The 60,948-nt window shown below is 50.8% G+C and overlaps 1 protein-coding gene and 1 long non-coding RNA gene across 2 annotated transcripts; one reads left to right on the top strand and one right to left on the bottom strand.

The window, feature by feature from the left end:
* Positions 1 to 13,596: 13,596 nt before the first annotated feature.
* Positions 13,597 to 14,607, bottom strand: LOC127032290 (uncharacterized). The gene is made up of 3 exons (XR_007768749.1): positions 14,197 to 14,607; positions 13,973 to 14,084; positions 13,597 to 13,860 (listed from the first exon to the last, which is right to left on the bottom strand). It is a non-coding gene; the product is annotated as an uncharacterized LOC127032290 (long non-coding RNA).
* A 3,640-nt stretch (positions 14,608 to 18,247) lies between these two features.
* Positions 18,248 to 24,294, top strand: CCDC42 (coiled-coil domain containing 42). The gene is made up of 8 exons (XM_050919180.1): positions 18,248 to 18,337; positions 18,919 to 19,064; positions 19,498 to 19,603; positions 19,889 to 19,993; positions 20,873 to 21,070; positions 21,635 to 21,856; positions 23,445 to 23,603; positions 24,196 to 24,294. Exons 1-8 carry the CDS (start codon positions 18,248 to 18,250, stop codon positions 24,292 to 24,294), a joined length of 1,125 nt encoding a protein of 374 aa, XP_050775137.1.
* Positions 24,295 to 60,948: the final 36,654 nt, after the last annotated feature.

Below are 60,948 nucleotides of genomic sequence, written 5' to 3'. Positions count from 1 at the left end.
GACTGGGGTGTGGGGAACTGGTCTGGAGAAAACCAAACTCACCATCAGAGGCAGGAAGACATCCCTTTAACTGTTTAATTAATTGCCTTGCACCAGAGAGGCAGGTGCAGTGTGGCCTAGTGGCTCGCACACAGGCCAAGGACCAGGAAAGCTAGATTCCATTCCCAGTTCTATTACTGGTTTGTGGGGCCATTATGTTCCAGTTCCACAGCTGACTGTGCATGGCCTGGTTCAGGCCAAGAGCTGAAAAGGCTAATCCTGTGGTACTTACTTGCCTGGCCCAGCAGCAGGAAGTACCAGAAATGCCTGGAGGGAGCATTTGTCATCTGAGTCCAACCGAATTTTACAAGCCCAAGGGGAGTGGATAGTTTGGAGACGCACCCAAAAATCTAGGGGTCAGATTCTAAGCTGATGCAAATTGGCATAGCTCCACTGGAGTCAATGGACCTATGTCAGTAGACTCCTTCTGAGGATTTGGCTTTAGGTGCTTTTCCAAACCAGTCCTAATCTCCGGACCTCCTGCAGCTGGCCCATCATTCCCTTGCAGCAGTGGAGCTCCAAGGAGTTCTAGATTTCCATGAATGGCCGCAGGGTGGGAAAGATCCTTTTCAGCCTGTGCATGACAGAGAACTCGGCCTACTCAAGGCTTTGCACACAAGCTCTTCAGTCAAAAATAAATGTTCAAATGGCCCCAAACCAGAACCTTTATCTCAGACTTCCCAGAAATTCAGCAATTTGGAGACAGTTGCTTTGGGCTGGGTTTGGTTCTGAGGAGGCTCTGCAAAATCCACACTCAGCTTCCTAAGCTCATCTTGAATCAAAATGAGAGATGGACCCACAGTGAAAACCCACATGGGGATTGTTTCAGATGTGAACCCCCTGATCCAAAGCTGCCCCTGTGCCTTGGAGGCTGGGTCAGATCCTAAGCAACAGAGGCCCTGTCATAGGGCTCACCCCACCAAAGCTCCTTCAATTGGCCATACACAGAGCAATAGATGCATCTTGCCTCAGTGTCCCCATCAGTCCCCTGAGGCATCAAGACCAGCAGTCATCTCACTGGCCCGGGAAAGGAACAATGTCCCTCCCAGAGTTTAATAAAAGCCCTGTTTCCAGGTTAACACAAGTGCCTTCATTCACAGGTACCTCAGAGTGGAACAGGTCACCAGCCTCAAAGTTAAAAAGGCAGCAGTTCTCCAGTTCTGCTTTCCCTTTCATAGGACACCCCCTCTGCAGGTCACCACCCTGAGAGAAAGCAACCCCTGTGCCCTGCTCCCTTTCTAGGGCCCCCACCCTGCTGGTCATTCTCCAAGCTCCTTACAATTCTTCCACCACAACCCTCACCTCAGGGCTGCGAGTCCTATTCCCCTGGGAGCTCCTCCAGAGACACCCTCTTGTCTTGGGAATCAGCCTGGCTCTGGCTGAGCTGGATCTTCCCCTTTGCTCACAGACCACTGCATGAGCCTTCTGCTCAGTAGGGTCCCCCAGCTCCAGACAGTCCTGTCCCACCAACTCTCTACAGCTCTTCCTCTGTGCCAGCTCTTCCCCCACAGCAGCTCCTGCTCCTGCTCCTGCTCCTGCTCCTGCTCCTGCTCCTGCTCCTGCTCCTGCTCCTGCTCCTGCTCCTGCTCCTGCTCCTGCTCCTGCTCCTGCTCCTGCTCCTGCTCCTGCGGGGTTCAGGCAGCTCCCTCCCCATCCTGCCTTACCTACCTCCCTATTGCCTGGGGTTTTATATATAGCCTGCCTTCTACCAAGTCTCATTGGGAGGTAGCTAATTAGTCACAGGTGAACTGGACTCATGCCCCCTTTAAGGGACCAGGCCCTGTAATCCTGATCTGCTTTGGGTGTAAGTTATAGAGGCAGTTGTCCTGCAAGAACAGCGGATCTCAGGAGACGTGCAGTGTTTGGGGTCAAAGCTTGCAAGACTTCAGCACTTGCTTGGGTTCAGCTGCAAACCTGAAGCCCATCTGCACCCTAACTCATCACACCCCATGCCTCATTCGAACGGCACGGCCTTAACACCCTGGCTGCGACTGTGGCGTTAGAGACACCAATTCATTTGAAAGAAAGTGAATGTTGTTGATTTCCCCACCAGAAACTATCTGAATTGAAATAAACTGATACCAAAGGGCCAAATCTTGCTCTCAGCCACGATGGAGTAAATCCAATGTAAAGGCGAGAAGAATTTATCCCACGTCCTTTCAATTTGCAGCAGCCAAGACAGTGAATGTTGAGGGGAGGCTGGTAACTGAAAAAAATACATAAAACAACAGTGCGAAGAGGAGATGCCAGGACAATGGACTTCAAGGTTAATGCCAACACTGAGCCCTAGGACTGCTGTTCTGACAAGCTATCCACCTACACAGCTGTTCTCCGGTGCTCCAGCAGCCCCCAAAGGCCAGGAAAGTAAACTTTACCCTACGTTTTAATCAGCCCTTGGCGGCTTCAGCCTGCCGAGGAGATTTAAAACAGCAGTTTTCTTTAGAAAAAGAGAGTGGGGGCTGGGTTGGACAGGGGGAGGTGTGGGGTGAGGGTGAACTGAAAGTGTTCCCACTAGAAAGATCTGACTCAGAAATGACATTTTCGATATTCTAATAAGCCATGTCACGTCAGAGGTAATTTATTCATGGCAAGTTGATGCAGTTGCTATGGAGACCATAATAGAAACACTTTTTAAAAAAAACCTTCAGTCTATTGAGGAGGAAAGCGCTTGACAAAGGAGCAGAGCAAAAGCCACAGTGTGTGGATGAAAGAAGCAAGTGGTAACTAGGGACTTTCCAAGAAAACCCTCCTCTCCCTCACAGCAGCAGTGCAGAAATCAAGGGCCTGATCTTACTTACACACTCTTGCTTACTCCTGATGGGGAAAACCAGGATCAGGCTGGATTCAGGGGGCTTTACATCCCTGCCCACCAAACAGAACATCAGCAGGGTCAGTAAAGCCCTGTGCTCAATCTGCATCATGTATGGAGTGCAGCATGAGCCACATCGCCCCAAAATAAACCACTAAAGGGAATCTTTTCCCTAGCAGGCCGCAAAACTCTCAGCATCCCCCTCTGTTGCCTCTGCATCTTGGGAACTTAAGAGCAATTTTACAGGGGATTTTAAACCCTAGCGCACACCAGACAAGCACCTGGCATGATTAGCGGTGCCTTACAGGGGCTGGCATCACTGGCTCAATCAGATCCAGTCAAGTGTGGTGCTAGAGACGGTTATCAGGATGGAGGCTCTGTGGCACATGGCGTACCTGGAGCACAGCAGTTTTCTTCACTTTCACTTGTTACTAAGTCTAGCTCTTTCTCTCCTCCTTCTTTCGCTGCAACTGTAAAAAAAACCACCAAAACAGCCCCCACCATCAGCCTCTTCCTCCCCCTGCAAGTGCTGCCTGCTGCCTTAGCTCTCCCATCTGCTGTAATTCCACTGATTTGAGCCACCGTGAGAGCACAGTCTGGCCCGTCATACTGCCAAGCCATACCCTGCAGCCCTTCTTGTGCCCCCAAGCTCAGTTCCCCTGAACACATTCAGAGCGCCTCCATGCTTCAGCTGGGGTAGTTGAATAAGGACTGCAGGATTTGGCGCAGGATTTCAGGGGTGGGGTTTGGAGTTAAGGGGGGGGGCTGTGGGGGCCTCGGAAGCAATATGGGGCAGAAGGGTCCAAGGGAGGGATGGGAAGTTGATAGCTCCCCTAAAGCACTCAGCCCCCATACACATCCCATTGGGTGCAGAGGGTAAAGAGGTGGGGGGATTTGGAGGGAGGAGTTGCGGGGGAACAAGGGGCAGGGATGTAGTGGGGGAATATCTGGGAGGCTGGGGACCAGGATGCGGGATATGATAGAGGGGCAGTCAGCTGGCTGTGGGAAAGGAGAATATCAGGGGGCCTGTTCTGGGAAGTGAGGGGAAGGACAGGAGGTATGGAAGATGGGTGTCTGCTAGCGATAGGGGCAAGGAAAGAAAGAAGGTTGAAGCATGTTGGTGGGGTATAGGGGAAGCTCCCATGGCTGCTGCCACTGTCCTGTAGATAAAGAGATCTGCAGTCCCAGCCCTGCCTGTCCAACTCCACCAGCTCCGATGTCACATGAACAGAATGTTCTAAGGGACAGTGAGAGCTATTTCTTAGTAGCCCCCAAGAGCCGAAGGAGATCAGCCATAAGCTTTGCTTCGACACGCCCAGGAAAGGGGGCAGAGAACCCTGTCTCCGTGTGTTTGCTGCTGATGCTGCGTCTCAGAAATGTAAATAGAGTATGAAATACCCAGACGATCTCTATTTGCATTGGAGGTGACGCTTCTCAGCCTGTCAACTCGGAAGGCTAGTGCCCGTGGGTTCTCCTCCAGGGCCTCTAACCCTTGGGGTTCTCATGGAGAGAGGGACTCTTCACATGTCTATGGCATTGTCCATCCAAGGGTCTCAAGGACCTTTAGGAACATGGTGAATTAAACCTCACAACAACCTCCCTGTGAAATGTAAAGTGGGGTAAAGTGGGGGGCTGGGGGAAGGAGTAGGGGGGACAGTAGGGGGCTGAGAGGTAAGTAAGTATCACTAGTCTCATTTTCCACAAGGAGAAACTGAGGCACAGAGAACTGAAGTGCTGTTCCTGATCTCTCTCTCTCTCTCTCTCTCACACACACACACCCCAGTGGCAGAGCCAGGAATAGCAATATCCTTAGAGCTTGGATCTCAAACAGCTAAAAAAGCAGGTACCCTCATTTTACAGAGGGAGAAACTGAGATACAGGAGGTGACGTGACTTGCCAAGGTAATACAGCAGATCAATGGCAGAGCCAGGACTAGAACACGAGTGTCCTGAGTCACTACTTGGAAACCTTTGTCAAAGTTAGACTCAGGACTCACAGTTTGTCAGACCACTCTGTTTTATTAGCACAGCGCTCTGCTAATAACATCCAGATAATGTGAGCACCATGCAAGACACAAACTATCTTATTTATACAGATAAAAGGGTGAGAACTTAACAAGATAACAAAGGAAGCAGAATCTGATAAGTTTACCTGGGCTAGGCATGCATCTCTTATTTCCTTACTAATTATTACCGATCTTCTGTTAATGTTTCGCCATTAGCACCATTGTTTATGCCTAATGTTTCTTTTTCTGGCACCTGTATTTCAACATTTCTTATTTCTGCTTAAAGGTACATACAACATTTCTTTAATCCATTCTTATTTTTACAATATAATTCATTCTATGTTCACACCTTCCCACTGTGTCACATTCCCACTCAAACAGACCTGCAAAAGAGCAAAGGATCCCAGTAACCCTGACACTGGGGCAACTTACTCTGATCAAACTGGATAAAATCCACTGCCATGAATTTTCATTCATTCATAAATTTGCAGTGAGCAAGAACATCGCTGAAAATATTCAGCATCGAACGTGAACAGTGAGCTAACAGCTCCCGGAAGGTATTTAGTGAGAAATAGAAACAAACGGCATTCATATTACAGGCTGTGCTTGCAATGCTCAGGTCGGCATGAACAAACACCACCTCCTAGGGAACAGCAGAATTACAGCAAAGCCAAATGCAACAGGAGATGATGTTTCTTCAATGGATCTTTGTTAAAGAGTGTGCAGTGTGGTTGTAGTTGTGTCGAATCTATTGGCTAAGAACAAACATATAGTCAGTGATCTAAGAGGCTCTAAAGTTCAGGCACCCTCTGTCCTTTAGACTGTGTCTGTCATTCATATCACAAGTTCTTTCCATTTTTACTGTCATTATAAGTGGGGCTGCTAAAAATCACCTGTTATTAAGGTTGACCTCTGCTTCCCATTATAAGTCCCTGTTTTCAGTTGTGTAGAACTTTGACAAACTATCTGTTCAGGTTGAAATTTTTTATGCCCACAGAGCTGTGCATGGTAGACACACTCTCACACACTCCCTCACACTCATACACACCTCCAGAGGAAGGTACAGCAATATGTGATACATCAGTTCCATCCTTAGCCCCTTCCCCAGGTGAGTGTCTCTGCTCTGCATGCTGGGTACAGATACCCATGTCCTAGAGAGACGTTCTTTCCCCGTTTCCCAGAACACAGGGAGCCAGGCCTCTACACCAGTGACTCTTACCCTTTCCAGACAATTGTGTCTCTTTCAGGAGTCTGATTTGTCTTGCGTACCCCAAGTTTCACCTCACATAAAAACTTACAGAATCAGACATGAAAATACAAAAGTCTCACAGCACATTCTGAGTGACAGAGTGCGGACTTTCTCATTTTTACTATATAATTCTAAAATAAATCAACTGGAATATAAATATTGTACTTACATTTTGGGGTGTAATATATAGAGCAGTATAAAATCATTGTTCGTGTGAAATTTTAGCTGGTACTGACTTCACTAGTGCTTTTTATGCAGCTTGTTATAAAATTAGGCAAATATTTAGACAAGCTGATGTTCCCCTGGAAGACCTTGGAGAACCTGTAGGGGTGCACGTACCCCTGGTTGAGAGCCACTGCTCTACAACAAACCCATATTTATGGGTATCCTCCTGAGTACAATGCACAGCCCACTTCTCCGGGATTCACAGACATTCAGTGAGCCTTTATTTATGAGAGCGGAAGCATGAATCTCAGGCAAGGCTGGCTCTGGGTTTTTTTGCTGCCCCAAGCAAAAAAACAAAAAAAACTGTGCAGGGGCCGGAGCGGCGAAGGGGTGGGGGGGAACAAACCTGCCAGCCAGCCAAAACAGCAAAGGGTGGGGGCGGGAAACCTGCCAGTCGGAGTGACAAAGGGGGGCGGGGGGGGCGTGAAACAAACCTGCCAGTCGGAGCAGCAAAGGGGTGGGGGTGGGCATGAAACAAACCTGCCGGCCGGAGCAGTGAAGTGCGGGGAGCGAAACAAACCCGTCAGCTGGCCGGAGCAGCAAAGGGAAGAAAAAGAAAAAAAAATACCTGTGGGGCAACAGGAGCGCGGGTGCAAGGGGACTCCCAGCCCTGCAGACCCCAGGCAGTGGTGTGCACACTCCAGCTAGCAGGGCGGGAGAGAGAAGGGGGCAGCCAGGGCTTCCTTAAGCGGGGTGCTTGCCATGCGGCCCTTCCCGCTGCGCTGCCTGCTGGGAGGGCTCCGCACCGCTCCAGCGGGCAGGCAGGGAAGGACGTGGTCTGCGTGCCGGGCTTGCTGCAGACCTGGTACCCCTCCCAGCAGCTCCCCTCCTCCGCGCCGCCGCCCCCTACAGGGTAACATGAGCAGCAAAGCAAAAAGAAAAAAAACCTGCAGGGGCGGCGGAAGCAGCAAAGTGCAAAGAAAGAAAAAAAAGGATTGGACGGAAGCCGCCCCTTGGAATCTGCCGCCCCAAGCACCAGCTTGCTCGGCTGGTGCCTGGAGCCGGCCCTGATCCCAGGGCTAATCAATGTTATAAAATAAAAGAATATAAAATTCAGACTGGTCTAGAGAAGGGCTACCAGTAGCTTCTGTTCACCCTGCCTCATCGCACACAAACAAGGGCATGGTCCATGAAACCGAAGAGTGGCAAATTCAAAACTGATTAAGGAAATTAAATTACACACCATGTGGGAAAAGCGACTGTGGAACTTGCTGCCAGGTGAAGTCGTCAGGGCCAAGATTCGATGAGGCATTGGATGGTTATATGGATGACAGGAATTTCCAGAGTCACACCAGTTCGTGCCAAAAGAAGTGTTTTGGAAGGAACATAAAGCCTCATGCTTCAGGGCATTAGTCAATCTCTAACCACTAGGGATTTGGAGGAAACTTTACAGGGGAAGATTATCCCATATCTGTCTGTTGTGGGGTTTATTGGACTCTTTGCTGAAGCATCCGGTGCTGGCCATTGTCAGAGACAGGATACAGCAGTGGCTGGACCTCAGTTCCGATCCAGTCTGGCTATTCCTGGGCTGCAGCAGATGCTGATGGGTGCCCAGCAGAGAGAGATTGGGGGGGGATTTGCCCATGAGCTGCCACCCTGGCTCATTTTCTCTCAGGGGGGGAAGAGGGGAGGGGATCGCAGAGCTTTCTTTTGGCTGCTATGATTGCCGTTTGTATTTTCCTCTGCAGTGCTAGGAAAGCAATAGAAGATGCCCATCTCCTCGGTAATGAGAAAGGTCCAGGAGCCCAGCATAGAGAAGCGGAGACAGATTAAGCCTTGATAGGAGGTGACATGCTGGCAGCTGCAGGACTCCAGCTGTGATTAGCTGGAAGTAGGGAACCTTATCTCAACGGGATCCATAAAACCCGCTGGCTCAGTAATGAACTGGAGTCTGGCCAGGTGGCCTGAGAGAGACGTGCGCACTCATTTACATGGGAATGCTTCCCCCTAACCCTTAAGGGGGAGGCAGCCGGGCTGGGGCTCTCTTGTCAGATATGCTCTAGGATCCTTCCCATGCTTCCTCAGCCAAGGCTTGGCTTTCTGTGCTGCTCTTTCACCAGAGACAGTCTCCTGGGGAAGAGGCTAAGGATGCATCAGGTGAAGGAGAGATTGCAGTACCTTCCCCCGAGTGTGTATGAGTGTGAGGGAGTGTGTCTACCATGCACAGGCCCTGATCCCAAGCCCACTGAGAACAACGGGAGTCTTTGGGTTGGCTGCAGTGGGTTTGGATCAGGCTCACAGAGAGTAAAACACTTGTCCAGTCTGGGGAAATAAAGGAAAACAACCAAGTAAGAACAAATGTAAAGTCTCAATGAGAAAGAGCACAGACTGTGACACTCATCTTGGGCTGATTCAAACAGCACTTCTCCCCCTGAGTTCTCCAGGAGGGGCAGGGAGATTCTTTGTGCCTGATTCATGAAAGCCCTGCACCTCGCGCAGCCATTTACCCCAGCGCACACTATGGGAAAAGCAGCACTTCCACTTCGGTCTGGCCATGCTGGCCACGCTCACAGCGCATTGTTCTAACTGATGGCACAAGGTGCAGGGCAGCGGAGCATCTGTCCCTCCACAGTTACAGGTGCTGGATGGACACAGAGAGCAGAATGGGAACATATCCCCCTGTTTACATAGCTACAGACACCACCAACAACCTATGGGAGCTTCCTTGCTGTTTCCTCTGGTCTTGTTCCTGGCATGAATCTCTGTGCTCTTCCAAGTGGCATCACTGGGAAAAGTCCTGCTCCCAAAGGGCGTGAGGGTCCCATGCTGCTGAACATGCCCCCCACCCCATCCCCTCCACCCCACATACTGCTTCCTCAGGGACCTAACCTCTAGCTGCCATTCTTGGAGAACGATTCTTTTTGCACCCTGAGCACTACCTCCTGGTGGGCAGGACACTTTGCAGGGCATTTCTAAAGGAGACCTGGATCCCTGAGGAGACCAAACCCACATCAGATGGGTTATAAAGACAGACATGAGCCCAGGCCCCTATGCTAAAAGAAACCCTGTCGCTGCCAAACATCCCCCTAGGATTCTCTCAGGTGCTCTTCTTCTGCTTGAACGCCTTGAGCCTGCAGGGACTAGACCTGCTGCCCCTCAAGCAAATGGCTGTTCGCTGACATGACTCGTCTGAATGCCAGTGATAAAAGCCAGGCATTTCTCCCGCTTTTCTTGGGTCATTTGGCTCTAAATGAGCCATCTCACAATAACAAATGAGCCCGTCCAAAGCCATCATTCTGCTCTTGGCCTGGAATGCCAGACAACTCTGGCCGGCTCTCCCACCTCACTCCCATTTACACTTAGAGATGGTCCCCAGGATTCGACCATAAAAGATTTCCTCATGAAAGCTGAACTTGTGTTGAAAATGAAATTTTCTAAGAACTGTGCCCATTCGTTCACCCCCTCCCCGAGCCAGAGTCGCCTTGGCTTTCGTTACTCCTGGACAGGACTTTGCAAATGAGGAACCATCTCAGAGTTTGAAGCACCCCTGTATTTTCAAAACAGATGTAGTCATTGGAAAGGAGCTATAAACCTCCAACCTACAGATGCTCTAGAATCACCTATGCCAACCCAGGAACCGTGGGCATTGGCCATGCAAAGCAACTTGTTCAGTTGTTCTGATGGTATTTTTCTGACAACATTAAAAGTCCACTAACTTTCACCTCCACCACCAGCACTTCCAACCCGAGACAGCTGGCATTGCAAGCTAGAACCAGTCTCTGAGCCAGTTCTGACTTGGCTTTTGTTACCCTTCAGAAGGACTTCACAAATTGAGCATGAGGAATCACCTCAAAGAGATGAGAAACTATTCCCCATCAGTGCCTTCACCACATGGCCACTTTCTCTTCAGGAGAGGGATCGTCTTTGTTTCACACCTTCTCTAGCACCAAGCACACTGTGCTTAATTAATCCAGCTAAGGCTCCCAGTGTGCTGTCGACAGGATATTGTTTTTGGTAACCCCCCGCTTTCTCCCAAGTTAGCTATCATCTCAGACAGCTGGCAGCAGGGAATGGGGCAGAATTAGGACAGGAAAGTAGACATGCTCTGCTTAAGCGTGAATGATTTTCATTAATAGCTTGTTGCTTTTGGAACCCTTTTTAGACATAAATGATGCTTCAAAGTTAGGAAATATGTCAATTTCCCAGCAACTGTGCATTGCACTGCTAGTCAGAGCTTACATGCTAGTGTAGGTGCAGATAGGGTGACCAGACAGCAAGTGTGAAAAATGGGGACGGGGGTAGGGGGTAATAGTAGCCTATATAAAAAAAAGCCCCAAATGTCAGGATTGTCCCTATAAACATCTCTAGTTGGATCATGTGTGAGGACTAGCAAGGCTGTCCTTAGGCATACACAGCATCCATCTCTTCCTGTTCCTGTTCCTGTTCTGACCCTTCCTGCAGGCTCCCACAGCTGGCTGCTGCAGCCTGGTGAGTCTTCCTCTGGAGGGGATTTAGTAACTTAAAAGTGAAAAAAGCTTCCAGCCTGCCAGCCCTACCGCACAACACTGAAACTGTTAAAGAGCCATTCAAGTGATATTGAAGCCATTTAACAGGCTTTTGCCAACTCCTAGGTATATATTGCCAGTTTCTGAATTTACTGACAAAAACCAGTTGTGCATTACTGTAATATTTACTCTGCACATATCAGTCTACAGGACATTAGTTTAAAATTTGCTTTAAAATATTTCATTAGTGTGTTGCTGAAGATTACAAAATCACATTTCTAAAAAAATCCTTGCATATTTTAGATGCACTGAGTATTAATCTTTAGCCTTAAATGCTTAGATCTTCAGACTTAGTTTTCCAAATAAATTCTTCAAAAGACCACCTTTATCTAAAATACACATTTTAACTTTAATTACTATAGTACAAAAAAAAACTTGCTTCCTAAGTTTTCCTGTCCTTTCTGTCCATTCCTTTCTTCATTCACCCCCCTGTTGAAGAGAGCCCTTAAAGGACCCCTTTCTTTCTAGATAGCTGGACAAACAAGCTTCTTTTTCTTTACTTCTGACTATTTGATTAACTAGTTTTAAGAGAACTCTCTAGCAAAATCAGTACCTTCGTGAGATATACAATCCTTTGTTATGCCTAAAACCTTTGGAAACATATTTTAAAGTTGGTGAAATTTCATAAACGTGTTATGGAGATCACACAAAGTAATTAGTGTTCCCTTTTTCTAAAAGCAATGAACATTATGAACACACTAAACCTCTGTGACTGATTAATTTTAAATAGTGTCTTTGTTTCAGTGAGTTAAATATATAGTAATCTGGAATGATTACTTTATGAAGTCTTAAGAGTACATGTAAAATATAAAATAATCTTAGAAATACTGATTAAGAAAATGTAAAACAAAGAAGAGCTGCATCATGTATTCCATAATATTTAATGTTGTATTCAGCAGGACAGCTGACTTACCCTTACTACAAAGTTCGCTAGAAATTTATTTACAAAAACTTCAGGATATATCAAAATACCCATGACTGACATTTTTTATTCCCAAACTTAGTGCTTTTAATTAGGTACCTTCTGCATATCCAGTCTTCACCATCTGGCCTGCAGTGAAAAACATGCTCCATTTTTTTTTAAAACCACTCTTCTGCAATTTCTTTCTAATGTCATTTGCTTCATTTGGGTTCAGGGATTTGGCTGGAAGGGGATGAGCAGGGAGGGGGGAGGAGGGAGACAGTGGGCAGAGGGCGGGGCCTGGGTGGAGTCGGGGCAGGACCTGGAGTGGAGCAGGGGTGGAATACGGATAGGGCCACAGTCAGAAGAGGTGGGCTGGGGAGCTAGCCTCCCCAAGTGGCAGCTTCACCCACTGCCCATGACAGCAAGTAAGAGCGGGTCGGTTCCCGCACACCCAGCACATGCTGCAGTGTTCTTAGGCAGGGGCCATATTCTCAGAGCCAAGTGTGCCAGCACCGCACATTCTGCATAAGAGAGAGGGTATGGGGGCCTCTGCGGGGAACTGTCACTCTCCGCCACCATAGAATCATAGACTATTAGGGTTGGAAGGGACCTCAGGAGGTCATCTAGTCCAACCCCCTGCTCCAAGCAGGACCAATCCCCAGATTTTTACCCCAGTTCCCTTAATGGCCCCCTCAGGGATTGAACTCACAACCCTGGGTTTAGTAGGCCAATGCTCAAACCCCTGAGCTATCCCCCCCCCCATGAGGCAGGCCAGGCGACTCGGTATCCTTGCTGCCTCATCCCTCCCCCACTCCCGGGCTGCGAGCCCAGGCTGCTGTTGGGCATAGGGACACCAGTTTAATAATACTGCATAGAGTCCCATAAATCCTAAGGATGACCCTGAGGACTGGCCTCAGCTCCTCTGGCTGTACAAGCAGAGATCTCTACTCTTGGAGCTGAATGGTCTGCCCTGTTAGATGAGTGGCAATAGCAGGTTCATAACCTGCTACCTGAGCTCTAGCCACTAGAGGGGGACAAAGAGCTCTCAGGTGGCAAAGACTAGAGCTGGGCAAAGCACCGATTTTTTTAGTTCATAGACAATTCTGAACAATTGAAAGAAATCATTTTGGGTCAAACCATAATTGAAATTTTTCAACATTATTGGCAAATTGAAAAGTAAAAAACCAACATTTCAGGTCAAATGAAGTGTTTGGTTCAACCCAAAATTAATCATTTTGTTTTGACTTTGAATGTTTTTTAATGTTTAAAAAATGTAAATAAAATTAAAGGACATTTTTAAACAAAAAGTCATTTTGAAAATGTCAAAATGAAATGTTTCGGTTTTTTCAGAATTTTAGTTGGGGGATTTTTTTTCCAGTTGAAACAATTTGGCAAAACTGACACAGATTTGCAAGAGATGTCAGGATCACTGAATCTGCATTCTTTGCTGAACATATGTTTTGGTCAAAACTTTTTGCCGAGCTCTAGTAAAGCTGCTGGAGCCATGTGAACACTGGCACTTACGCTGCACTGCTGCACCATTGGAATCTATTGTACTCCCTTCTCAGCTAGTGTAGACAAGGCTAAAGTGGAACAGACTGTCAGGGAGAGACGGCCATTTCCAGCCTGTATCAGAGAGAACCAAACCTTGGAGAGCCTGAAGCCTGAAATCCAGCCCTAAGAACTGTTTATCCAAGCCCATTCTCTGTTCACTAGGAATAAGCCCGAGCCTGCCTCTTTCCTTTGGGCAGCATGTGAAGGGCAGGAAACCTCCCTAGTTGATATAAGGGATCAGGTCACTCTAGCACAAACGTAGCTAACTGCAGCTTAGCTGCTGTAAATACATCTTGCAAGGCAGCCTCAGGCCATGTCTACATCTAAAGTTTTGCAGCGCTGGTTGTTACAGCTGTATTAGTACAGCTGTATAGGGCCAGCGCTGCAGAGTGGCCACACTTACAGCAACCAGCGCTGCAAGTGGTGTTAGATGTGGCCACACTGCAGCGCTGTTGGGCGGCTTCAAGGGGGGCTCCGGGAACGCGAGAGCAAACCGGGGAAGGAGACCCGCTTCGCCGCGGTTTGCTCTCGCGTTCCCGGAGCCACCCAGCAAACCGCAGGGAAGGAGACCTGCTTGCTCGGGGCTCTGGGAACGAGAGAGCAAACCGGGAAAGGAGACCCGCTTCGCCGCGGTTTGCTCTCTCGTTCCCGGAGCCACCCAGCAAACCGCAGGGAAGGAGACCTGCTTGCTCGGGGCTCCGGGAACGCGAGAGCAAACCGGGGAAGGAGACCCGCTTCGCCGCGGTTTGCTCTCGCGTTCCCGGAGCCACCCAGCAAACCGCAGGGAAGGAGACCTGCTTGCTCGGGGCTCTGGGAACGAGAGAGCAAACCGGGAAAGGAGACCCGCTTCGCCGCGGTTTGCTCTCTCGTTCCCGGAGCCACCCAGCAAACCGCAGGGAAGGAGACCTGCTTGCTCGGGGCTCCGGGAACGAGAGAGCAAACCGGGGAAGGAGACCCGCTTCGCCGCGGTTTGCTCTCGCGTTCCCGGAGCCACCCAGCAAACCGCAGGGAAGGAGACCTGCTTGCTCTGGGCTCCGGGAACGAGAGAGCAAACCGGGAAAGGAGACCAGCTTGATTACCAGAGGCTTCCTCCTTCCACGGAGGTCAAGAAAAGCGCTGGTAAGTGTCTACATTGGATTACCAGCGCTGGATCACCAGCGCTGGATCCTCTACACCCGAGACAAAACGGGAGTACGGCCAGCGCTGCAAACAGGGAGTTGCAGCGCTGGTGGTGCCCTGCAGATGTGTACACCTTCAAAGTTGCAGCGCTGTAACTCCCTCACCAGCGCTGCAACTTTCTGATGTAGACAAGCCCTCAGTGTATACCCTCCCTGGTCTCGGCTGACAGCATGAACTCTGAGCAGCAACTTTCATACACCCACTGAGAGGAAAATTGCACAGATGTGCTTTGTCTTTCAGACGAGAGACTGGGATCAGCCCAGCCCCAAATTCAATGGGAAGGGAAAGGAATTCAGCAAAAGTGAGAAACCAAACTCTCACTACAGCACCTGCTGCTCTTCAGAAATCCTTTGCTAGGAGGCACATCCAAGAGAAGCTCTTCTCTGAGCAGTGCCAGCCCAATGCCACAGCTTCATGGGTCAGCTTGGCTTTCCCCCCTGTAGGGAATGGTAAGGTATTCAGTCAACAAGGTCTTTGGTGTGGCAACAGCTGGGGGAGCAGTTCACAGCCAACAGCTGATTTAACCCAGCTGGTGGGTCTGCTTTCCTGCCTCAGTAACTCATATGGGGTGAGGGGGCTGCTCCACCCAGCTTCTGCATCTGGTGCTGGACTCTGTGTGGCCCCCCACCTCCACGCATGCTATTAGCTGCTCACCACCCCCACCCCTGTATCCACGCCCTACACACTACTGCAGTAATGCTTGTACAAGCCATGCCTTATGAGGGATCACATGAAAGCTAAGAACACGCTGGCTGTGAATATCACTGCAAAGAGCACGAGTTAGCTGTATGTGTGACTTATGAATTCCCTCTGTGTGATGTTACTAGAATGGGTTTAAGACCAGACCACCTAGGCTAAGCAAAGGTGATAAGCAGGTGTGTCCGAGACGAAGGAATGGGGATTTACCTCAGCTTACATATCAGCCATAAACAAAGCTAACCCAGCGGGGTTATCCTGAGCCTGAACTGGAGAGACAGAGAATTAACCTGGCTCCTGCACCCCAGAGAGACACAAAAGGCTGATCCCCAGGAGGTCTGCCTGACTCATAAGACAAAGACACTCCTAGAGAAGCCAGCATTCATGCAGCAAGGACATGTCAAGGTAAGCCTTGAAGAAGTTAATGGCTAATGGCAAGCTTGAGGTTATTTAACAGCCAATCAGAAAATGTTGCTGGAGGAGAGGGGGTTCCCCATGGAAAAATTTGAGTTTTTGTTGAAAGAACAAAACCCTGACAGTTGAAAAATGACATATTCCCGCTAAAAGCTGCCAAAAAATTGCTTGTCAGTTTTCTGACTATAACAGACCCTCTGTACCAGTGTGTCTGCAGCACCAGATGTCCCACCACACGCCACTTGAGCAGTTGTTTCAGCTCAAGTACTACCCTTCCTGGTGCTCTTTTACTGGGATGCAGAGTTGTCTCCTCACGCTGCCCATGGTTTCACAGAAAGCCCATAAGGAATAGCATGAAACGGCCTCCCGTGAGTCTTTTCCACCAGTCATTCATCCTGGCCCTTCCTCAGACTTATACTTTTCTAATCCCCAAAGAGAGGGAGACTCCACACCCTTTTCTTCCTGGTGTCTTCTTATCAGAATAAATCTTTAAACAGTTCTGGCCATCTGAGGCTTAACTCCTATAGCACAACCATGCCTGAGCCCTTAGTCTAGGCAGTATCCCACTGACAACCTTCTGCAGCAGTCCCTGCCTCAGCACCTTGCTGCCCTTGCCCAGCTGAGAGAGATAGGTCATTAATCAGCCACCGGTGCCTCCTCCTTTGGGCTAACTTGGCTCCCAGAGGAGCTGGTCACAGGGGCTGTCAAGGCTGAATCCCCACTCTGTCACTTTGAGTACAGAAGGTGGGGGACTGCAAGGATTTTAAAAATTAATACTGGCCACTCCAGGCTTGTATTAAACTCCCAAGGTTACAGCTTTTCTCTGACCTTGGCTTGGTAAACGCTGCCACCAGTCAAATGCCAAAAACCCCCTTGGACCCAGGAAGGTGCACTTGGGAAATCCTCCCTGTGGGGTACCCTCAAGCCCTTTCACCCCCCCTCTGAGGAAGAGCTGAGAAAGAAAATAAAGGAAATTAGCTGTTGCTACCAGCTAATCAAACAACATGCACAAATCTCTTAGGACACCAAAAATCCAATCCTGTTCTTAAAAAAAGTAAATTTTATTAAAAACAAAGAGAAAGAAAATACATCTGGAACTTAGGCTTTTGTTAGATTTTAAAAGAGCAATTCCAAAAATTAAGCACTCAAAATAGCTTTCTTGGGGGTTCAGCTTAAAGGTTATTATAGGCAAACAAAAGCATCTGGAGTTAGCACAGAGGAGAATAATAAGCCAAAATAAAGAAATAAACCTGACCACATCTATTTAAACATTGCTAATTTACTTGTGTATTTTTGGGGTTTCAAATAAGTAATTCTAGGTATGATCTGATGGTTTTTCATACCTGGCTTAAAGCTTTACAGACCATTTCTGCTGCCCTCTTTCCCAGAGAAACACAACAGACACAAAGGGAAAGCTTCTTTTCCAATTTTAAAAAGTTCTAGCCTTCCCATTGGCTCTTTTGGTCAGGTGCTTTCTCCTTTTTTACCTGTGGGCTTGTTAACCCTTTACAGGTAAAGCAAGCAGAGAACAGACACCAAGAGGGATTTTACAGCTAACTGGCTGGCTGGGCGTTCATAAAATGGAGCTCAGCTACCCCTGCTTCATTTATCACAGGGGCTGACTGATCCCACTTCCCTTTCGACAGGGACCAGGCCCCCATGACACTGACAAACAATCACAGATGTTGAAGGAAAGCAGCCACTTACCACGAAAAAATTCTTTTCCTTGGAAACCCAACTTCACATTGAAAAAAGGGTTTCAACAGAATTTTTTTTATCAGCCTTGTTTGTTAATCAGCACAGAGCCATAGCACTTTTCTGCTGAGCACCTACCTGTTTGAAAGGATCCACTGGGAAATAACTTCATAGGTTAGAGACAATACCTTCAGCTGCAGCCACACCCAGCCAGGCAGATGTGCAGACCCCAGGGCACTAGGGTCGTATGCTTCCTGTGAGGTTCTCCAAGCAGCTGATTGCCATGTTCCGTGCCCACTGCAGTCTCTGAGTGGCCCTGAGACATAACTCCATGTTGAGCACATTGCAGTAATTCAGTCTGGAGGTGACACAGGTCTGATCACTAGGGCAAAGTCCTTGAATCAGTAAGAAAAAGGGCACAACTTCCTGGCCTAGCATAAATGATAAGCAGCAGCTTTGGGCAGTGCCACTCTCGGAGCATCCTGAAGCAGCTGTGGCTTCAGCAGGCCCCTCAGGTTGTGAATCTGGATAGTAAAGTGGGGAGAAATTCTCCTAAGCGAGGGATCTGATCTGTGCTCTGCCAGGCATGTCTCCACTCTGGCAGGGTAAAGCTCAGCCAATCAGAAAACAAAAGTGTCTGTCTCAGAAGGTACAAAACTGGGGATGAAAGCCAGCCAGGTCTCTGGTCAGGGAGGGGAATGCTCCATTTGCATGGCTCAGATGTCATTGGGATATTATTATTTATCACAACATGAGTCTTCACAGGGCTTCTTTGTGTTTTGTTCTGAGTAAATATCTTAGATCTACTGTGTGTGTGTGATTGCCCCCATGTTGGCCAACACAGATTGAATTAGGAACCTCCAGAGCTAAAAGACTGCACTGCTACTGCTTGTAACTGTGACTAACATACACATACCCACATCTAATTTTACACCGATCTGATGCTCACCTCCTCCTAGACACATCTGCCTACATGCAGGAGCTGCCTTTCCTGCTGGGAATACTGCAATGGTTGCAAAGGGCACGGAGAGTGGTGACCCTGGAGAAATGTCACCTGTGCAGGGTGAGGGAACCCCCTGCCATCCCACAAACCCTGGCAGCAATAATGCTCCGTCTTTACAAAGCCACCATGTATGTTATGGCTAAACCCTTGACAGCTTTCCCTCTTCCTCCCCTTTCTCATGTCATGGCCACTGCCAGCTCAAGGCTTAGCAACAGGGTGCATGGGGGACAGCAGGAGGAGCACAGGCTATGCACTGGGCTTTCAGCCCTGCTGACACAGACCTCCTGTGAGGCTCATCCGATTTCTCCCTTCCTTAAGGGGACATGGAAGAAAAGGGGAGGATGCAGCAGTGGAGCGGAGGACTCGGGGGTTGGCTCCCTGCAGCCCAGCCAGATGGGAACAAATTTCCCCTTAAGGGACAGAGGCATTAAGGTTGCTAAGTAACCACCTGGCATTGTCCAACCCTGGCTGCTGGGGTTCCATGGATTCCAACGGTAGGTAGAGCTAGTCACCAAGCCTCTGTCTGCTGGGGGCTCCGACAAGGAGGGAGGGCAGGAGAGGGCCTTGGGAAGAGCAGGAGGGAGGCGCTCAGGGACTGTGGGTGCATCCCACTCCAGCCCGCTAACTCCCACATACGGCAGCTGAGCTGGGCCCCAGGGAGAGGCTGTATAGGTGGGGCCAGAGCAGGGCTCGCCAGGGGAGCAGACACAATAGCCGCCATGGAGGAAGAGGACCTCTCAGAGTATTTCCGCATGCAGTATGGGCAGAAGCTCTTGAAGCTGCTGATGTGAGTAACACGCTCCCCTCCCATCCTCCTGCTCTCCCTCCCCGACACTTCTATGGCCTTCCACAATTCCACCCTCCTCTGCCCCGTACACTCACCTCCTTCTCTCCTTCCCCCCCACTTCCAGCCCTTCCACAATATCCCTCCTGCCTTCTTGTGTCTCCACCATCTCTCCCTCTCCCACCTTCCCTTGCCCTCCCTCCACCTTTCCCTTCCCCTCCTGGCATGAGTAGAATTCAGTCTCCATGCTCATGGGGCCCTGGGCCACATCCACACGTGGTGCTCTGCCATGTCACCCCAGCCCTGCCCAAGTAACTCAGAGCCTCCAAGGCACAGGCTGAGCGAATGGCGAGGCCGTCTCCCTTGCGATGGGCAGGCAGCACTGAGCTCACAGGCTCAGTTACAGGCGGGGAACGCTTTTGTATCTTTGTGGCAGGAAATTCCCAGCGCCGGAGGAACAATCCCCATCGCCGTCCATTCGGCTGCTGGAGAAGAAGAAAGAGGCCACACTGGTGCACAGGGCTATGGAGGCTCAGAAGGAGGTGAGAGAGGCATTCGTGAGGGACCCTTGCCATGACTGTTATGATGCACAGCACCAGCTACCAGCTGGGCTTCTTCAGAGCCATGCACACCCTGCTCTGTGCCCTCCAACTCCTGCTGGGTCCAGTCTCCTCAGGCACCTCCTGAGAGGCACAGCACAAAATCTGTCCCTCTGGCCCTGCTTTGGAGGGTCAGGGTGAGGGAGCACCAACTATTGGCACTGGAAGGGGGGCTCACTGGATCAGAGTAGCTGGGTCACCTTTGGCCTTTCTCCACGATCCCTGTAGGCTTTCCGGACTAGGATGGAAGCCCTGAATAACCGATGGGAGGAGCTCAGGGCCAAGGAGATTCAGCTGAAGGCTTATATAAAGAAATTTGAGCAGTTCATACAGGTACAGCCAGTCCTGTGGCACTCACATAACATGCCCCTGAGCTGTAACACAACCACTTGTTCCCATTCCATATGAGGGGCTCCTCTGTGGTACACCCACACACACCCCTGAGCTGTAACATAGCTGCCTGTTTCCATTACATGTGAACGCGTCGTCTCCTCTGTGGTACACCCTCCCACACCCCAGAGCTATAACACAGCTGCCTGTTCCCATTATGGGTAGAGGGCTTCTCCATGACACGCCCGCACGTACCCCTAAGCTGTAATGCAGCCGGCTTTTCCCATTATGTGTAGAGGGCTTCTCCATGATACATCTCACACATCCATGACTTCTTGACTCTCTTCTCAGCATAGAAGAGGAACTGATGTTTCAAGGCAGTAGCCATGACTTTATCCAGCAGGGCCTCTCCCCCCTCCACTCTGTATCACAGCCAGAGACGGTCTCGGGAGGGGCTGCCTAAGGGTGGGTTGCTCTATGTTGCCACGAGCCTTCAAGACCAGCTTTGTCATGCCCAGCTTAAGTGGCATCCATCCCAAAGCCTCAGCCAACATCTTCTCTCAGTGCTGGTAGCAGGATATTCTCTGCAGCCCTCCTTAGGACCAAGTGCCAATGGCTGTGGAAGCTATGGGACCCCATCCCCGCTGCTGGTGACTGTCTAGCTCCATTGCTGTCCATTGGCGTGATCATGGCTCATCCAGGCTTCTTCTCCCCTCCTCTTCTCCACCCCGCCGTAGTCTCTCTCCTCTTCCAAGTACTGCTGGTGTTGGAGGGGTGTGGGGCTGGATAGAAGGCATCTCCTTTTGATGCGGTCGCATTGCTAACCTCACACATCTCTTGTCTCGGGTTTCGTTTCTGGGGTGGTGGTGGGGGAATTGCTAGGAAAATGACCAAAAGCGAATTCGAGCCCTGAAGAAAGCCAACAAGGAGAAAGAGCTGAAGAAACAGAGGGTGAAGGAGCTGGCAAAGGCCAAGCTGGACATGGCAGTCCTAAAACAGGAGCATCAGCGGCTCTTCAACAAGCTGCAGCAGTACTCCATCTTCAACAAGTACCTGGAGAAGGTGGTCGAGATGTCGGAGGTGAGCCTGGATGCTAGGGGCTCCCACATGCTGAGATGGGGAGCTGAGATGGGACCATAGGCAGGGACAAAAGTCTCATGGGGAGATGAGGCAGGGCCCAGGGTTCCCTGCAGCTGGGTTAGTGCAGAGAGCATAGAGGAGCTGAGATAGGTTTCCCTCATACTAGAAAGGACCAGGAGTAGGGAGCAGGGCTGTGTGGGAGGGACCTGGGGAAGGGGCTGAAAGTTTTAGCAAAGTGGAAGTGGGACCCCAGGGGCCTGGCCAAGGGGACAGAGGGTAAGGCTGGGATGAGCAGGGCCCTCTCATGTATGCGTGGGATACTCAGGCAGGGGGAGGTGTGATGTTTTCCTGGGATGGGGTGATAACGAAGCTAGGACACAGGAGATGCACTGGTGTGATAAGGTTACTCTGGGGCAGATGTGCTATTCTCCCCAGTTAGAGGGGATGGGATGTCCTTCCTTCCTTGCCTGGGCTGGGCCTTGGTGCCACCAAGTGGCAGTGTGATAGGCTCCCATGCGCCGTGCTGGGCTATGGGGCAGTAATGCCAAGTGTGCTGTGCTGAAGTTTGAGGAGATACGGGAAGTCATTGGCCGGTACAAGACGCTGGTGGGCATGCACCAGGATCTCATGCAGTCGGCACAGGAGGGGCTGGAGATGATAGAGCAGGCGAAGGTGCGCCTGTCGCACTACACGGAGGAGAAGGACGACGAGATCCTGCAGCACAACAACGAGCTGGCACGCCTGCAGATGCGCTTCGACCACGCCCGCAGCGATGTCATCGTCTGGGTAAGGGGGGGTTCCCATACATGTTCCCCGAGGCAGACCTCTTCCTCCCCCCTGACACAGGCAGAGGAACTCCCCCAGCTTGCTGGGCAGTGGTGGGACAGGAGGCTGGCAGGGCAGCAGGATACTGCCACCCTGTTTGCTGGGTGGATGCCTCACCCTTGACCCAATGGGTCACCCCAGGGTTCATCTGTGACTGCACTGGGCAAGGACAGACCCTGGATTTCAGGGTGCTGGTGGATCACAGAATCATAGACGTTTGCTCTGTGCATAGCAGGAAAGTTCCTCTAGGTCGATTTCAAATCAGCCTGTCTACACCAGGGCAAACCCCAAATGCTGCTGCCCTTGCCATGATTTTAGTCTTGCCTGCATTGGTTCTGCATGGTGACCTAAGCTAGACTGATTTAAGAGAGGCGTAACCCAGCGTAAGGCCCTGATTCATCGGAGTACTGAATCGTGGGCCAGTGAGACTTCGCCCACGCGTCATGTTAGGCACATGTTGCTTAGTCAGTAAAGCAATGGCATGACATGGGGGTATTTTTTCTAATTGAGACCAGACTGCTGGGATATGAGAGACCTATTTGGTTATATCCAATCTATCCCTCCAGGACCAGGGCTGGATTGTTCCCCACAGTAAGGCCTCCATGGCTTTGTCTGATGTAGCTGTAAAGGCCTCAAGTCTTGGGACTTTCACCAGTCCCTTGGATGAGAATCCGAGGGTGCAGAAACCTCAGCATGGACATGGTTTTGCATGTGTTCAGTCTTTTCTTTGACCAGTTGTAATCCATGACTCCAAATTATACCCCTTGATTCACCCTTTCTGCTCCCTCTTTTCTATTTATACCCTTCAGACACCTACAGTTAATTGTCATGGTCCTCCCAGTTCGTGGTTGGTAGCCAGGGTCCTGTGAATGATGGGATGACACGCCTGCGTAAATAGATGCATAATTCCCTGTTTTAGAAGGGGCCGCAGAATTGTGCTCTGCAATCCAAGCTTTTGTTTAAAATCACAACAGAAGTGATGAAAACCTTCCAAATGTGACGCATCCTGTCTTATTGTTTGGTTCAAGTTCCTTCCCCATTTCTAGTGCTGTTAGATTTGTACCATTACGTCCCTGAACAGTCCCTGATGAAGGCACACTGGCTGCTGCTGCTGGTGTGGATTGTTTTTCTTTCCCAGCGACATTACAATCTGCTGCCTCTTTAGCAGGATAATTTTTCAGGTTTCCCCAGCCCTTTCCAGTGCTTCTGGACGGTCCATACATCTTCCCTCTTCACCATGCTCACTAGACTTAGCTCCCCAAACCAGCTCCTGTGAACTCTGACCTGCTCGTGCAGGTGCATTCTGGGAACTTGCCACTACCCTGCTGAATTCCCTTAATGATGATCACTGGCTATGGCTCATGATCCTGAGCCGAGCCAAGACTTTTCCAGATGTGAATGGAAGTGAAAGGACAGACTGATGCTGTGTAGTGTCCAGGGCGAGGGTGGCAGATGGGCCGCTATCAAATTGGCATCTCCAGTGCTTCGCCAGCCTCTCTGCTGAGCAGCGTATGTCCATGCTTTCTGCTGTCCTCTCCTCTCGCCGCAGGAGTCTCGCTGGGCCCACATCCAGAACACAGCTGCCAAGAAAACCCTCATGCTGGGCACCATCAAGATGGCCACCCTGAACCTTTTCCAGAGTGTGAGCAAGCAACTGAAGGAGACCTTGAGCGTGCCTGTGGAGGACACCCACAAGCAGCTGGACATGGTACAGCCAGGCTGACACCCACCCCTCACCCCGGGCTCGGGGAAGGAGAGCAGCACCTGCCCCGGCTGCAGGAGGGGCCTGTGCTCTGCACAGGAGAGGGCTAGGAGACAATAATGTATCAGGCACCTCACCCCATCCTGGTGGGGATTCTCTAGGACACAGCTGGGGTGCCAATGGCAAAGCAGAAGGGGGGGAACACCAGCAATAAATGAGTATGGAGTCTGAGTTGACCCTTGCCCCTCTCGCCCCAGAGAGGGGTCGGTGCAGGGGAGGGAGAGTCTATTTGTGGAGGCACAAGGCTGGATGAATTGGGACAGCGAGTGACTGAACTGGCTACAAATCTCTTGTGTATCTGGGCCATTGCTCCACGCTTTCATTAGCTGGCTCCCTGCCCTCAAGGACTGGTCCCCAAAGAGCCATCCCACCTGCTCTGAGCTGGGGATGCAAATGTCCAGTCCTCCTTCTCTGCAGCCCAATTTAAAGCCATGGGAAATGTGCCTTTCAGAGCAGCCAAACACTGCCATTCATGCTGCAAAAGCCATTCCAAGCAGTCCTAAACCTTCAGCCCTGCCATCTCTCTTCTCCACCCCAGATCCAGCAGTTCATCCAGGACCTCTCCGACATCTGGGCAGAGGTGAAAAAGAAGGACACCCAAAGCCGATCAATGATAGTTGTGGTCAAGGACGTATAAGGGAAACACCAACTACCCCTGTTCTGCCAAGGGAAGGCTTGGCCAGCTGAGACAGGAAAGGAAAGGATCTCCCATGGATGCTGCAGACGGCACTTCAGTGCTCTCCATCCTCCTGGCTCTGAGCTCCCGCACAGCCCGAGACTGTTCATGTTATAAAGATAATGTATTCTAAGGGCCACGTCATTTTCATGGGGTTTGTTCCTCACATTACATTAAAAACCACCCCAGAATGCCCTGACATAGAGCTGGGGGAATTTCTCCACTTACACTTTGTTGCTGAAAAATATAACATAAGAACAACCATATTGGGTCAGACCAAAGGTCCATCAAGCCCATATCCTGTCCTCTGACAGTGGCCAGTGGCAGGTGCCCCAAAGGGAATGAACAGACAGGTTATCATCAAGTGATCCATGCTCTGGCAAACAGAGGCTAGGGACACCATTCCTGCCAATCCTGGCTAATAGCCATTGATGGGCCTATCTTCCATGAATCTATCTAGCTCCTCTTTGAACCCCGGTATAGTATTGGTCTTCACAACACCCTCTGGCAAGGAGTTCCAGAGGTTGACAGTGCATTGTGTGAAAAAATACTTTCTTGTGTTTGTTTAAACCTGCTACCTATTAATTTCATTTGGTGGCCCCTTGTTCTTGTATTATGTGAAGGAGTAAATAACACTTCCTTATTTACTTTCTCTATACCACTCATGATTTTATAGACCTCTATCATATCCCCCCTTAGTCGCCTCTTTTCCAAGATGAAAAGTCCCAGTCACATGCTTGTTGACCCCCTCAAAGAATTCTAGTAGATTTGATTTTTGACCAAGATATTTCACAAACTTTTCCTGGATTCCCAAAAAATCCCCCAAAACTCCAAACATTTCAACATTTTCTGACCAAAGCATTTCTTTTGATTTGAAACATGCTGTTTCCATGAGACGTTTCCTTCCATTTTATTTTTTTAAATGTTAAAAAAAAAAGAAGCCCAAACCAAAGTTAAATGTTTCATTTTGGGTCAGACAAAATGCTTAGTTTGACATCAAGTGAATTTTTTTTAACTTCTTGATTTGTGGAAAAATTTGGAAATTGATTTTTTTGGAATTGATAGATGACTAAAGAGATTAGTTATTTGCCCAGCTCTCCTGGGGCGGGGGATGGGGGGAGATGATCGTTCCTCCCGTGTAACGGCTATGCATCCTCTTTGGTACTGAGAGAGTGGGGTGTTCTGCATGGGGAAAGAACATCCCAGAGAACCCAACCCCAGAAAGGCACTAATAAGCAGGCTGGGCAGAGACTGGTCTGACTGTTACATATCCCCCTCCATCTGATTCCCTGAACATCCCTCTGTACCCAGGGACTGGCTACAGTGTTTTCACAAGAGCTCCCAAGGAATATTCCACTTCACTAAGGGACAGGTCATTTTCCCTAGGTAAAAATTCCCCCAGGCTGATATGGAGGGAATGGAGCAGCTCTCCCAGTGTGGCATGAGGCTTCGGAAGGAGAGCGGGTGCCCCGGGTTGGTGTGACAGATTGAGAGAGGGGAATAGGTGCAGGGGCAGGTTTGAGGGGCTAGGGGAGGAAAGGGTCTCCCAGTTTGGGGAGATGTTTGGGGGAGTTAGTGCCCCATGCTGGTGTGAGGGGTTAGGGGGAACAGAGAGAGCCTCCTGGGATGGTGGGAGGGATTGTGGGAGGAGCAGGTCTCTGTGTTGCTGACCAGAGGTACCCATGTTTGTGAAGCACCTCGCTACCACCTGCCCTTAGCATGAGGGAGCCTTGTCTGTACCTGCCTGGGCTCAGTTCCATGACACCACTAGTTACTGGCAACACAAACATTCTCCCTTGGCTGCAGTGGGCCCTGCTGTCTCTGTACAGGTTAGCAACAGGCACACATTAGTCCCTGTGTCCTCCACGTGTCCCCTGTAGTGTCGCAGGCCCCTATCCACACAATTACCCAGCCTATTGTTCCCGAAGGAACAGAGCATCACAGCTTACTAGTTATACCTTACCACAGAGCCGCTCAGCACACTGCACATAGCATGAGCTATTGTGTCTTTATTGCAAGTTCCACTCCACAGATAATCAGTGTCATAATCACAGACAACACTGAGCAATACCCAGCTATGTGTTCATACTCACATAGCCAGCAATATCAGAGAGCTTCACGGTTCTCTCAACAGTTGGCCATCCTTTGGTGGGGGGGTCTCTTGATGGGGCCTTCCCATCTTATCCATCCCAGGGCAGGAAACCCTTTTATCCTGGGTTCTAACCAAGCCCACCACCTTATGCATATGTACAAGAGTTCCAATCCCCTTTTCCTTATCTGTACTTCTGCACCCCATAAAGGTTGGGGTGCCCCTCTTAGTTCCCCTTATTCTAGGGTTGCCAATTTTGGTTGGATGTATTCTTGGAGATTTCATCACATGACATAATCTTTAATTAAAAATTAATTTTAATTCTTGGAGACTCCAGGCCAATCCTGGAGGCTTGGCAACCCTACCTTATTTCCATTATGCATCTAGGTAAATGCATCCCCATGGTAACCTGAGGTTCCTGCAAAAGTTCCCATGATGTTACATTCATGTCTTGCAGTCTAGACATTATGGCATATTTTCCTGAACATCACCCCTGGGCACATTCTTTACAGGAATCTTGTAACTTTACTGATCCACAGTTATTTCTGGGTCACTTATGTCGACCATCCATAGGCCTAAGACCTAACATGGCTAAACTAAAATCTCACAGGCTTCACCCTCCAGGCCTTGCAGTACTTATTGATATACTTGGTGTTATAGTCCCATAATACTATCCTATGTAAACCTCCCCATCACACCTGACTTAATTATACTTAACCACAACAACTCCTCTATTAAATGAAATAATTGGCTACAAGGCTGAGGCTGGAAATGGATAGGAGACACCAGGGGAAGTGTCAGTACGGGACTTGGTGAGTGAAAGAGACAAGGGAGGAAGGTGGGAGCAGGGACCGTAATTGCCAAGGTACAGGCTGACCAATCTAGGCCAAAGGGAACAGGGGACACTCCAGGCAAGGCAGATGTGTGACAACAAAGAGAACACAGGGACTTGGCTGCCCATCAGCTGTGAAACATTGCCAAGGATTAACAAGTTATTTATCATTCACACTTTCCATTCAGACTTCACTGGCCTCAGACGATGATCCCTTCAGAGCAACAGCCTGCAGGCTTGTGTACATGGAAACGTTTTACTAGTTACACTGAAGTTAAACCAATCTAGCTGTACCAGAATAGCCCCCGTGTGGACACTTTATTCTGGTATAAGATCGGCTTTTTTTTTTCAGCTTAGTTTACACTTCTTCCCAAGTGACATCAGCTAAAGTGAATAAAGGCCTCTGATACCATTGAGCAGGATGCCCACCTTAGCTTATACTGGTATAATGTTGTGTAATGTTGCAAGTCGGGCCCTTCACTCTCTGTTCTAGGCATTGGTAACCATTGTGCTGAGGCCCTGGAATTCAGATCAATCTGGAAGGAGCACTGGAGAAGGAGGTGTGTGGGATCCAATCAACTGAAATCAGCCTGAGTTGAAATCAGTATTGGTTTAGCTCTAGTAATGAAAGTGCTTTAAACTCAAGTCTCAGCTGAAACAGAGGGAATTAAATGAATCTTTATTTTCAAGAGAAGCTTTTAGAAGGGTGGCGAGCCTAGTCTTTGGATAATGTCAGAAAATCGATCAAACCACCACAGTGAAAGGAAAGCCCCTCACGTGTTATTCTTTTTTGGTTTTTAAGGTGGAATTCCATGCTAGCAAACAGCTCACTGTGTGAGCCCCAGGCTGGCGGGCTGGGGAGGGGCTGTATTGCATGTGTGATCCATGCCTGCCTTGCAACAACAGCACATGAACTGGTGATAAAACAAGCCCTGTGGCCTCATTTACACCACTCGGAAACAATTATTAAAATCGGCATGGAAGTAGGGCACGTGGGTGTGTGGACAGTGAGACACAAGGGCTGTATCTATGTACCTGGGTCACTGCCTCCAGATTCCTATCCAGGGCTTTGGGCCAACTGAGGTATTGACCAGCCTCAAAGGATCCATCCTAAGCCCTGAGCCTGCAGATACTAACACGTGAGTACCTTTCAACACATGAGGCACTCCACTGCATGCTGTCTGATTGCTCAGATGCTTAAACTTATTTGCACGCATAAGTGTTTGCAGGATCGGGGCCCTAGTTTTTACATAGAACCCATGCAAGTGGGAGAGGACTTTGGGAGTTTAATGAGCAGTGTGTGGCTACTCCTACAGTGCAGACATGATGACTGAGGCTCAGGACCGGCGCTAGGGGTTTTAGCGCCCTAGGCGGACAGCAATTTCGCTGACCCACGCGCTGGTCCCGCGGCTCCGGTGGAGCTGCTGCAGTGGTGCCTGCGGAGGGTCTGGTGCTCCGTGGCTCCAGTGGAACTGCCGCAGTCATGCCTGCGGAGGGTCTGGTGCTCCGCGGCTCCAGTGGAGCTGCCGCAGTCGTGCCTGCGGGTGGTCCACCGGAGCCGCGTGAGCAGCCAACCCTCCGCAGGCACGACTGCGGCAGCTCCACTGGAGCTGCCTGCCGCCCCCTCCGGCAAAATGGCGCCCACCATTTATTCAGGCGCCCTAGGCGATTGCCTAGGCTGCCTAAATGGTAGCGCCGGCCCTGCTGAGGCTTAGTCATGCAGCTAACCACTGACTAGTGTCGAGTACAGGAGCGCCCCTGTGCCATGAGATAGCAAGTAACAGGTGAGTTAAGGTCCTACAGACACTAGGGATGGGCACATTTCAAAGCATTTATAACTGCAGAAAGTCTCAGCACCAGAATGAGTTTTTATAAACAAGCCCCAAATAATCACTCGATCCAGTTATAAAAATCAGCTGACCCTCAGGGGGGTTGAACTGTTAGCTGAAATACTGAGCTGGATCGTGCCTTTTTCTAATTCAAAGGCATCTGGTTTCAAATAGTCCCTGAGGAGGTCTTGCCTTCCCTTTCCAGGATTTGCCTGTTGCCTCCACTACACTCCAGCATCATTACAAAGCTATAGCATGGGAGACTTATCGGAGATGCTTTCAGCTCCCAGTCCATGCGGGTGGTAACCAAGAGAAACTCAGACACAACCCCAAATCATTCATTCACTTCTCAGTCCCGGGGCCCCTTTTTCATCTACTCTGCTCTGCGTCACTTTTCTGAACCCCTTGATATTTTCCAATCCACTCATCCCTTTCCTTTGCTTCTACATTTCTTTCTTTCCTACTCTCTCGGGAGGGCGGGGGTGTAGAACTCTGCAGATAAGCTTTTGAACTCTGGGCCTGCACTGACCAAGGACAGAGACTTTTGGGTTGTTGGACTTTTGGGGGGATTTTTGGGTTGCTGGACTCAAGAGACTCTTGGGGTGTTGGACTTTTGGGACTTTGGGGTGATCTTTTGGGTGGCTGGACTTAAGCCCCTGAGGGGAAAAGGACATTGCCAGACTAGCTTGGGGGTGGGTCTTTTGCTCATGGTTTGTGTTATGAATCCTGTTTGTGGTGTTTCCCCAACATAATGCCGCATTGTTTTCCTCCTCCTAGAGGCACCCGAGGGGTGGTATGTAATTGTCCCAGGTCACTGGATGAGGGTTTGAGCCAGTTTTGCATTGTGTTATTGAAACGGAACCCCTAGATACTGAACCTGGCCCTTGTTGCTGCCAACTCAGACGGGCAGAAGGGTTACATTAGTGTAGTGTGTTAGGGCTGTTATGTTATGACAGTGAAAAATGGGCTTCTTGTAGCTGCACATCCCCCATCCCACCCCACGCTGGGACAATCTCATCCCAACTCTTTGAAATTATCTGTTTCTAACATGTCCTGGGAGTCTGATCTTGGAATCTGGCCCCTGTCTTTGGGTTTAATGTAGCTAAATCAACGTCTGTGTGCTGCTATCCATGCTCCCGTATATTCTATGTCTTCTCTTTTCACGTGCCGAGGCTCTGATTCGGATCACACTTCTGTGGGATTTGCACAACCTTGGAGATTTACACTGGTGCAAGCGAGATCACAACCTGGCTCTTGGCTTGTACCATGGCTCCAGAATAATAGCTCCCTGGTTTAAAACGCAACATCAAACAGGTCAATTGCAGTTCCTCGAGTAGAGACTGCGGGGAAGGGAGAGCGAGGGGAGAGAAGCATCTATCTCTGCAAGTGGAATCGGCCTGCTCAGGAGAAGAAGAGCATTGCTAGTGAAATTAAGGCAACAATCGGTGCATTTGACAGTGTGCATTAGCCCAAGATGAAAAGATTTCTGGGCCCAGCGTGCTCCTGGTGGTGTTCAGCAGTAGAATTTACTGTTGATATGACTCTATCAAGAGCGAATCTGAGCTCCAGGGTGAAGTGAGTTGCCAGTGATGCTCTTCCTGCAGCACTACCTTACTGTTAACTCAGGCTTGACAAAGATCATATGCCAGGAGGCCACGCAAGGTGTGGGCTTAGCAGAGGTCAGAGGCCTGAGCTCTGGCAGTGAGGTAGCAGCTACTCAAGAGCCTGGGTATTTGTATTATTAAGAATGCCACTTATGGAGGCCAGCGATAGGGACCTCACTGTAACAGGGTAGTCCTCACCTAAAGCGCCCTCCCTGGAGCAGGCCGTGGCATAACCAATACGCCTGCCTCAGTTTCCATAGGAAAAGGGAACAGTCTTTCCCAGGGTCCATTCAAAGCCCCATCTTTGGGGATAATTTATTCACGAGCATGTGAAATAATCTGCAGAGCCCTTGTGATAAAAACATTCTTCCCCGCACCCTAAAGTGCCACAGATCACAGAAGTTTCCCATCCCTCTCCAGGAACTTCATCCCCACTCATTCTCCCAACAGGCCATCTCCTGCCTGCTCCCAGCCTTTTTGCCTTTGTTCAAGGGTCTGCCCTCCAGGCCATCTACCCATGAGCTCCCAGATTCGCTTCTCTGCCACAGCACTTCTCTGGGAACCCCAAGTCAGGTCTCCCATGAGAAGGGCCCCCACAGAGCTCCAATCCACTCCATAGGCCTCCTCGCTTGTGAGTCCTTCCCTGCTCGGGGAACATCCCACCAGGGCCACCCCACGGGCCCTGGGCTCAGCGTCTCACAGCCCTCCACCACAAGGTGTCTCCCCACAGTGTTCCATTCCACAGGCCCCCCTGCCCGTGACTTTTATCCCTGCTCCCGGGATCCACCCTCCAGCATCAACCCTCTTGTTCTGGTCTCTGCTTCCTCACCCCAGACTGGTTCTCCTGGCTCCGTGGGGCCTCTGCACCAGCTCGCCTGTATCTCAGCAGCTCTGACCATTCCTTGCCAACAACTATCTTCACCTTGTGCTCTTGCTAACAGCTCCCTGGTGCGATGCAGTCCAGCTCTGCTCTGCTGCTGCTACTACTACTACTATTGCTGTTTCTCTCTGGGTCTCTCCCTTCTTCCTCAGGCAACTCTCATGTGCCCTTTTCCTGCCTCCCTTTTCGTGTGGCCCAGGTGCCTTCCCTTAAGCCAAATTGGGAGGCAGCTGAGAAGTCAGAGCCATGCTGCGACTCTCTCTTAAAGGGGCTAGTCACCCTGTGACTCTCAGCATTCAGCTCTACATGTATCCTGGGCATAGGCCCAAACCTCAATAGCATTTACTCACTCCTTACTTGGGCAAAAATCTCATTGACAACAATGGGGGATTTGCGGGAGGAAACCCCAAGCTAGGACTTTGGGGTGAGGCTCAGTAATCTTACGGGTGGGTAAACTGAGGGACAAAGGGGACTTACTAAGGGGCCAAACCCTGTGTTCCTGATGCAGGTGAGATCCTGCTGCAGTAGTTTGGGAGGTAAGGGGGGTTCAGAAGCAGAGTATAAGGGCCCAGGAGCGGATCTGAATAGGGTAGGAGGGATTCAGGTGCTGAAATGCTTGGTAGGGATGAACCTTGGTAGGAATTACTGTAAGTGAAGGCCAACAAACATATTTCCACTTGTCACTTACCCTGGTGCAATCATGGCTCCCAATCCACATGTTGGATGTACTGTTTGCTCCTCCAAAGGTTGATCCAGAGCCCTATGGGCCTGATCCTGCGGAGATGAACTCCCACAGCTCCCATTAATTTCCCTGGAGTTGTTGGTGCTCAGCACCCCTCAAGATCAGGTCCTGAATGTGCTGGCTGTACATTAACATGTATGTTATTGCAGTGACCCATGTTGGCCAATACATACACATTAGGGGTTGCATATGCCACATGAATGGGTGTTATGTGCATGGAATTAACATCATAAAATGCATTATAGATAGATAAAAAGTGCTGAGATTGTCGGCTGAATGTATCAGGCTCTCCCCACTATTCCGTTCACCTACGCCAAGTATCCCACAATATTTTGGCCATAGAAAACAGGAACCCTGTCAAAGCCAAGATACATAACTGGGGAGGCCTCGCACAGGCTGGGAATGGCCTGAACATAGAGAAACCTATGGTAAATAAGGTACAGAAAAAAACAAGCAGTTACAGCACTGTAACGAACTGGTGGGCAGGATTTTAGTGATAGGTAGAGTTTTGTAACTTGTAAAATCATCTTGTAAATACGGCTGGCAGAAACGCGTGTCTTTGAAGTACACCTTCTGTGCAAGGTGACCATGCGGTGAGCTAAGCATTGCTTCCCAGAAGGAGAGAACGTGTATCTCCTTTTCATATTGTCCAGCTTTCTCTTTAAACAATAATTGTGGCTACATTTGGTTATTTGGGCTCTTGAACACTTCTAAGAACGAGCCGCGAGTGGAGTCAAACAACAACTGGCTACACCTTTTTGTCAATAACAGTGTCCCACTCACCATGTGACTAGCACATAGGGTGACCAGATGTCCAATTTTATAGGGACAGTCCTGATATTTGGGGCTTTTTTTTGGTATGGGCTTCTATTACCCAGCCCCCCGTCCCAATTTTTCATACTTGCTATCTGGTCAATCTAGTAGAGCACAACTTCTCCTGTTCAAAGCCTTCCTTTGGCTACACTTCACCCAGCAAACACCTCTCACTCGCCTTCTCTCTGATTAAGGTAAAACTTTCTTCAAACCAGTCCTGGGCACAAGCCACAACTCTGGATCTAGTTTTAAAGCACCACAAAGCTCTGGGCAGTTCAGATCCAGAGTTTGGTTCGATCCCCTTATAAAATGAGTGTTTGAGCTGCGAACACTCAGGGAGTTGGGATCAGACACTGAACTGTTGCTTTGTGTGCCACGTGTGTCTAAGTTACACTGTGATTATTTGCAGGGTGAGGGCCCTGGGCTTGTTCTGGGTTTTATAAAGCACTTATCTGCTACTCTGAACAGAATGACTAATAATAACCAGATCCAAATGGGACCCTGGGAGCCATACGTCCCTCTATCGCATCAAATGAGTCATCAGGATACTCAGCTGAAAACGGCACCCTCAGTTTTGTGAGCTTCTGCCTGTGCGGCTGGTTCCTAGCCCCGAAGCCACATAAATGGGGCAGTAATGCCATCCTCAGCCTCCAGGGAAAATAGCAAAGGGTTTGAAAGCACAGGAAGGAGAATACAGGCAGCAGCGTCCTGCAGTGCTGCTAGTGGCCAGCAGCTGGCGAGAGAAGCAACAGCTTGGGCTGCATGAGAAAGTGTTTTCAGAGCATGTTTTTCCACTATAAGTGATGAGGGAGAAGGAGCCTAAAGCAGTGCATCCACTCCGCATTGTTTATGCCAGTTTAAGATACTTCCCTTGGCAATCATTGCTGAGCAGCATTCTGGGCAGCTATCCCATGGTGCAATGTTCCACCATGAGGCTCTATGCATTCTGGGGCTTCTCGCAGTACATGGTGGGATGCCTACTGGAACTGACTGGAATTCTGGGACTTTGGCTTAAACTAAACAAGTCCCGTGACTCCTCTCCAGCCATCCCAGCTGGTTTTTGAGAGCTGGTGCCATTGTCAAACCGTTGCCAGGTAGCATGGAGCAGGGCCGCCCAGAGGATTCAGGGGGCCTGGGGCAAAGCAGGGGAGCCTGATGGCGGTCTGGGTCTTCAGCGGCATTTCGGTGGTGGTGGTGGGGGGGGGTGTTCAGTTGCTCTGCGTCTTCAGCAGCACTGAAGGGCCTCCTCTGCTGAAATGCCGCCAAAGACCTGGACTGCCATCAGGCCAGGGCTCGCGGGGCATTTCAGCGGCAGGGGACCCTTCAGTCACTCTGTGTCTTCGGCAGCACTGAAGGGCCCCACGCCGCCGAAGACCCAGACCACCGCTAGGCCAGGGGTTGCGGGGCCCCTGCAGGGCCTAGGGCAAATTGCCCCACTTGCCCCCCCCCAGGGCGGCCCTGGCATGAAGGGCACGCTGCTGAGCACCCTGATCCTGACCATCATTCATATGAACAGGCTTGCTTTGCCTGTATTGGTGATCACACAGCTGGATGGCTTTGGATGGGTTGGGAGACTAGTGATTCTCTTCTAGCAGACAGAGGCAGATGCTGGGTGAAGCTATGGAGAGTAAAGCAACCTCCCACCCCAGGACTGCAATGCCTTGCTTATATAGTGTGTGTGAGCTTGTGTGTGGGAGCTTGTGTGTGCGTGCAGGCACATGTAAGCATGGGAGTGTGTGCACTGTGTGTGCATAAGCGTGAGTGTGTGTGTGCTCAGTGTATGAGCATGTATGCTCAGTGTGTAAGTGTGTGTGCCAATTAATTGCCCAGGCTGCACTTGGAGAAGGAGACAAGGAGCAAGCATTTCCATTGAACAAGCTCAGCACAACAGGAACTGGGGCAGCCTATATAAGCCAGGAAGCTGGCAATAGAGGGGGCTACAGGGAAGAAGTCTGAAGTCACTCCCTGGGTGAAGGGAGGTATGTTTGGGACTATAAAGGACAGCCCACAATCACACCCTGGGAGGAGGGAGTTGGGAGGCTGGTGAACCCAGAGATGGGGGAAGTCAGGAACACAGGACAAGGCTCTGGGAAAAGCAGCGAGGTGTGGGGCAGGTCAAACCTTGGCAGCTGATGAGAGGGCCCCTGAGCCGAGACTTGGAGTAGAGGGTGGGCCTGGGTCTCCCTACCAGTCTCTGGCAAAGTAGCACTGGCAGGGCAGTGAGCAAGCAGATTGCCAGAGCCCATTTGTCAAGAGGGACTTTGATACCCCCAAGAGGGAACACCTATGGTGACCTAGCCAGAAGGCCAAGTCATGAAGAGGAGGCTGCAGTTCTGGAGTGAGGTCCGCAGGGCAAGAGGGTGATGGGAGAGATGCAGAGGAGGGCCCGGTGCCTGGCCAGAGCTAATGCTCAGGATGGCCAGCAGGAGGCACCACCAGTGGAGTTTGAACCCCATGACATGCATGTACAGCCAGGTGAGTATGTGTGTGTGTGTTTGCTCTATGTGCATGCATAGGTGTGTGTGCGCACTGAGTGAGTCTGCACTGCCTGAATGTCTGCATGCACACTGTAAAAAGAATGAGGAGTACTTGTGGCACCTTAGAGACTAACAAATTTATTTGAGCATAAGCTTTCCTGGGCTAAAACCCACTTCATCAGATGCATGTAGTGGAAAATACAGTAGGAAGATATATATACATAGAAAACATGAAAAAATGGGTGTTGCCATATCAACTGTAGCGAGAGTAATCACTTAAGGTGGGGTATTATTAGCAGGAGAAAAAAACTTTTTGTAGTGATAATCAGGATGGCCCATTTCCAACAGTTGACAAGAAAGTGTGAGTAACAGTAGGGGGAAAATTAGCATGGGGAAATAGTTTTTACTTTGTGTAATGACCCATCCACTCCCAGTCTTTATTCAAGCCTAATTTAATGGCATCCAGTTTGCAAATTAATTCCAATTCTGCAGTTTCTCGTTGGAGTCTGTTTTTGAAGTTTTTTTTGTTGGAGTGTTATGACGTTGAGGTCTGTAACTGGGTGACCAGGGAGGTTGAAGTGTTCTCCGACTGGTTTTTGAATGTTATAATTCTTGACATCTAATTTGCATCCATTTATTCTTTTGTATAGAGACTGTCCAGTCTGGCCAATGTACAGAGCAGAGGGGCATTGCTGGCATATGATGGCATATATCACATTGGTAGATGTGCAGGTGAACGAGCCTCTGATAGTGTGGCTGATTATCAATACAAAAGGGGTTTTTTTCCTTCTGCTGATAATAGCCCACCTTAATTGATTACTCTTGTTCTAGTTAGTATGGCAACACCCATTTTTTCATGCCCTCTGTGTATCTATATCTTCCTACTGTATTTTCCACTGCATGCATCCGATGAAGTGGGCTATAGCCCACAAAAGCTTAGGCTCAGATAAATTTGTTAGTCTCTAAGGTGCCACAAGTGCTCCTGTTCTTTTTGCTGATACAGACTAACACTGCTACCACTCTGAAACCTGTCACCATGCACACTGTGTGAGCGCATATAGGTGAGCATTGGTGTGCACGCACTGTGAGTGCATACCTGTGAGTGTGCGTGTACTGTGAGCCTGTACAGGTGAGCATGTGTGTACACACACTTTACGACCATGTACAGATGAGCGAGTTGTACAGGTGCACATATGCATAGCATTAGCTTGTACTAGTGAGCATAGGTGCAGGCACACTGTGTGGGCACGTACATGTAAGCTTGCTGCACATATGAAGGCATGTGTGAGAGCACGTATGGGTGAGCTTGTGTGCATGAGCAAGCACATATGGAGGAGCACGTGGATGTGCATGCACACGAATCAGCGTTTACTGAAGCAGCAGGGGTGTGCACAGGAATACAAATTTGGCTGCTCTTGGAGGGGCACTTTCTGTGGGCCCTGCAGTTAGAGGAGCTGCCTCTCCTCTTCCCCCCTGCGGCTGAAGGAGCTGCCTTTCCCCGTAGCAGCCCCAGTGGAGCTGGCTCTCTCCTGGCAGCTGGAGGAGCTGGATCTCCCTCCGTGGCTCCAGGTTCAGAGGAGCTGACTCTCCCCGCTACAGCAGATGGAGCTGCCTCCCCGCCCCCCTGCCCTCACTTCCCCAGGGTTGGTGGAGCTCGCTTTTCCCTGGCAGCCGCAGGAGATGGCTCTCCCTCTGTGGCCCCGGGGCCGGAGGAACGCTTGCCCTTGCTTGCCCCCCTTGTGCACATCCCTGTGAAGAAGCCAGTTTCATTAGAAAATTCCCAACCAGCTGTAATCACACACCCTAAAACACCAAGAAGGGGCAGAAAATCGTTTGCTGAAGTGCTGATAATGCGAGCAGTTGGTGCACAGGGCCCAGAATGCAGAGCTGGGCAGGCAGAGCAAGGGAGAGACTGGGGTATACATCAAACTCTCATTTAAAATATGACTGACTGCAATTTCACAAGTCAGCACAGATTTTGTTAGTGAATGGGGAATTTAGCCTATTCTCAGCTGATGTAAACCGGAGTTTGATTCCAATGGCACTACATCCATTTACACTAGCCGTAGTTTTCTCTAGGTAAACCTAGTCTGTTTGCCTTCCACTCACTCACTCTGGGACAGACACACAGCTGATATGAACAACTGTAGCTCCATTGAAGTTAATGCAGTCCTTGACTGGTTCTATGCTAGCCCCAAGTAGATTAGAGCAACCTTGAAGCTGCTCTATCCTATGCTAGCTGTTAACAGCCCCCAAGGGTCCGTCTGCCAGCTAGAAATTGCCAGCACATAGTAATACTTCAGCAGCCCCCAACAGAATCCCCACATGCCCCTTAGGTGGGGGACTGTGGGGGAAAGTGGTATGGAAGCTGCCTACACTGGCTTTATTCCAGCTGGGTGTTACCCTCTTCCAAGGGAATGCAGTGACAGAGCAGTGCCGAGAGCCCAGAATGCATTAGAAAACCTGATCCCATACTCAGCACCTGAATTCTGTTCACCATAGAGATAGGCTTGAGCCAAACTTCCAGATCCAAATGCCCTCAGACTTAGGAAGAATCCGGGTCAGGAGCTGGATGGGAGATTTGCAACTCGGGCCCATCTCTACCATTGTCCATTTAGGATGGACACCGTGGGCTCAGGGCTGCTGAGCTATTGGGGCATCTGGCAGAGGCACATGAAAGAGAACAGAAACTGAACACAGCTAACTGCTGTCGTTTAAAGTGTAATGAGGATTAGCGTTCTAGCTCCCCCAAAGTCTTTAATTTAAAAATAACACTGCAGCAATTAGTTTAGGAGCATGGTCCCCAGAAGTCAGCTCGCAACCGCGGAGCACAGGAAACATCAAAGCTTGTGCCAGTGACTGGTTTTGAAGAGCTGCCGTAATCGCATGACTCCGCAGTGCGATCAGGGGGAGCTGCTGACGCAGGTTTATTGAGGACCAACAAAGCAATACAAATGTCTGCTCTCTGGGGGCTGTGATGAGTCATCCCGGCCCGCCGCGTTGGATTGGGAGCTGCCGGGGCTCCGCACTCTTGGCTCCACTCGTGGAGAGGGAAATACGCAGCAGCAGCTACTGAACAGGGCTGAATTCTGAGTCTGCTGTGGGGAATGGGAGGGAAATCCTTCCCATTGCTACGCTACAGCACCATCCACCCTAGGGACCCCAATGAGCTTTGCAAGCCCATATGCAGGGACTGCTTCGCTCACCACTGAAATGCAGCCACTTCTGGAAGAGGATTCAGCAGCCTCATACCACTGCAGGGCACCAAGGAAAGGCTCACAGAGGGGCTTGGTAATGAGCACAAGGGGTCAGGTCCTTGGTTTTACATCTCAACCACCAGCTGGCAATGGGCCAGGGCAATGGGGTCGCTGTCAGGAGGGAGCACAAAGGTGAAACAGGAGCCAACTGCAGCAGATTGACTCTCTCCTCATCCCCCAGCTTTCTCTACACAGCAGGCTCTTCTCCCAGCCCACCGTACAAGGCCTGGTCTCAGGGATGGGGCAGAAGACTGAAATCTAGCACAATGAAGCTTCCTTGACAACTGATGTAGCCTCCGTCAAGAATTTAGAAGGGATCTAATCCCTCAAACTGTTCCTTAGAGTTATCTTATCACAGCCTCCTATGGCGTTTCCTGCACCACCCTTTAAAGCTGGCTACTAGACTAGATGGAGCTCCAGGCTGGCGGTTCCTATGTTCTCACTTGCATTCTATTTTCTGCTTTCCTTAGCTCTTCAGAAACCAACAAAACTCCCCACCAGTGACTCTGTCGGTGATCTGCTAAGGTGGCAGAGTCCTTTGCATTTCCTATGCAGTTTGTCTGGTTTCTCTTTATACATTTTTGACAGGTATTCTCTGGATCTGTGCTCTGGCTGTGCCCATGAACCTGACTGATAAGCCTCCGTCAGCCTTGTCACAGTTCAGGGCACCGGCCTCATATCCCCCTCGTAGTTCAGGAAGGGTACCCCTCTAGGCTCAGCCATCATGTCACCCGGGTGGAGACCAGCAGCTCTCTCCTGACTGGTGTTTTTCCAGGCTGCACAACTCCCCGCCTACGCTGTGTTCTTCCCCAGCAAGGCAGATAGCCTCACGAGGCTAGCATCTGCACTTTGCTTTCTCTCCAAGGCTCTGAACAGCATCATTACCCAGTTATGTTGCCACACAGCTCCTCCTCACAGAGCTGTGACTAAGCATTTTAGTGCTCAGGGCAAGCAGTCATATTTGCACCCCCTAGGGGGGACGTGGGGGTGTGGAGGCTCACTTTCCCTTCCAGATTTCTGCATCCCATTTAGCACAGAAGTTTTCAAACTGAGAGGCACACCTCCCTAGGGAAATGCACTCCACAGTTTGAAAACCATCGCCTCCTGCCAGGAGCTGGCAGATCGGAAGCTGGTGGGAGCTGCAGGACCGCTGGGTCCCTGATTCTCCCCACTGTGGGAGCTGGGTGGCTGCCCAGCAGTCCTCCCTGCCCTGCTTCCTGAGCTGGGCTGCCTCTGCATCAACAGGCGTTCCCCAGGCAGGTGGCACAACTCTGAGCTGTGCCCCTGACACGCTCTTGCCCCTGCCCCAAAGGAGCCTGGTGCCGGCTGGTGACACCTCTTGGAGCCGGCCCCTGGAGTTTGACTGCCATGAGATGCTCCTCAAGGCACTCCCTGGAGTACTCATCCGCACTGGGCACCTGCCTCTCAGCAGCCCAGTCACACCCCACTCGCCCTCCAGGGATCTGCCTTTGCAGCCCGCTCACTCCCCCCACACTCCCATGCCCCCCTCAAATGCCCTGCCCCAGCCCCATATCTGCTGGGCTCACGGTCACACAACCTGAATTCTGAGGTTGACCATGCGAGCCCAGTGCCCAGCCCACGTGCTAGGGGCATGAGGCTGCTCACAGGGTGGAATCACTTCCACTAGCTCCAGAAACTGAGGCCATGAGAACAGAGGGACCTCTAAGGTTACCATATTTCAAGTTCCCAAAGAGAGGACACTGCCAAAGGGCAGGGTACTGGAGGGGGCATTGCGGGATGCTGGAGGGGTGTCTGTATATTAGGAGGGATATTTGGAGGTGCTGGAGGGAGTACCTGTGGCATGGGAACCCACTGGAGGTGGGCTGCCAGTGCTGGGGAGGGATGGGCCAGCTTAACAGGGGAGCCCCAGCTGCTGCAGATGGGATGCTGCATGCGAGACTCCCACTTCCCTCCCATTCCCCTATGCCCTTCTCTTCTCCTGCCCCATCTCTCTCCTCCACATCCCTCTCCCCCGCCCCATTCCCTTCTCTTCTCCCTGCCCTATCCTATCTGCCTTCCTTACCCACTACCTCATCCCCCTTCCCCTCTCGCCCCCAACCCCTGCAGACACTCACCATTGTACAGAAACTTGATGGATGGGGGAGGGGGCTGGGTGCACACAAAACTGACTGATGGAGATGAGTGTACAGGTGCATAATTGATTGGACATGTATATAATTGATGGGGGTGAGGGGCAGGTGCAAACACTCTTGCTCCTAAGGGTACCATTTTTCCATCACTGCCTTAAACTACCCGCTCAAGTGGCTGAGCTAATAAAGGGACTGAGGGGGCCAGTGCTTCCCCTGCACCTAGCCATTAGGTCTCTGTGTGGTGCCTGTTCTAGCATATTATGCAACTGACCCTAGGAGGTGCATGACATGAGTTTTCTCATCGGGCTGGCTAGAAGCCCAGCCCACTCTCACCTGCCAGTGGTGGCTGGGCCCAGTGCCCTGCTCCAGGCCTTGTCACCTGACACACATAGTCATGTGGCACTGTGACCCTGTGTGCCAGGTTGCCAATTGTCATGACAGAGGGGCAGCTGGACCAAACGTGAATGGTGCTCTGACCCCCTGAGCCAGGTTGCAATGCCTGAAGCAGGGAGCTGGGCCCAGCCCCAGGGGACAGAAGCCACTGCTGCTTACCCCCAATGACCCATCATCCTCCCAGTCACAAAACCTGGCTCCATCATTGATCCTCTCCCAGCACAACTCACTATTGCTCCAACCATCCACAACTGCTAGCAGTGGGGGGAAACCATCTGGTAGAGGGGTGCGTGCAGATGGGGGGGCTGCGTTGAGACTGTGGTGCATGGCATGTGGTATGGTAGCTGAGGGGATGGTAAGGTGTGAGTCTCAGTGGAGACAAGCGGGATGTACAGTTAGGTGCTTTAACTTTACCTTGCTTTTGTTGTTTGGCATCTGGCATGCTTTGTGCGTAGCAGCCCACACTGCTTCACCACTGTGTGGTTCTGTGGATTCAGAGTATAGGATGCGATTTTTAAAAGACCCATTTCCACAAGTGAGTCCGGCACTTTGGGCTGGATTTTGAAAGGCAAGTGCCCAGTGGGATGGTCAGATGTGCCCAGGTGCCTCAACCCACTGAAATCAATAGGGGCTAGTGTCCGGGCACATCTGACCACCCCACTGGGCCCTGTAACCATGTTGGGACTCACCACCACAGCACCTCCTGCTGGTGACTTCAGGAATTAGCTCAGTCCTTGGAGGAGAGCCCTCTGCCAATGGTGTCCCGTCCATCCTCTGCTCCTTTCCTGTTGTCTGAACCCACATTGCTCCCCGCTCAGCAGCATCTCCTTCAGGACACGGCCCCACGGCAGTGTCCACTGCTCCAGTCTGACCCCCTTCCAGAGGGCTGGTGTTATCAGAAGTCCTTCTGCACCCCAGCCACTGTGGTCAACCACACCCTAAAGTCTAACCCCTAGCATCAGGAGCTGTTGCAGTCCACTCTCACCACATCCATGGGCTGGGTGTTCGTGCAAGGGGTGACCCAGGCCTGCTCTCTATACTGGGTCCCAACCCAGGGACGCTTTGGTGGCATCCTTCCTGCCCTCCTTCTCTCCCCTTGTGTGTCTCTCTCCCTGGGCCACTTCCCTTTTGGCCCCTTTGCACCAGCTAGGCCCTGCCCTCAGGGCCTGCAGCCTAGAGCTCCCCTCTACTTCCCTGAGGCGGTGCTGTCTCAGGTGCTGGTCTTCTCACTCAAGACACAGACCTTCCCCTCTGAAGGTCTAGGACAAACTCCCTACTGCTCGTCTGAGCAGCCTTTATATATGGCCCAGCCTAGCCCTCATTGGCTGGCTCTAATCTTGGGCCTGATTGGCTCTCAGTAAGCCCTTCCTTGATTTGCTGCCAGCCTGCACAGCCTCTCTGGCCTACTCTAACCCCCTCTCACATGGGGGTGAGGTGGCTGCCGCACCACAGGCTCCTCTCTGTATCTCCAGGTGCCTAGCTACCTTTGGAAATCTGGCACTTTGGCACAGCTGACAGCATGGCCCATCTTGTTCCTCTGTGAAATAATCCATTATAGTCCTGCCACCTTGGCAATATCATGTTGCATGTTGTACTACTGAGTGTGCCTGTGAGCCAGAGAGTGAAATTACTTGCTGTTCACAAAAGATACACATGGAAGATGCACTTACATCAGTTACCGCCCCCCCCCCCACACACACACTGGCATACTCATGAATTCTTGTGTAGCATGTCAGTACCGGGAACCTGTTAAGAGAACTAGAATTAATCAAACGGTGGTCATGTCCCTTGCTGTAGCTGTAGCGCTATAATCCTGTGCAATAAGTATATATCGATGTCGCTCTGTTGATGTCAGTGGATACACATGGATTTACACCACCTGAGAATCAGGGTCTATTGTCTCCAGCTACTCTCTGTGGACAAAATGCTCAGCTGACATGGCTTGTATCAGCTTAGATGAGAAATCAGTTTCCTTCAGTTGCAGATGTGATCCTGGGTACATGCGACTGAGTTCAGATCAGTAGCGTACAGCCAATAATTCCCAACATGACTTAATTTTACTGAGTATAAAAGGAACAATTTAAACATCTTTACGGAGTAAAAACCTCCACTCCAGTGTGCTGTGTGCAAGATGTTTTCCCTTCTCTCTAAAGATATTACAACGGTTTCTTTAGCAGTGTGAGCATAAGCTCTAACTCCATTAATGCAGCTTTATGGGTGCTCATGCTGAGAACTGAAATTTAATTAAATAGCAGCATCGCTATTGCGCTACACTACAATGAGACAGTCCCAATCCATAAAACGCAAAGAGAGGCTTTCCACAGAGAGGTCCAGCACTTCAGGGGCTGATCTAGCACCTGTCAAAGTCAAGGGGAATCTTCTCTTTCCACTGATTTCAATAGGCTCGGGATCAGAGGCTGATAACACAGGGTTACCTCATGTGGGGCAGCCACGGCTCCGCATGGGGAGGAGAAGACAAGCCATACAGACCTCTCCTGAGCTCCCTACTTCACAATGGAGGGTGGGGATCTGCTCTCTGCTGACTGGGGCCATGGCCCTTTCTCGTAAGACGGTAGCATCGGGACTGCAGTTGCGGCTGACTGACCAGCCCAGCGATCGCCTGTGTGCTGAGCTAATGTAGGAAAGTCAGATGATGATGGTGGCTGTGTAGGACCATTGGGGAATCACCGTCACTGGATTTTAAGAACCAACTGGACAAACGCTCATCAGGGATGGTCTACATTGACTTGGTCCCGCTTCAGTGAAGGGGGCTGGACTGGATGACCTCCCGAGGTCCCTTCCAGCCCTACATTTGTATGACATTTTACACTCATTTACACCATTGTAAATCCAAAGTCAGCCAGTTGGAAGCAATGGACCAGATCCTTGGCCCAGGGTCACTCCCTTTTGTGCTACTGGAGAATCCCTGAGAGGCACAGTCAGATTTACACCATCCACCCCCCACCTCCCCATTCTGAGGCTGGCTTGGGTCAGGGAGAGAGTGTGATGGGGTTGGGGCTAGACCATGCTGTGTTCTGGGGAAATGCTGCCAAGGGGATCATTCCACCCAATGTAAGTTAGAGCAGCCCTGTGGCTACTCTAATTTATGCCAGGGGCCAATTAGGCTCCCAGCAGAAAGGTGGCTAAGACCCACTATTGCTTCCTGCTCCTTGTGATCAGTGCAGCCGGAGTTCAAGCTCACTCTACTTACTCCAGATTTACATCACTGTAACAGCCAAATTTGGTCCGGTAGCCTCATGTGCAGAGGGGAAGGCATGGTGCAGGCAGGGGAAGAAATGTGCCTGAGGCAGAGGGAGGGTTAGTACCGGGGGCATCCTGGCACTGATTCTGTGCTAATGCCTTGTGCCTGAATCCGCACTGTTGTCCTTCAGCTTTAGACCCTGCAGCCCTGGTGATCTCAACACCCAGCAGCATTTCAGCAGCGTCACACTGGAGTTGGGCCCTCAGTGCGGGCATTTCAGCTGGTACCACTGAGACAGTCTCAGCTGGGCCCAATTTACAGCAGCACGATGGCACAAAGCAGCATTGACAAGCTCCCATCAGTTTCTGAGCCAGCCTGACACCCCCAGGACAGATGCCATGTCTGTTTCCTGGCAGAGCGGAGAGGCAAGCTGCAGAAATCCTTTTTCTTACAGCCAGTGACATGAATTTGTCAATCCCCTCTCCCAGCCCAGGCCGCAGCCCCAGGGCCGGCTGCACAAAGGGGCTGTGTACTTTGAACCCATCCAAGCAGCTCCCACAGAACATCTGGCTCCTCTGCAGTGAGAACGGAGGAGTCTTTCATCACCTGTCTGGCTCCGATGCCAAAATCTGGGGCTGTTATGTGCCTAATCTCTAAACAGATTAAACAGAGACTCTGCTTCAATCCTCAGTGTTCTGGCCTCCCACCACATGCTCCGATCAGCTCTCCTCTCCCCTCCCCATGAGAGGTTTCCCAATTTGGAGACTTGAAGTGTCTGTGAGATGAGCGAGTGGGAAATTCTTTCCCAAAAGCAAAATGCTCCCATGAGAGGAAGCCAAAAGGGATCAAATCACCAGCGCTCGCCTGCTGAAAGCAGCCAGAGCTGTTTTTCTGATCTCAGCACAGCAGGGTCAGGGTGAAAAACAACCCCAATCAGGCAGAGAGGAGAATAAGAAACTGGAATAAGAAACTAATGCGTTGCTGGTCCATTTCCCCCACTGGTCTGTTGGTGCAGAGGAATCAATGTGATCTCACTGTGCAAGGGGAGAGGACATGCGCTGCCTACAAGGCACACCCCATCTGTCTGCTCTCACATAAAGTAGGGGTTGGGGCAGGGGGTGCCACACCCATCTCCTTGGAGATGTGGCAGCTCATTGACGGGGGAGCTCTTCCTTTCCTGTCCCCCAGAGCTAACCCCAAGCATCACTGTCTCTTTCTGTGCCCACAGACGGAGCCGGCCAGGCAAGGACTTTGATCCCCATGAGAACTTCTGACAAAAACCAAAAGGCAAAAAATTCATTTTCAATAACACTTTTCATAAAAACCTTCTTTTTTCAACAAAATCCAAAGGAGAAGATCGTCAGTTTTTTGGACCAAAAACCTGACCATTTTCAATGAGAAGAGCAATTTCCTCACAAAAAAAATGTCAATTTTTGCCAAAAAAGCCATTTAAGAAATGAACAAATGAATGAAATAGAACTTGTTTGGGTCGGTGTTTGTCCAGCGCCTAGCGCAAGGGCCGTAATATGAATAATACCATGCAATAATAATAAAGACAACAGGCTCATTCTCACAGCAGTTGAGTATAATTAACAAATCTGGGGTCACAGTGTGGGGCCCTGGCAGGGGGGTACCTGATGTTCACGCACATCACAGTGGAGACCCGCGTGGTGAGGAAACGGACGTGGCCACAACGGAGTCTGAGCAGGGTGATGCAGGCTGACTCTGTCATCAGCAGACCAGATTCCCCAGTAAGTGCCATCGACTTGGTGCTGCTCTGGCTGTGCAAAGCAGCTGCATGCAGAGCTGATGCAGCTGACTGCTGACTCTGACCCACCTCAGAAAGGGCGGGTGCAGGGGCTGTGTTGCTCTAGCCACTGGCCTGTGTGCTCAGGATCCCAAGGTTTGTGCCGGGTTTAGCCTGTCCCCTGCATCACAGGGAGGAAATGTAAATGATGCACCGGGTTTAGGAGCTCAGCAGAAATCCAAGTCCCCAGCCTGCTGGTAAAGTCAGGCCAAGACATGGCAAGAAAATCATCTCAGCAAGTGACGAATCCCAAGGAAGAGATTGATGCTTATGCAGAACATTGGCTCGCTCCAGTCATCACCATGGCAAGCCATGCAGGCCTGCACTCTCACCACCAGCTCTTGCTTTGCTCCCCCTTCCCCGCACGCCCAGTCACATCTTTCCTCTTAAATCCCCAGAACCCACCCTGGCCCTTTCCTAGCTGTCCCTCTGCTCAAACTTCACCCTGCTGGGAATGAGCGACAGGGGATGGATCACTTGATTACCTCTTCTGTTCATTCCCTCTGGGGCACCTGGCATTGGCCGCTGTCAGAAGACAGGATACTGGGCTAGATGGACCTTTGGTCTGACCCAATATGGCAATTGTTATGCTCCCCAGATCCTCTTCTGCCTGCATTGCTGCCACTTGTTCTGGCCTGGGCTTCCTGCTTCACAACTCCCCATCCCCCCAACCCCAAATCTGTCCAAAACTGTGGTGCCAAAGTCAACTCCCTCTGGCCCGCTTGCCCCCTTGGAATGTTCCTGCCAGTCACTTGCTAGAGCTGGTTGAAAAACAGGTCCAAGTTTTCAGGAACGTTCTCGTAAAAATTCATCCTGTGTGTTCCATCGAAATGTCAGATTTTGAAATGTTGTGACCAGCTCTGTTGTCAGCCATGTGTGGTGCGTGGTTGATCACACGGCCTTTTACCTTGTCCCTGATTTGATGACTGGAATTATTTTAAACAGCAACATCAGAAAGCACAAAGAGTGAACAAGGCCCTTCTGAATGGAACAGCTGATGGTCACTCAGAGGTGCAAGGTGCTGAAGTGGAGAAATTTATTTGTGGATCTGGTTTTCTTTTCCATTCTCTGTTCCCAGCTGGAGCACACAAGTGCAGAGACCATGATTGAAACCAAGGAAGGAAAATTTACTCAATGGACTTTGCACTTCAGTAAAGAAATTCACAGTTCTGGCTGGCTCAGGTTGTACCCAGGCTCCTTCTTCCATCCTTAGCCGAAAGAAGGGTGATTTCCCCAAGGTTTCACCTTCCCATCCTCACACACTCCCCTTGTTTTGCCACCTTCATTAGTTATGCCTTCATTGCAAAAAATAGGTGTGTTTTCAGCCCAAGGTAGCTAGGACAATATACAATCCCCAGGGAGGCCAGATGCAGCTAATCTGACCTTGATGTAGCTAGTCAAGGTCAACCCTATCCCCCCTCCACTAGTTCCCTTGGGATAAATTCTCCAGAGCCATGTCTCCACTAGGATTGTACTTTACAATAGCTATCGGGATATGAAACACCCCTATTGTTACAGCCATAGGTATGGGGCTCTGCTGCCTGCAATACCATGTGTGTGCTGCCCTCTGCTGGTCACTAGAGGAAAAAGGATTGTTATTGTTTCAAAACAAATCAGCAGTTAGTTGTCCTGTTTTTAACCCTCCCCTCTCCTACAGCCGCTGGATGGTTATGGAGCCCCATGGTTCTGAGGAGGAAATATATGCTCAGAAAAAACACACGAGAACAGAGTGCATCCAGGACATGACCCATCAATCCCTTCCCTCCACCACGTTAAGCTTGGGGGTGCACAACCAGCCAGGGCAGAGGCACCGGCAGGTGCACCGGGCGAAGGTCCATGGCCAGCTCAAGGCTATTGCAAAACCACAACCTCAGGAATCAGCCAAACAGTGATCAGTGGGGGATGGAACCGTGCCACAGGGCTGGGCAGGAGAAAATGGAAACAGGCAGGGAAGGTTCATCGGGGATGGGCTAGGTAGGATAGAGATCATCAACCCAACTCACCATGCGGGTGACCCCAGTAGGAAGCAGAAGGGAACCAGTTGTGTTTGGCAGACATCCCAACCGTGATGAGCTGATGTCTGAAATCGACAGTCCATGTTTCTCCCTCTCACTGCAGGCTGGTGTTTGCTTCGTCCTGCTGTTGGCAGCTGTGAGCCATGGTGCATCCATCCATCATCTTCTGTCTTGGCTAGTCCCTTGGCCATCCAGACCTTCCAACCCTGCAGAGTTTTGGCCAGATGGATGCCTGTCTTGTGCTAGGCAGGTAGCACATCCCTTTTGCACACTGTTTTCCTAGTGTTGCTTTGCCACACACACAGAGCAAACAGGTACTTCAATCTGAATTTTGCATGAAGGACAAAGAACAAGAAAGAACAAAAGTAAAGTCTTGGTGAGACCATGCCCGAGAGTGAGCACAGAACATGCATGGCCTCTGTGACAGTCTGCAGCAGCTCTGAGGCCATACAGGTATTAAACCAGGGGTAGTCAATTATTTTTTGTTTAGTCCAAATTTTTTGGTCAAGGTATAGTCAAGTCCAGACTCCAGAGAAAAATAATAATAAAAAATAATAACAATGATAATAAGATTTCAGGGTTTTGACAGAATTCCTTGGGGTGCAACCTAGAACTGGGGTACCACTGATCTCTCTGGCACACCAGTCTGGGCCCCCTCTCACACTGTGAGGCTGTGACAAACTGCAGTCCTCTCCAGGACTTGCACTCATACATCCATACACAAACAGGGACACATCCAGCTGCAGTTTCATGAATGCTTCTCTTAGCCACTCATGAACTAACAATAGAGAGGCTCCAGCCAATCCCCCCGTCCCAGCTCCTCAGCCTAGGACCCCAGAACTGTACTGTCCTGCCCTGGTCAAAAGCCTGACCAGTATAAGTCCGCCCCTCCCTCAATGTGGAGAGGACATGCACCAGTTTTTGTTCACTGAGTAGATTTCCCATGCATTTCAAACAGCACACTGTTTTAGGGAAAAAATATAAAACAAATTTATTAACTACAGAAAGATAGATTTTAAGTAATTATAAGTGACAGCATACAGATCAAAATTGGTTGCCTAAAAAATAAACAAAATTGTAATCTAATTTCTATAAACCAGACAGGATTTGAATCAAGCATTGTCTCACCTGGATAGTACAAACAGTCCACCAATCTTCCATACACAGGCCAGGTTTCCTTTTTTCCCCACCTGGGACCACCTTCCCCAGTTCAGTCTTTGTTCCTAAAGCGGTCCCAGGTGTTGTGTTGGAGGGGGAGTGATGCCCAGTGGTGATACCACTTTCCCCTTGTATAGCTTCTTGCACGTGGTGGGAACTTCATTGTTCCAAGCAAAGTCCCAGCACAGTTTGTGAAAAAGTACAGGCACAAGATGGAGTCCAGTATCACATGCCCTTGCATGCTTCGATGAGTCATGGCAGGGGCCATTACCTATATTCTGGCTAGAATGTTCACAGGAAAGACCATTAGATGAAGATAAGCTGTTCCCATGGCCCATTGTTTTCACTGGTGGGTCATTACCTTGAACAGTTCATTCACAATGTGCTGGCTGGACTGTACTTTGTGGGAGTTACCAAGGAGCAAACACATTTGAATTACAGATGCATAGTCAATATTCATAACTCAAGATACAAAAATGATACATGCACACAAATAGGATAATCATATTCAGCAGTTCACAGCTTTTCCATTAACACCTCGCATGATGTATTTTGTACAAAATGCATCATAATTATACTCATATCGCTATGGTGAATATGGGGTACAGAGTGTCAGAGGGGTCCATTCAAAAGCATCTAACAGTCCAGATTCAGCCCACCATCCACCTATTGACTACCCCTGCCTTAGTCATTCAAAGATGCAGCCCCCAGAAAACAAAAAGCTTTATTGCTTTCATACAAGACAGTTTCATAGCTACACACAGCACAGGTAAAATGCTCCCTACTTTAACCAGCTACAATGATGGAGTCGACCTTAGTTGGGCCCCGAGGGGGTATTTCTGGCTATGGTTCCCCTCCCCTGGTCCCTGAGTGGACCCCTGGGCCTAGGGATAGTTAGGGATCCCTGCTGGTCCCACTGGTGGCAGTTCAGTTCCACGGTGTGCCTCACTGGGGCCCCGCTACACTGTCTTCCTGCTCGGAGGCAGTGGCTGCCATTAGCTGATCCAGCTGTGCCTGTGTAATCCACTCCGGGTGGCACTCTGTCCCCTGGAAGTGGCTGGGCCGCAGACACAGGCTAATGAGCCTGCTACAGCCTCAGCTGACAGAGGTGGGTCATTTAGCTCAGACAGAAGAGACTCAGCCATTTGCAGAAGCCATGGATTCAACCGTCCTGCAGGCCCAGTGTTACGACGTCACCCCAGGGCAGCTGTTCTTCGTCACGACAGGTCACGCAACCCAGCAACCTCCAAATGCCATGCTCCCCGCAAGGCGGCCGGACACTCTCGAACACCAGCATCCTGCCATGTGCCACAGAGCTACTCCCCCCTGCTGCCATATGGTGCGGGAACCCCCACCCACTCCGGGTGGTGCTCTGGCTCCCTCTGATAGCTGCCAAAATCCTAGGCTGCCTGGACCCCGGAGTTTCTTTCAACCCATCATGGGGAGGCGGCCAAGTGTCACGTTGAGAATGTGGGGGCTGGGCCATGTATAGAGGTGGACAAGCTGCTACAGGCTGCTGGGTGTTTTATTTCAGGCAGCAGATGGCTCCATGATAAAATCAAAAGGTCCCAGGTTCAGTCCCGGCTAGTGACAACCCACCTAGGGTGTGACATTACTGCTGCTCAGCAGGCTTCTCACACACCCTTTTTCTTTGAGAAGCTGGGCCCCTCTCCCCTTTGGATCAACTGGATAGCTGCCCACTCCCCTCTGCACCAGCCAGACTGTGCAATGGCAAAGAAGGTGGCCCCTGAATCAGGCCATTTTTGCCAGCCAGCTGCTGGTGCAATTGCCAGAGCCTTGTTCTCCTGGACATCCGCACGAAGCCCTGCCTTTCACAATCCCGAGTGAGGGGGATGATCTCCAAGCTGTCATGCAACCCAGCTTTGTGTGCACTTACTGCTTTACAGCCACATTTAACAAACAAGTTCCCAGGGCTGGAAGCCCCTGGGGGTGTTTACAACAGGAAAACATTGTTAAGGAGAGAGATAGCTCGGTGGTTTGAGCATTGGTCTGCTAAATCCAGGGGTGTGAGCTCAATCTCTGAGGGCACCGTTGAGGGATCTCAGGCAAAAATCTGTCTGGGGATTGGTCCTGCTTTGAGCAGGGGCTTGGAGTAGATGACATCCTGAGGTCCCTTCCAACCCTGACATTCTGTGATTCTATACAAGAAAATAGCCCCTGCAACAGCAGTGTTCTCCACCAAGCAGCTAAGAAAATGAACCTTTGAGCACTCTGGGGATTATGCTTCCCAAATGGGCATGGCAGGAAAGACTAGCCCAGGCAAAAGAGGAAAACTGCATCCTGACCTTGCTGGGTGCTAAAATACATCCAAAGTTCAGCAGCATAAAGGGGCCAGGAGTTTAGGAAAATAAAGAAGGCAATTGTGTTTCCAGTAATAAACTCCAGGCTACTTCTAAATCAGGGGTCTCAAACTCAAATGACCATGAGGGGTAGTTCATTGGCCTGAGGGCCACATCACTGACACCCTCCCTCGCTGTCCCCGGCCCTTCCCCCACTCCATCCCTTCCCTGAAGTCCCCGCCCTCTCCCTGCCCCCCAGAGGGTACATGAGGGGTGTGACAGGGGCTCAGAGCAGGGAGCTGGGGTGAAGAAGGGGTGTGGGATGCAGCAGGGGGCTCAGGGCAGGGAGTTGGGGTGCAGCAGGGGTTTGGGGTGCAGGCAGGGGGCTCAGGGCAGGGAGTTGGGGTGCAGGCAGGGGGCTCAGGACAGGGAGTTGGGGCGTGGGGTGCAGGAGGGCTTCAGACTCCAGGGTGGCAGCGGCACATACCAGGGCCAGGGCAGGCTGCCGGCCCCGCTCCACTCTGGGAATTAGCTGGAACCACGTCCCTGCAGCCCTTGGAGGAGGAGGACACAGGGCTCCATGCTTTCCATGCCTCCAGGTACCTCCCCCGAAGCTCCCATTGGCCACGGTTCTGTTCCCAGCCAATGGAAGCTGGGGGGAAGGACAGTGTCCAGGATGGAGCCCTCTGCTTCTCCCCTTCCCACCCCCCACCCAGCCACAGGGACGTGATGCCAGCTGCTTCAGGGAGCGGCGCGGGGCTCTAGGAGGACAATCCTGCAGCTGTAGTTTGCCCACCTCTGGCCTGGAGGTAGGCTGGGAGGGCGGGCGCAGGTCGCTTGGTGGGGCGCAGGAAATAGCCCCTGGGCCACATGCGGCCCATGGGCCGCATGTTTGAGACCCCTGTTCTAAATCCTGGTTCTGGCATCTCTGATTCTATTGCAAGAGGCATGTGTATAACCAGCACTGCCACTCCGGGTATGTATGGGGGCAAAGAACCAAGGATGGGCTAGAATCTGAGGACGCCCTCCCACTTCTCCCCCAGTCTCCCAATGGGGTCAGAACAAGGGAGCATGGCTGTTGCTCCCCACCATGCTGTCTCCAATAGGCTGGTGTACCTGCCAGACCCTCCAGTAGGCCCTAGTGCCCCCCGCCCCCTCTGCTCCTCAAATATTGTTAAATCTGGTGATTGATTCCATATATTGTGCCCCCTAAGAGCAGTAGGGACTTTGCAGACAGGCCACTCCCAAACCAAACTGTTTTGTTCCAAAAGAGTCCAGGGCCTCGTTTGTGCCGGCCCAATGTGGCACTTCCTCTAGATAACTCCACATGTCTCAAAGAGCTGAACATAGAGAGTCTGGAACAAACAGTTCAGGGATCCAGCCAGCTAATTCCACATCCTTCACTCTCATCCCACTAACCTACCCCACCTGACGACACATTCTTTGTCCCCAAAATATACTGGTCTTGCAGTTTGCAGGACAGACCTACACAGGACTAGGGGATGGCCCTCAGTGACAACACAGCAGAGCACCGCTCATCAGAACAAGACTCCGAAAGGGTGAGGGAAGGGCACATGGACCGAAATGAGCTTATGTTTGGCCTCTTAAATCTGACCGTGCCCAAGGTTCCCAATGCTGCACGTTTTGCATCGTGCCGCTCAGAACAGCGCGCTGCATTCTCTAGCGCCTTTCACAGAAGGATCTCAAAGCACTTTACGAGCTTAGGCACAGAGCTGGGAACCGAGCCCACAAGTCCTAAGCCCCAGTCCCCACTTAAGAGTCGCAGATGCACTCACCATTACTCGTAGGAACGAGTGAAGCAGTTTGAACAAGAGAAGATGCTAGCCAAAAGCTCTCCCCACAATCTCGGTCCCACTTTGTTCTGGGGTTAGAACAAGACTGGCCAACTTCTACCTCCTTTTCATGTGCTTTCCCGGTCACAGGCTAGGCCCCAATCAGGCTGAAACACCACAGAGGCTGCTCTCCTGGGGCAAGACTTTTTTAAACACCCAGTGATTTCAACTCGAGACACCTGAAAGAAACCTGATTTTCTGGATGTGATGACCTCCGTCTAGCTCCCCCCCGAAAACCAGGCCCCTCTCAGGTTGGGTATCCAAAAACCGAGGCACCCAAATTAATCACTAGTCACTTTCAAAACTCTTGGCCATGATCCCTGCAATCCAACCAGAAACAAGGAGGCACAAAGACCCGCTGGGGAAAAAGTCCCATTCTGGTGACATTTCCAGAGTGAAGGATTAAGTACTAACATACAGGTACCAGGTTCCTCTGGGACTGGGGGGTGCTCAAGCCCTGGCCTTGCCCCCACCCAATCTCTTCCCCCAAGTTCCCACTCCCACCCTGCCTATTCCCATGCCACCCCTCCCCATTCTTGCCCAGTTCTGCCCCTTTCCCCCAGCATGACCCAACCACACTCCTCCTCGCTCCCTCCCTCCCAGAGTCTTCTGCACGCCACCAAACAGCTGATTGCGGCAGGCGGTAGGCACTGGAAGGGCGGGGGAGGCACTGATTGGCAGGGCAGCAGGCGGAGGGGAGGCACTGGGGGAGAGGAGGGAGCTGGCTGCCAGTGGGTGCTGGAGCCCTGGAGCACTAATTATTTTCCATGAGTGCTCCAGCCCTGGAGCACCCACAGAGTCAGCACCTATGGACTAATCAGCTAAGATTAGGAGAAGCGGGGATGTGCTGGGTGCTGATCCAATCCAAACCACTTGAGGTTTGTCTCACTAGAAGAAGGCGTCACCAATGATCCAGTAGATCACACCAGCTCTTTGCTCATTCCCACATTCTTTAGCAGTGATCCAGCTGCCAGCTCTTCGGTATCTGGGACTCTGGGAAAAAGAGAGGGGATCAGAGAAGCAGCCAAAATTTTTAAGAAGTCCTGAAATCCTTGGAGGGCTGAAAGTTCCCTCAAAGGTAGCAACTGTCCCATGAGTGAGTTGCTTTCTCTTGTGCTGAGGAGTGACTGGGAGCCTGCCCAAACAGACACAAGACTGAGTTGTTGACGGGAGCAAGGAAACAGCAAACTAATACATTTTTAATCTGGAATGTTGTTTATGGGCTTTGAGTCAACGTTTCTTATTTCCCCAGAGACCAAGACAGTGACATTTGAAATATGCTTGTTCTTTGAATTGGCTCCGACTCATCTCAGCCCTACCAACTAACATCTTCGCAGCAGAACAAGAGCCATATGGAAAGCGGGTGTTTGACTTGCAAAGCGCTGAATTAGCCCACGGCATGCATGGTTCAGCTCCCCGGAGGAACAGAGAATGTTGCCCACTCCAGGAAATACATTCTCCCCTGGCCTCTCAGCTTTGACTGGCTTATGTTTCCTAAGGGGCAAAACTTAAACAGGCTCTTAAAGTTTATCTCTGAAAGATGACTGAGCAAGAGGAACTGGAGGAATCATGGAACTGATCATGAAACTAACATCACCAATTTGCGCCAGCCCAGGACTGTTTGCTGGCCTCTGCAGGGGAGATGATGGGTCTTGGTCCAGATGTGTCCACATCACAAAAGCCACAGTCAATTGGCACCAGTCAGCTCCTTTGTGGGGAACCTCGGCAGGAAACCCAAAGGCAGCGGAAGGGCAAGGCACGTTAGCCGGACACTGTGTGGGGGAATGGGCTCGCATTTCCATTGCTTGTGCAGACTCTGCTATTTGGCGCAGTTGCTAACCACCACCAGCAAGCAAAGACAATGGCAGATGCAACTCGCTGAGCTGCAGTGGGCTACAATGCTGGGATACACACAGGGACTACAGAAAAGCTCAGACAGCCCCAGTGAATAGGGCACTGCAGCAGCATGAAAATCACAGGCTCTAGTTCCCTGGTCCTACTGAAGGCACTGGCAGAGTTCCCACTGACTCGAACAGGAGCAGGACAACATCCTGTGTTAGGAGCTGACATACCACGTCCATCCCATTTAGCCCATACAACATACAGGGCAGGAGATGCCCTGTCTGGGTTGCTGAGTACCATTTGGAAATATCTGTGCCTTGCTTTTACCGGGCCCACGTGGACGCTAAAGATTAGCACTAAAGCTCTGTTTCTGCACTTGAATTGATCTGGGGTTGCTGTGTTCCTCTGGTACCCTGGATAGTTTGCACATGCAGCCACAGAAGGTAATTTGTCTGTGACTGGAGCTGGTCAGGAACTTACGGACACATTGTTTAGTTATCAGAAAACGCCAATTTGTCGAAAGTGAAAGAGTGAGTGACACAGGGCTGGGTTTGACAAACTGCCCGACTCAAAAGAGTCAAGAGAAAAGTTTGGAAATTGCCAAATGGTTCGTTTCAACATTTTCAAAATGAAAAATTCCCTATGGAATGGGGATGTGGCCTGATCTGGCCACCAAGGGACTTGTCAATAAGAGGTGCATGGAGGAGCACACCAAAGCATCCCACTACCAAAAGGCATGTTTTCCTCTCTATAACAAGCGAGGGCGAGAGCTACCAGCTTGACCTAAAACGCCAACTCTCCTTAGGCGGGGCTGTAACCAACTCTTATCCTCTGTGGATCGTCCCCAAAGGGGCTTCGGGGACACACTCACTAGTGGGTCTCACTAGTGTCCACCCCGGCCTACAGTTGTTGCTTTAGACTACGGAAGTGCGTCAAGTCACCAGGAGAGAGCACAGTGTGTGCATCGCCTTTGTAAATGCAGCCAATCACCAATAAGCTGCTGCCTCTGCCTACTGGAGGACGGCTTTGAAATTTAAAGGCACTGTACACAGAAAACAAAACCACCACAGTTCCATAGCTATATGCACAAGCAATACTGCCCTCCCGTGGCCACTGAGAATAGCATGCCGTGGCATGCAGGGCACAGGACTCTTAGCAGCCTCACTCATGGCTGGCCTGTCATGAAACAGCAGCTGTCTGTAAGCTCTCTCCGCTCTGTTCCCCTAGCGGCATGTGCTGCCAGAGCCCTCTTAATAAATCAGAGAATGTTCCCAGTACAGCACTCCCACTGCTAGAGCACAGCGCTCCGCTTGCGCCATTGTTTCTCGTTCCAGATGGCTTGCATGTTGTTTGCTTGTTTGTGGCCTTTGCTCTGGCACTAAATCCCTTTTTTCGGAGAGGCCTATTTTTAGCTGCCTCCCAGAGCACAGTCACAATGCTGATGTTGGTTGTTTTCCCCTTTGCATGGCTGGGGATATGGAACAGAGGGCCCTCTTTATCCACAGGCCAGGTATGGCCGAGGTCTGAGCTCCAATCCTAGCATGGGGTGCCAGCTCTCAGGGGTAGCCGGAAGTGGGGCTCTGGGGTGGCACAGTCAGCAATGGCAACCATTTTGATTTTCAGCTAGGCCTGGGCTGCAAGCACTAGGCAATGCCAGTTCTCCACGCATCAGACCAGGGGATGGCTGGTTGTTCTGAAGAAGCACCACAGCTAAGGCAGGTAGGATACTGGTCAGAATAAAGGTTTGGGGTGTGATCCTGCTCTTTACCCTGGTGTAAATCAGGAGTCAAGCCACTAAGGGAGCTACACACCCATGCAAATGGATTGAGAGGAGAATCAGGCCCTTTGTAAGAGAGAAATCGCTTCAGATCCTGACAAGGTCCCTTGCTGGCTCTCCCCTTTCACACTGGGGTCAGGGAATGACTAGGAAACACTTCAGTCGGAGACTGTAGCTCTCCCTAGTTCCCCCTTAGAACCCAAGACCAGCTGCAGCCCCATGCCACTTCCCACTCTCCCCAGCGCACATCATCCTTTCGATGAGCGCATCTGCCACCCCTGTGCCGCCCCAAGCAAAGTCATTGCAGAAAATCCTTCCTCGGGCCCATAATTGGACAGACTCTTTCTGTCTGACTCGCTCCTGTAGGTGGCGCTGTGCCACTTTCCCATGCTGAGTGTGTTACCAGAGATGACGTAGGAGGATAGTATTCTTTCTCCTTTTATTCCAGTCATTTTAATAAGAAATCAAGCCAAAGAGAGCACGTGCCTGGCCTTCAGGTGAGAGCCAATCTGTGCATCTCAGGTGAGACCATGGTGGGCTTAACTGTGGAATGAAACTGAACTGATTGTTGCTGTTGATAATAATAAAATTTTGCCCCCTCCAGCACTGTCCATGAGAGATTTGCGACGTGCTTTATGAGCATTGCCTCATTTCTCCTTCCCAAATCTAGTGGAGAAACTGAGGCACAGAAAGGAGAAATAACTGGCTCAAGACTATACGCTGAGCCTGTGCTACAGTCAGCTCTCCCCCCGCCCCCACCCCCAGCTCTAACACCCTCATTGGCAAGAGGCAGCCCCAGCCTGAGTTGAGGGCCAGTATCTCTGTCCATGATCTTTCTGCTGTTTACAGAGGTTTGGACGTGCTATGGATGGGAGAAGCATTTCCCCACAGTTGAGATTAGAGGAGGAGAAAGAAACTGTCCTGCTTCTTGGGGCAGATGGAGAAGCAGCCCCTTTTCAGGAGAGTTGGTGAGGACTGTGCTGGTTTTTAGGTGCTGGCATTTGAAAGATCAGATGGGTTAGTTCTGGGATGGAAGAAGGCTCATTGGAGCACTAGGGCAATCAGCACATTACGTACTAATATCTCACTGCACCCAAGTTGGTGTTACCGGCCTGGGCTTGCTTTGGCGGGTCTGACTGATGCTCCAACCCCCACTATACTGCAGCCTTGACTCTCAGCTCTGGATCCAGGAGTGGTTTCTTCAGCTTCCTTCTTTCTGGGCCAGACATTCTCCCTAGAATCAGTGCAACTGCTTGTAAAATAAGATCCCATAAATATCTGACAGGTATATCACCAATCTCACAGGCCGGCTATCCCAGCTCTGAATTTCCAGCAGGCCTATATGACCAGTCACTTAGAGGGCATCTGCCTCTCAAAAGCTGTCCCAGGGAGGTCCATCGCATTCCAGCTCCCTTCTCCCCTTTTAGTAAGTGCTTTATGGGAACCCACCAGCTAATGGGTTTCCAAGGAACCCTACCAAGGTTCCTCTCTGAAAGGCCAGGAGCTGCTCCATAACCCTCTCCAACCCTTCCCGTACTGGTAGGGTTGCGTTCCTTTGATAGGAGGAAAGTCTGATGTGCAGCAGTCTCCGTTGTACCTTTATTGCTCCAGTGACCAGTCGTGTTCTCTGTCACAAGGCTGCAGAGTGTGGATGGAGAATCAGATTTAGCCCATCAAGTGAGGCTCCCACTGGGATTTGGTCAGTAACAAGGCCTGTGTCTAATACTACTGGAGCCCTTGGAGTTGGAGAGGGATGCATCTGATGTCACCCACAGCTCACCACAGCACACTCACTGTGTACCCCAAAATCATACTGTCTCCCACTGCCCATCTTGTGCACCCAGAGACCACGTTGTCAGAGGGAGAGACTGAGAGACGTGGCTCTTTTCACTGATTAACCCCCCGCAAAGGACACGGGAAGGCCATGGCCTTTGCATGAGCCCAAGGAATAAAGCATAACTGCAAGACAGAGACAATCGCTCTGTGCATACAGCACCTAGCACAACGGGGCCTTGAACCTGTCTGCGGCCTCTGAGCGCTATGGCATACAACTGATAAGTGACATACCACGTCCCCTTGATAAAATCCTCAGCAGGGGAAACCGGGCCATCCTCCAATGGGTAAAAAACCCCACAAACAGAGGAGCAAAGGGGGGCCTCATGCTGTGATTTGCCCAAGTGATCCTGGTAGCTGCAACTCCAAACCAGGATTCTCTGTGACATCCATGAGCCAGAGCTGTTTCTATAGAGAGCCAGAGCTGCTGGGATTCACCTGCCTGTAAACATGGCAGGACAGGGCTGCCCAGAGGATTCAGGGGGCCTAGGGTCTTCGGCAGCAGGGGGCCCTCGCTTCAGCAGCAATTCAGCGGCGGGGGTCCTTCCGCTCTGGGACCTGCCACCAAATTGCTGCCAAAGACCCGGCACTTCGGCAGCAGGTCCTGGGGCGGAAGGAATCCCCGCCGCCGAACTGCTGCCAAAGACCCAGAGTGGAAGAACCTCCAGGGGCCCGGGGCCCACGAGAGTTTTCCGGGGCCCCCGGAGCGAGTGAAGGACCCCACTCCAGGGGCCCCAAAAAACTCTCATGGGAGCCCCTGCGGGGCCCAGGGCAAATTGCCCCACTTGCCCCCCACCCCGGGCAGCCCTGTGGCGGGATCAAGCAAAGGGAAGACACACCTGGGTGACAGCATGTTCTTGGTGTTTGGATCACTGCCCAGGCCAAACACTGAACATGGGACGTTCTGGGACTTAATGTAACAGGGTGGTGAGGACGGCTGCTGGGCCTGTCATCATGGCACCGGCAGGGACGGAGGAGAGACCGGCAGCCTCAGCCCGGAGCTCCACGCATCCAGGCTAATCTGGGCATCAAAATGGGGAAGACGACACAGGGCAACCACAGGCTGTCTGCCACTTGCTGGCTGGACGCTGGAGCGCACTGAACCGCTCAGCCTCCGGGGCCAGACTGGCACAACTACTCAGGGACATGTTTTACAAGTGCTCAGTGAGCACCTGCAATCGGAGCCAGATTTTTAAAAGAGCTCAGTTCCCACTGTGTGCCCCTTATGGCTGGAGCTCAGCACCTCATGTACACTCAGCGTGCTGACTGTGGCCAGACTCCAAGAGTCAACTCTTGTACCCACCAGAGCTCAGACCAGCCACTGGGAAACTGATTTGTCAACAGCAGCTGGGCTAGCTCCGCCTGTCTCTGCTGGATGTGGCTTTCTACCTCTCCTAAGTAACTCTAAGGTCGCCGGTGCTGAAGTAACTGAGCACCTCACAACCTTTAATGTATTTATCCTCACACACCCCTTGGGGCAGCGCAGTACAGTTATCCTCACTGAACATATGGGGAAACTGAGGCTCAGTGGCTAAGTGACTTTATCCAGGGTCACACAGAAATCTGCAGTGGAGCAAGGAATTTATTGAACCCAGGTAGCCCAAACCAAACCCCTAACATCCTTCCTCTCTCACATGCCAAAGGCCGATCAGTGAGACCTGGGGCTGGGCAAACCCGTGGGAATGGAACCATCAACCAAAACTTAGACCCAGTTGGAAACAGTCTGGATCCCTCCTTCGTTCTCCTTTCCTGCCTCCCTGCATTTCCTGGCTCCGACAACTCGGGGGCTATTTGTTCTCCC

Source organism: Gopherus flavomarginatus, chromosome 12 (genome assembly GCF_025201925.1).
Source record: "Gopherus flavomarginatus isolate rGopFla2 chromosome 12, rGopFla2.mat.asm, whole genome shotgun sequence".
Lineage (NCBI taxonomy): Eukaryota > Metazoa > Chordata > Testudines > Testudinidae > Gopherus > Gopherus flavomarginatus.
Note: the sequence above shows the minus strand (reverse complement) of the source record. Positions and strands in the feature narration are given on the sequence as shown.

Excerpts from the sequence above, each read along its gene's own strand:
- CCDC42 (XM_050919180.1), top strand. The coding sequence starts at position 18,248 with ATGCAGGAGCTGCCTTTCCTGCTGGGAATACTGCAATGGTTGCAAAGG. Across the intron at positions 21,071-21,634 it reads AGGTGGTCGAGATGTCGGAG|TTTGAGGAGATACGGGAAGT; the intron begins GTGAGCCTGGAT and ends GCTGTGCTGAAG. Across the intron at positions 23,604-24,195 it reads CCCACAAGCAGCTGGACATG|ATCCAGCAGTTCATCCAGGA; the intron begins GTACAGCCAGGC and ends TCTCCACCCCAG.